Raw genomic sequence first — 72089 nt, 5'->3', positions numbered from 1 at the left:
ATTACACCAATGAAGAGCATTACAAAAACTTGAGACCTTGCAATACGAGATAAAGCCCATTAATAGAAATACAGGGTGTATACCCACACACACATATGTATTCATACACTGATACATATACACTATATGTATGGTATATATGCACGCATTTATTATTAATATATAATTAAAAAAAATTTTTTTACTCTTCAAAAGTTTGTGTAAAACAAAGTAACTCCCTTGAGGTATAAGAAACTGCCGAATTTATCAGAGGAGGAACACGCATCTCCAGCGGGAGAGGGGGCTGGGCGGTGGCGATCTTCAGCTACAGGTGTCGCCCAGTTCAGTTACCTCTTCCAATCTGTTCCGTGTGGAGGCTCTCGGCAGGGGCGTGGAGATGGGTAAGGGCAGGGAGGCAGGACTCTCCGCAGCGTCAACCTAAAGAAAGTTATTTGGTGGACACTTGAAAAATTCAACCAAGGAAAGAGACAATTGTTTGGCCTAGTTTTCTCCCACCCATCTTTTGTCCTCTTCTGTTCCTCCCGGCTTCCCCCCCTCCCTTTTTTAAATCTCAGGCAGTTTTGAAAATCAGCTCTCAGAAGAGACAACGTGTTCTTCCCAAAACCGTACTTGCAACACGGCCCCGCCCCCCCACTCCTGCTGTCACAGCTCCAGGGATGCGCAGGGGAACTAGGTCAGGGCTCCGCGCCCCGGCGAAGACCCCCAGTAGGGCCGACAAGGGCTGTGGAGGCCGGGCTCCTGAGAGACACTGGGACTGAGGCAACCGGGGGACGAGGAGCAAGGAGTGTAGGACAGGCCAGGGGAGACCCTGGGAAGCACCCATACCGCCTTGGTGGGACTGGAACCGTCAGGACACGTACTTTGTGGGCGCAGGAGAACGCGAGGAAACGCATCAAATGCAAACGGACCTCCGCCCAGAATTTTCGGAATTAATGCCGGAAGCACATTCAGCAAAAAGTAGGTCTATGCTCACAGACATTTCTTTCCATGTCTTTCACAGTCAGGACTTGATTAAAAAGCAGGGACTCAAATTTTAGACGGGCAGAGATAGGAGGCTGGGTGCGGGGAGAGCCTCTGTTTTCTGGTTGCGCACAGTAAAAGTAACTCCCCACCTACAGCCCTAAACTCAGCTGGCAAACCGGAGACGTTAACTCAGTCTCAGACTAAGCATCGCCACAGTCCCAGAGCCCTGAGGATTTTCAAGCATTTTCTTAATGACTGATTTTTCTAGAATCTACCGGATTTTATTTTACACCCGGTAACAGCGCAGGAAGTAAAACTCGGGTCTCTTGGGTCCTATTTGGATGAACAGAGGGAAAATGAACAAACAAATAGAATTCTGACTTTTATTGGTAGCTGTGAGGATTTATTATAGGGTATGATAATCAGACAGCATGATTGTTTGCCAGATTTTTGCCGGGTTGAAAGACAATGAAGTTCCCAAAGAATGTACAGACACGTAATATACACAAGGTTTATACTATTTATGTGTCTTTTGAACATTAGAAACAGCTCTAAAAGAATTTTGTTTTTGTAAAGGCAAAGTGGATAAGTGCTCCACGGCACTGAGTGAAGTATTTCATTTCTTGGAGGTATGACGATTGCAATCCCACCCTGCCAATCCTTTTTGTGCAGGCGCTTTGATCTAGGCCCCGGAAGAGGTCCAGGCATAGGGTCCTTTCAGTAAAGGGCTGCAGTACTTTGCCTTCTTGGGAATGAATGGTTTGGAACAGACATGTCCCTGAGAAGAAATTTGTCTTTATCATAGTAAATTAAAGGTATTGAAGATTCGGTTCAAAGAGAGCCAACCTTTCTCTGTATTTATTCTTATTTTTCATACCTTTGGTAAACATTTGAAGTCCAAAAAGATAGGATTTTATTTTTGTAAAATTATGTGTTGTGTAGGCAACATTTTGACAGATCTCAAACTTCAAAAAATGTCAAAGCACACCCTCCTCAAACTTTTACCCTTCCAACTCTCTCACCCCATCTCACCTTCCAGATCCAGCCTTATAGGTAAACGTGTTAACTTTGTGCTTCCTTCCAGGGTCATTTTTCGCATATGCAAGTAGTATGTTCCTATACAGAAATATCTTGACTTAAGAAGGAGTCTGGTCTGCGTCAAACTCATGACAAGTTGAAAATATCTTAAGCAAGAAAAATGCATTTAATACCCCGATAAACCCATTGTAATGTTGAAAAATCTTAAGTCAAACCATAAATTGAACCATCATAAAGTTCAACTGTCATAAACTGGGGACTCATCTGTAATCATTATCCCCACTTTTTACTCAAATGATAATGTGCCACACTCATGCATTTTAATTACTTCAGATATCCTGGAGTGGAGTGATTTGCATGGAAAATTAGCAAGAACCCCCTTCTCCTTTACTGTAATGGCTAGTATTCCATTGAATTCATTCATTCAGTCACTCTTTCCCATACAACCAGTGCTGCTGTGAATAATCTAATATATTGAACATTTCACATGTTTGTGGAAAGTTTCTCAGTGAAATGGATAAATCAAAATTAGGTGAAGATAGTTTTTTTTTTTTTAGAGACAGAGCCTCATTTTGTCACCCTCGGGAATGCCATGGTGTCACAGCTTACAGCAACCTCCAGCTCTTGGGCTTAGGCAATTCTGTTGCCTCAGCCTCTGGAGTAGCTGAGACTTCAGGTGCCCACCACAATGCCCAGCTATTTTTTGTTGCAGTTTGACTAGGGCCGAGTTTGAACCCACCACCCTCTGTAAATGGGGCCGGTGCCCTACTCACTGAGCCACAGGCACCACCCAGGTGAAGATAATTTTGATGGCTCTTGCTAGTAGCCCTCCCTAGATATTAACAATTTTTATGATCACCAGCAGCCTTTGAGTACCCATTTACCATGCTACAGTCTTCACTTTATTAAATGGTAACATTTAACTTTTATGTAAGGCTTACTGGGTGCTGAGTATCTACTATCTTTATATTCATAAGACATTTAATCTTAATGAAAATCCTGTGAGGATATTACCAGGTTTATCCCTACTTTATGGATAAGAAAACAGGCCGTCTGCCTCAGCTAAATACAGAGAACAATAAAGATTACATACCTCTGCCTATATCAAAGGATTTTCCTCATTTAATAAATAAAAGTAGCATTTCACTGTATTTTTATTTTGTTTTTCTAATGAGATTAAAATCTTCTTGTTAAGGAACCCAGAAGGGTGACATACTACTGCTCACCACACAGGAAGCCAATTCTGAGACAATGAGGATTGTGAAAGAAGAAAGGATTTATTTCAGAGGGTGTGTCAACTAGGAGGGGGAGGCACAGGCTACCTCACATCCACCTCCCAGATCATCAGGGTTAAGGGGTTTTTATGGAGGTGAAAATGAATAATGCATAGAGGGAGTATACCCCTTTGCATGTTTGGGGGTGGAGTGCAGGTACAGTGGGGAATCATGCTAGTACATACATCCCATGAACAAATAATGGTGCGAAAATCCCTCCCCAGGACGGGAATTTTAGTATTATAATGAGCTAGGGGTTAATATTGTTCATTCTTTCAGCCTTGTGCACAGGCTCAGTGGCTACTGGTCACAATCTGCAGTGGTATATCGCTTTTCTTGACTTTCTCTGGACATTCTGGTAGAGTAAGTCACTGTAGTTACCTCAGGGCTTCAAAGAGGGAAAAACTCAAAGCAGTTGTATCAGTGTACAGAAAATTACAAAGTTCTATTCAGCAGCATATACTGAGACCTCTATGTCTCTTCTCTACTTTTTCTAAGACTGCCATTGGTAGGCTGCTGGCCTTGATTGTTTCATTCCTGTCCAGTCAAGGCCACTTAGCTGCCTGCTTCAGTTCTGATGTGAACACTGGAAACTCTTTTGGAATATGAAGGAGCTAAGACATTAGAGAATTGTAAAGTTTTGTTATGAAACCGGTCACATTCTCAAAAATTTTAAAGCCATTTACTTTTCCTTTCTATGAAAAATAGAAATTGAATATTTCTCCATTTTCTGGTGGATTATTTACTTTTCTTTTATTTACATATAATATATTTTTTCAAAGGGTAAGATTATTCATTTATTTGTTTAAAGAGTCAATTGAATATGTTTAAACTGCTGGTGGCAAAGAGCCGGTCAGTAGTGAGGGAGACACAGCAGAGAGGAGGGAGTTGATAAACAAGGGATGTGAGGCGTACTGGCAGATTTTCAAGGTCTGCCACACGCGAAGGGAGGTTGATGGAATTTTGGTTTGATGGTTTCCCTTTATCTTCATAAAATAGACCTGGAATAAGGGCACTGGCTGTGAGTCAGGTTTGAGGCAGCACTGGTTTGAAAAGCTGTTTTGAAAAACTGGGGTGTGAGGTTGTGTGCGAGGAGTGGGGGATGGGGAAGGAGGGGGCATGGGGAGTGAGGGCCCTCTGGGGCAGCCAAGGCTGGTCCACACCAGGTCTTCCAGAAGAGACGAATTAAGTTTCCAGTCAGATGTCTAGGTGCGCTGCCATGGCAACAGAACAGCAGGGGGCCAGTGGTGAGGGGAGTCCCCACCCGGTAACTGAATAGAGCTGTGGCATTTGTTTTGACCTACAATTCAGGACATCATGTGAGATGGAGACTCAAAGTAGCCAAAATGAGCCCCCAAAGGCTGCCTGATTTTTATTTTATAATATACATCATCTCTATATTAAAATGTGTGGGATGATGAGCTGGGACTATAATTTGGCCAGTTACTCACTTGTCTTTTCATGTGTGTTCCTTTAATCCAGGCAGTTTTGAGAACTGCCTTGACCTTATTGAGGAAAAATGAGACTACTCATCAAATAGGGATCTGATGTGTTTATAACAGTGGGGGAGAGGTTCTGCCTCTCTACTCAGCTACAGAAGTCATGAAACCACTATGTGGCATTGTTAGTGAACCCACAAGGGCTGTTCATGTTGCTGGCCACACAGAAAGCCAATTACTTGAAGGAGAATTGTCAAGGAAGAAAGGTTTTACTGCAGGAGATGCATTTGCCTGGAGGGGGAAGCACAGATTGCCTCAAATCCACCTCTCCTATTAATAGGGTTAGGGTGGTTTTATGAAGGTGAAAATGAATTATTTAGGTGCGGAGTGAACATTATGTGTTTGAGGTGGAGTGCAGGCCAACCAGCCAGTGAGAAATCAATCGTGCTAGCTACATACATCCCATGAACAAAAAGTGGTGGGTAAGTCCCTCCCGGGTGAGGATTTTATTATTATAAAGGTCAAGGAGTATCAGTCATTCTCAGCCTTGTGCTCAGGCTCAGTGGGCCTTTGGGCACAATCTTCAGTGGCTTATCACTTGTCTTTTCCAGACAAACAGGAGATACAAGACTCTTCAGTTATCTCCTGCCTGCAAGGATGTTCTGCTGTTCCCAGGAAAGAAACTCAAAAGAAAATGCACCAGCGCTACAGCAACCTCCAACTCTTGGGCTGAAGAGATCCTTTTGCCTCAGTTTTTCTATTTTTAGTAGAGATGGGGGTCTCAAGCTGATCTTGAACTCATGAGCTCAAGCTATCCACCTGCCTTGGTCTCCTAGAGTGCAAGGATTGGAGGCATGAGCCACCACACCTGGCCCCAAATTCAATCATTTTCAATCATTCTCATTTTCTTAAAAAAAAAATTTCCCCTCTTAGCTGCTTTAGTAGTATCCCACCAATAATAGTACATGTTGTCTTATTTTCATTCTATTCTACATAGCTTGTAATTTCAGTTTTCATTTTCTCTTTGAGCCAAGATATTTCTAGAAGCGTTTATTTTTTGAAGAATAAAATTTGATATTTTCCTGACTATATTTTGATTCTGATTTCTATCCTTATTTTTTAATATATTGTTAATTTTCTAAAGTAAAAAATATTTTGAATTTTTTTTACTGGACCAATTGATAGTCAATTCATGACCAATTTTAAAATTGTTTATTCTCTATGTTGTAGGAAATTATTTAATTGTGTTTAACAGCTCAATTTTATTATTATTTATGCCTTTTAGAATATTATTTATTTGTCCACTGATATTTCTTGGAGTGAGAGCAATGAATTAAAGCTAATTATCAAATTGTGTCTGTCATTATACTTGGCATCTCTGTTGAATGTCTGCTGAATGATGGTTACTGTTTTATTTTATTAAACATGAATATTAAAAAACAAAATTTTTTATCTACACTTAAATTGTTTGTTGTTTTACAGTTTTGTCTAGGGTCAGGTTTGAACTCACCACCTCTGGTATATGAGGCCAACGCCCTACTCCTTGAGCCACAGGCACCATCCTACACTTAAATTGTAATTTAGCATTTGAAAGTACCCTTCTTTGTCTTCTTTCATGTACTTTATCAAAAAATTTTACTAAACATGATATTAAGTCTTTGAGTTCCTTCTTTTTGTATAAATTTGCCTGATACTTTTGTAGGTTCTTTATTTTCAATTTTCCTGATTGTTTCCAAGCCTTATGGGAAAGTGGCAAGCTGGGGGAAGGCTTTGTGAACTGGTATATGCAGAAAACAAAGAGCTCAGAAGACTGATTGTTGGTCTTTACAACATTTTGAAAGCCAATGACCCTAATTAAGAGATACTCAGTCTTCCACTAATTTTTCTGGCCATAGCAAAAAGTACAATTGAGATACTGAGTATAACAAATGTATGGTTTTATAGAGAAATTCCTGGGGAAGAGAATCTGATTATAGTCAAGAGCTTCCCAGGGACTTGAATAAAATAGTTTCTAACCTAAAAATCCAGTGCAGTTGGGAGTCTTAGCTTTTTAAGGTTAATGCTTTCTAGGTTCCATCTTTGGTTGTCCTACTTTCTTCTGAGAAAATATTTTGAAAAATATTCCATACCTTCATATCTTTGAATCCTCCAAAGTAAGATGATGACTTTCAAATAGATTTCCCCCATAGACCTCTTCAGAACTCCATAGTATTATAGTTAACTGCCTTCTAGAGAAATGTCTTCCTTCTTATCTCACAGACAAAGTGGACTTATTAAATCTCTCCTACTATTACTTTTCTGCTTGAATAGCATCATAATCTATTCTGTTAAACTGTGACTATGGTAGGTGACTCTCCTTCATTTCTCCCTTCCTCCTACAGTTTACCAAGTGATTATGATGTCACTGCATAGGGATCCTTCCTTAACTAGTCATGGCAAATAGTATAACATTCTAAGCAGAACCTACTATTGTCCAGTCATAATTTGATGGAATTGAGAGGTTTTGCTATTAATTCAGTTAACCTATTAGTGAGTTAGCTATTCTGAATATAATGTTCTAGTTTTAATTTGATATTTGTTTTGTCTCTAGAGAAGCTTTTATTATAAGTAGATGAAAATTATAAACAATTTTGCTTGTTTGTTTAAGAGATAATCTTGCTATGTTGCCTAGGCTGGTCTCAAATCCCTGGGCTGAAGTGATCCTCCAGCCTCAGCTGTATCACTATGTCTGGCCAAACCTAAGTTTTGAATGGACAAAAAAATCTGAATCAAGTTTGGCATAGAGAGATAGTTAAATTTGCCCAAAACTTATGAGAAATAATCATAAATAAGGGCATATATTATCCCAAATTTGTTCTTTTTTGTATGAAGGGAATTATGGACATTGACCTACCTGATTTGCTGGGACTAACAAGAACAGACCTGAACCACAGCTCTCATGGCACCCCAAAATCCTGAAATAGGCTTTTCATCCTTATATTAATGCTGTCTCCTGTCCCCTTACTGATGGTGCCTGCTAAAATGTAGAATGGGTGGGTTTGAGCTTTAGTTGTTAACAGAGACCCCACTTATGGAAGATTGGACAGTCTTTTGTTTCCCACCGGGTGTGACACCCTGTGCACATAATGCAAGGCCCACATCAATTGTTTGTTCTCTCCTAGACTGAGAAATGACAAATTGGAATAAAAAGTTTTAAGTTTGTTCACATTTGGGGAATCTGTGAAAATGTAGTTGTGCTAATTAAAAATGCATTAAATGTCTGATTTCAGAATTCCTTGATTGTAGACATACATAATGTTATAAATTATGACATTATAAATTATAACATAGGCTAGCCAGATGTTACTCTTAGAGCCCCTAAAATGTGGTGGTTAATTAAAATGTTAAGCTTTATTATAGATTTTTTAAATAGTTACTAAAGCCATCAATGATTCTACCACCACTACCTTTGGTGGGAAGTCACAGTTTGAAGACTTGGTTTTCCCTAGTAAAGGAACAGAAAAATTGCCCTGATAAATGTCATTTAGTTTTGGTTACCATGTGTCTTTCCTCTCCTTTCTAAATAACACTTTTTTGTTGCATCATATTGTCTGTTTCTGCTACCATTAGTTTATTTTTCATATTACTAATGTTCTTAGTATCTATATTTAACCCATTTTTTGAATTCTGTCTCTGTCACAGATGCTTCTTGCTTATAATTGTCTATATTTAACACATCCTATGAAGTTTGCCTTTTCCCATAAACTACTAACTTAGCTACCATCTATATTGATTTAATCTATCCAATTTGCTTCTGTGTTTTCTGTATCAGAATGCTATCAAATCATATAGCAAACTCATGTTTCATGAGCCCACGTATCTGAACATTCTGTCTGTTTTGGAACAGGAGCCCCATAAAGTCAATGTTTTGAACAAGAATGACTCGGAGTCTCTATGCATGAAGATAGTGCCTTTGCCAGGTTAAAGGTGTTGGAGGGTTTTCATAAGTAATTTAATTAGGTGAAAATTTCCTTCCTGTTCATTTGTCTGCAGGAGGCAAAGAAATATAGGAGAAATAGTAAAGAGAGGGGAAGAGTAAAGACCTGGAGAAAAGGAAGATCCTTTTCTTAGCTCCCTTGAAGTTATAATCTAAAAATTGTCCTAAGTTCTACATGCACTATAGGTGGCATTCTGAGGCTACAAAATGCTTTGTATGGTGTGTTGAGGGCATTGTGTTATAGAGGCCAAAGGGAATCTGAAAGAAAAATGTGTTGCTTATCCTTTTACAAGGAAGCAAGAACATGTATATGGTCTGTTCGGTTTCATAAGGAAAATTTGGGGGAGGAGGGGAATCTCTATCCAGGAAATTCCTGGAGATTCAAAGAAAAGAATGTCTGTGGTCTGAAAGTTGAAAAAGCAAGAGAAAACAGAAATGGATGGTGGAGGGAGGTAAAGGGAGAAGAGAATGTGAGAACATTTTTTTTTTATTCTAAATCACAATGTACATCTAAGACTTTGGGAATATATGTTAAAGAAAAATTATTTTGGCACTTGTTAAAATGGCAGGAAAGACTCCATTGAAGACTATTGTGATAGAAGTCAAGACAATTGCAATAAGGAAAAGAGACTGAACTCAACTCAGAATATTACAGGGACAAATGAAGATTCATAGCCAATAAGCAGAGGGAGGAGATCAGTGGATGATGAAAAATTACCAAGAAAGGACTCTCTTGCCTCCGTGGTATTATTACTGTCCTCCATCACAACGGTGATTGCCTCCAAAGGAACTCTGGATTTGGATTTTGAATTGGGTCTGGGTGAGTAGTGCTATTTGAAGGTAACACACAGTAGGGTATGCCCCCGTCAATTTGGGAGATTCCAAAGGAATTCTCATTTATTTTGGATTGGGTAAACCCCTACCTGCCTGTGAGGATGGGAACTATCTTGTTTTGATTCAACATTACCAGTGCTTGTTAGATGAGACTGGAGTTGGTATGTTTGGAACCTCTTGAACTTCTCTTTATGTCGAGTGTTGGTATAAACATGTGAACACAGACTCTGTTAAGCTCTTTGTCTGTATTTTCTTTTTGCTGTTGATAGTATTATTAGTGTAGTTCAATGTCTGGGAAGTTGACAGACATTTCTGACAGTAGTTTCTCTTGTAGCAGATTCTAAGATCAGATCTAACAGTCCTGAGAAGGGTTCCAGGTCTGATACTAGACCAAACCCCCCTTGCAGCTTCAACAATAGTCTTGTAACCAGAAATGAGTTGTGTGTCAAATATGAAAATAATGTGTTTGGAAAGAATCTGAGTCCTGGCCCTCTGGGACTTTAGAATCTTCCAATCACACCTGAAGACTCTCCCAAAAAGTTTTTTGTTTTGTTTTGTTTGTTTGAGATAAGTTCTTGCTCTGTTGCCCAGTCTAGGGTGCAGTGGCATCATCAGAGCTCATTGCAACTTCAAACAATTGGGCTCAAGCAATTCTCCTGCCTCGGCCTCCCAAGTAGCTGGGACTATGGATACAGGCCACCACATCACCATGCCAGCGATCCCCCAAAGTTTTATGATCAACAGAGCCTTAGTGATTCTAGTTGCCTCTGGGGTATTTATGGAGTACTGGTTTTATAGACCCAATTAGCTTCAGTTTACCTGACTTACATGACAGGTTGTGGGAACTTCTGGTTTGAAGAGGAAATTCTGCCACAATACTAGAGCCTGTGATGGTAATGATGATAATCACCATGAGAACAATAGTAAACCTTTAAGCATTGCAATGGACTTGAACCCCTGAGACACTACTGGTCAGTCTGCCCCCTCCCAGAAGTTTCTGTGTGTAGCTTTCCTTGGGGGGCTAAGCTTTGTAATAGGGATTGCTTAAAAAGGAGAGAAATGGAAATGTTTATCTCTCGATCCTTTCTTTACAAAGATTTTATATTATTATTGTCATCAGTATCTGTGAAATCCTGATCTGAACTACTGCTCTCATACCTGTACCTGACCTTTGCTCACCTCCCACTGCAAAGAAATTTGTTTCTTCTTTCCCTGGGTTTAAGTCTTTACAGAACAACCTTTATTTTCTCTTCAGAAACAGCCACATCAGGAGCACTTCTTGAATCCTGTAGTTTGAGGTTGCTGTGAGCTAGGCTGAAGCCAGGGCACTTTAGCTTGGACAACAGAGTGAGTCTAGAAAAGAAAGAAAGAGAGAGAGAGAGAGAGAGAACCTGAATTTTTTCAAGCTCAGAGTGGAGAGTGGGAGGTAAGGGTGGGCAGATGGAGACCTTTTCCAGATACTCAAGTATGGTGCACTCAGGTTGGAAGTTACAGCCCTCTTCCTTCATTACATTAAGAATGTCACTCCCTGTGGAGGGTACCTGTGGTCCCAGCTACTTGGGAGGTGAAGGCAGGAGACTTGCTTGAGCCCAGGAGTAGGAGGTTGCTGTGAGCTGTGATGTCACAGCACTCTACCCAGGGGGACAGCTTGAGGCTCTGTCTCAAAAAAAAAAAAAAAAAAAAAAAGGAATGTCACTCCTCTGGATCCTTCACTTCTATGTGGCAACTACAGATCCCTTGGTTAGGCTAAACTAGTACCTGGAGAGAATTTTATACATTGTTTCATCTCATCTTTCTCCACCCGTTTCTTGGTCCTTGGCTATCCTGACCTGCATTTTTTAAGTGCAAAAATATTTGTATGTGTGTAAATACTTATGTTCTACATAATTTATGAAATGAAGAGAAAAACAGCTATTTTATTTTACTCCCTCATATAAACTTCTCTTTCCTTAATATCTAATTTTTTGTATCTGTTATAAAAGACTAAATTGTAATTATAAAACAGCATGGGCCAGAGAGGACTTTCCACCAGGTCCTTTGCACCTCTAAGTAGGAATGTTTTTTGTTACACCTTTTTTGTTTTGTTATGTTTTTTTCCTTTTATATATTTTCAGGTCCTCCCCACTTTCTCCCAGACAAGGCCTTGCCCTATAGCCCAGGCTGGAGGGCAGTGGCATCATCATAGCTAAGTTCAACCTTAAACTCCTGGACTCAAGTGATCTTCCCACTATGGCTTTTCAAAATGCTGGGATTACAGGTGTGAGCTACCACACCCAGCCTGTTTTCAGATTTTAACACTGAGGATGAATTAATTTTATACACAGAAATGTATGCCTATTTGTTGTAGAGAGCAGAAGATAAGTAAAGATTCCTCTCATGTAGAGACCTGAAGGGAAGGGTGCAGAGGGACCTAATACCAGAGAACACACAGTCACGGCAATTCTGAGCAGACTGTCTCACCAAGTGCTTTGGATGTACCAAGGAAAGGTCTAGAGTGTTTTTGAGAAAAACAAAATATTAGGAGCCAAGGGAACAGGGACAAAGTGAGAGAAGAGTTATGGCTCTAGATATAATACAGGACTGAGGAAGTACCACACAAAGCCAGGTTGCTGCACAGGTTTTTAATTTGAGAGTGATAAGAATGACTTTAACATTGAGGAGACTCAGAGTCAGAAGAAAACCTATCATTCAGAATAAAGGGACATCTCTGCCCGGGTGCCATGACCTGAATGCACTAAGGGACAGGCACCAAGGAAGGCTCTGGTAGGGTCTGACCCAGAGAGGTTTTGAGACCCACCATCATAAAGATGCCCCTCCCTTCTGTGAATGAGGTCTCTGCTCTCACTCTGTCTTCAGAGGTTCTGCAAGAAAACTTCTGGGTGGCAGAAAAATAGAGAACTAATTAGGGAAAGGAACAGTTTAACAAAACATGCCTAGCTTAAAGGAGAAAGGAGGCTATCAAGGGGACCTAGAGTGTCTTGCTGTCAGTTCCTGCTTTTCTTAGACCTTCAGGACGGGGGAAGATAGACGTCAAAGCTTCTGGGGATTACTTTCTTAAGGGCATGGGCAATCTGAACTATCTACCTTAAAATATAATTTTCCTCTGGAATAGATTAGAAAAAAAATTTGTATTTCAGGATCAGAGTTGGAAAGTTAAGTTTTCTCTCCCTTAATCTTCAAACACACTCACACATGCATATACACACAAATGCACTCCCATGTATCATTCACACACACATTTGTGCATAGCTACCCACACGTATAAGCAGCTGCTTGGATAGTACTGGATGGTTTGGTCACATGGAAGCTGGGTAGGAAGGGGTGTGGAGCAAAGATGAATCCTTTGTTAGATAGTCCTTCAGGTGATAAGCAAGTAGGAACTTCTGCCAGCACTAGCCCTTCCTACTAAGTATCCTGCTTTAGGTACTCTTGGATGTCTGACTTGACCTTGCTGACTGGAGCCCGGTGGTACCAGCGCATGACAGGAACTCCATTAGGTCCCACCAGGAACTTCTCAAAGTTCCAGCGGATGTCATGGACCTTCATGGGCTCCCAGAAGAGATGCTTTGATGAGCCCAAAACATCAGAGGTCGGAGGGCAGGAGTTCTGGAGCACAGATACAAAAAAATAGAAAAATAAATTTATTTTTACTTTTTTGTGGTCCAGTGTTATCCCTAGTCCTAGAGAATCTACTCACCAATTATATGTGTATCTTAATATATTAACCTTAACATGCTTCTAATTAACCACAGACATTGTAATGTATCATCACCAATACACTAACTACCAAACAATCAAAAGTTACAGAGTACGATAGTGAACAGAGAGAATCCCTTCTTTCCTGTCTCGCCTCCATTCTCTGGATTTTTATCATGGTACTTCAATAAAAGAATATCCTCCATTTCCTTGGGCAAGTCATATCATTTTTACAGTTTCAGTTTCCTTAGCTGAAAAATAATGGGTTGGTTTAGAATAGTGGTTCTCAGAGTTTGGGGCTTTACAGGCCAGTAAAAGTTCAATAACTATTTTTTGGAAATTAATATAGAATAACTAGCATTCATTTTGAGCAATAGGAATAATTAAAAGTTTACTATTCCATTCTGAGCAAGAGTGAGACTGTCTCTACCAAAAATAGAAAAACTAGCTGGGCATTATGGCAGGTGCCAGTAATCCCAGCTACTTGAGGATTTCTTGAGTTCAGGAGTTTGAGGTTGCCCTGAGCTATGACGGTACTCAACTCAGGGCAATAGAGTGAGATTTTATCTCAAAAAAAAAAAAAAAAAAGTTTACTATAACCATGTAACCATATTCAAAAATTAAAATATTTTTAAATATTAGGTTGGACCACATAAGATTGATGATAGCATCATTTTTGAGCAAGAGAAAAGCCAATATGTATGGTTAAACCTATATAATTAAGTAATTTAGTATCGGAATAAATGTTGGTCTTATATTTAATGAGTTGAGCTTTATGAAAACGCCTCACATTGTCTTTTTGTTTTTAAAGTTTGCTGTGGAAGTGTGACAATTTGAACAAAAGCCAGCCTTATTCTGAAGACCAGGTTTTGGGGGTGGGAAAGCTAAGAAATCCCTAAGGTTCCTTCTATCCTGGTATTTTGTGGTTCTAACACTGTGACTCCAGACACTTACCACATAGTACTATTACTCAAATCTGTATGTGTCTCCTGAGTAGGTATGAGTTCCTTCAGAGATTAGCCTATGCCGTATTAGCTCTTTGTACAGCACAGTTCTTTGCATATACCAGGGATTTGAAAAACATCAAATAAATGAATAATTACTATTCATTAGGGGAAGTTAGTCTGTGTCAGAGCTAGCATTCATTATATGTTTCCTCTACTTAAGGTTGACGGCCCATAATAGATATTGCCATGATCCTTGAATTTATCTGAGTATCTCTTTTTAAGGAGTCCGACTCCAAACCTAGACATGAGCCCCACTGCTTTTAGGACATCAGGTAGATATGACCAGTCCGTACCAGGTTTATGTTCACTCACCTTCAGGAAAGTAAAGACTTTCTGTTCATTTTCTCCATTCACATCCCCTTTTTCAAAAAGCTGGAAATTGGGGACAAAGCCTCCACCTGGACGCACATACCTACAATGAATCAGAGTATTCCCAAAAGGATCCAAATTAAGACAGAGATGGAAAGTAATGGCTACTACTAATGCACCACAACAAGTAATCAGAGACAAAGAGAGAGAGTGTAGACAGGGAAGGTAAGAAAATCAGGACTTCATGCTATAGACTTTATGAAGCCATACAACATTCAATACAAATGGAAGGCAATATTTTGAACTTGGGCTTCCTGGTTCATTTCCATTTTCTTTATTCCCTTCTTTCTCTTGTGTTTCTTTTCCATTAGATCTTCCCTTAGTCTCACCATTAAGAATCCAAATGTAAAGAGAATATTTGAGGACTGTCAACATGGCTAGATTGAATTCAAAACACCATGGTCATACTCTTCAATCCATTGATTTACAACTACCACCCCCGGAAATTGCCAGAATGCAAAGGCTGCTCAGCAGAATGAGGAATGGAAACCCTGACAGGCACTCACTTGAGCCCAGAAAGGATCTCTTCTGGGCTCTTTCCTGGTTCTTCTTTTCCAAACTGATTGCAGGGAAAGCCCAAAATAATGACACCAAAATCCCTCAGGTCCTCCTGTAGTGCATTCAATTCTGTAAGTAGAGAATGAATAGCATGGGTGGCCTGGTCAGAAGCCCCACTTCCAGCAGCGAAAGACCACTAGGTTTGTCCATTCATCACATATATAAACCACGGACTAAGAAGGGAAAGATTCACGATTACAGAGATCAAGAAGGTAAAGCAAAACCCAGGTAACAGGTTTCCAGAAACTCATCCAAGTGGCACTGTTGCTTTTCTTGGGCAATAGTTCCCATAACTAGCTGAACTTTACCACCCGATAAGAATTCTTATTTAAAACACACACATGCACATGCACATGCACACACAACTGGTTAGTCTTGAGTGGGAGTCTTGCTTGTTTCTGAGAAATCCTTCCTTAGTTGGTGGACTGACTGACCAAATGTACTATTCAGAAAAAGGCAAACAAAATGGACCCCCCATCCCTTCTTCCCCTTAATGTCTCAGGATAACACAATATGACACTCTGGTCACATTCTCAGGAGCACTCTTTTTTGCTCCCCCCTGAGAGTAGTGGAGGGAATCAAAGGAGTTCTGGCCTAGCTCCAGAACATTCTGTATACTCTCATCAATTCCAGTGACCTAACTGATGCCATTTCTCTGCTACACTACCTGGAACCTCAGGCTACAAGCTCCAAACTACTCTTTACCATTGCCAAGAAGCTGTCTAGACTTGTATCATTATTTTCATCTTCAACTGTTTTCAGTTCAGATTTATTCAGCCCCAGAAGCAGCATCAGCCAGCCTCAGTGAGACTCAACTCTACCTGCTAGCATCTCCTCAGAACCTCTTCTTAAATGGAGATTGCTTCCTGTTTTCAGATAGTTCTTCAGTTACTATCCATACTCAACTCCTTCTTATTTTTGGCCATGAAGAGTATTTCCTTCTTACAACAGAAAAACTTAGCAAATCTTGAGTCTGGTCCTTTGGCAAGTTTCTTTAACACTAAATTTCCTAATTAGGAATAAAATTTGAATGAGATGTTCTTTAAAATTCTCATAACCTAGTTTAATAAATCATATTGCAGCAACATAATGGAAAACTATGCCTTAGAAATGAATGAGGAAGCTCATCATGTGCTTTTATAGATTAACATCCAAGATATTTTATTATGTAAAAAAGCAAGATGCAGAATCATTTGTGTGTGTGTATTTGTGTATATGCTTAAGACAGAGAAAGAGAAATATTTGATTATATAAGCATAAAAGATTTCTGAGCTGGGTGTGGTGGCTCACACCTGTTATCCTAGCACTTTGGGAGGCTGAGGTAGGTGGATTTCTTAAGCTCAGGACTTCAAGACCAGCCTGAACAAGAGACCCTACCTTTAGTAAAAATAGGCAAGAAAAAATAATCCCCCAAATTAGCCAGCCACTAGCATTGTGGCAGACACCAGTAGTCCCAACAACTTGGGAGGGAAAGGCAGGAGGATCACTTGCACCCAGGAGTTTGAGATTCCTATGAACTATGCTGCCATGGCACTCTCCCTAGGGTGACAGAGTTAAGACTCTGTCAAAAAAAAAAAATTCTGGAATTTTATTATTAACTAATAAAATTGGTCACCTAAAGGGAAGGGTACATGGAAGGTGCCTCTGTTAAATCCTTTTGTATGTTGTGAATTCTGAATATTGTAAATGTATTAACTATTCAACACATAACATATTTAACTTAAAACTAAATAAAATTAAAAGAAATTTTAAAGCATATTCACATCCCATGCAACTATTGTTTACACTTTTAAAATTTACTATATTTTTCAAATTTAAATTTCTGAAGGGAGGAAAATCCCCACTTACTAAATGATAAAAACCATTGCTTGGGCTCTTACAATTAGGTCCTGAGATTTTTATAAAAAATTCAGGTTTTCCCTAGAGTTGATTATACATAAAAATAAAAAAATATAAAGTGATCCCAATATTCTTTTAAATGTGTGGCTGTTACCCAATCTGTATTTTTAAGAATACCTTTTTATATTTAAGTTCACCATTACATTGAAAAAATCTTTAGCTTCTCTTAGTATGTGAACAATTTCTCTTTTGTTGTGTTTTGGAGGAATCAATCAAACGCAGTAGTGAGAAGGGGGCAAAGAGTCGAACAAGGGGTCAATCTGTAACTGTGAACAATCAAATGAGATAATTCACTACCTTTGGAGTAGTCAAGAAGAATTTTAAAATATAATTTTGCCTAAATCAAGCAGCACCTTCTGAATGGTAATTTCAAAATGTCAAGATGAATTCAGCCATTAAAAAAAAATGGAGACTTTGGGAAGGTGCCTGTGGCTCAGTGGGTAGGGTGCCAGGCCCTATATACTGAGGGTGGCGGGTTCAAACCTGGCCCCAGCCAAACTGCAACAGAAAAATAGCTGGGCCTTGTTGCGGGTGTCTGTAGTCCCAGAAACTCCAGAGGCTGAGGCAAGAGAATCCTGTACTAAGGGCCAGGAGTTGGAGGTTGCTGTTAACTATGATGTCACAGCACTCTACTGAGGACCATAAAGTGAGACTCTGTCTCTAAAAAAAGAAAAAAAAAATGGAGACTTTACATCTTTTGTATTAACCTGGATGGGAGTGGAACACATTATTCTTAGTAAAGAATCACAAGAATGGAGAAGCAAGAATCCTACGTACTTAATTTTGATATGAGGATCATTAATGATCTAGTATGCAGTGGGGGGAAGGGGAAAGCAGAGAGAGGGAAGAAGGGAGAGGGGTGAGGAGTCACAGTGTGCGATACACCTTTTGGGGGCGGAACACAATTATAAGAGGGACTTTACCTAACAAATGGAATCAATGTAACCTGGTTCTTTCTACCCTCAAAGAATCCCCAATAATTTAAAAAAAAAAAGTCTAAAATCTCAAAATGAAGTGAACCATATAGCTTAGATGCATGATTGCAATATGCTTAAATTTAAGCAGTATTTTAAAAGGAGAAAATTCTGAGATTTGTTATTATTGAAGCTCCAATAAGATAAATGATAGGAGTTTATATTTTTGATCAGTTGAATAGGTAGCATTGTCAGTGTGTAGAAACTTTTTCTTAAAGCTTATTCATACATTACTTTGATCTATTTCTCTGTGGAATTCAGTGCAATTAACCTTTTGAATTTTTCTAGAACTTTTCTTAAAAGCATAAAATAAATTCTTGGCCTGTCAAAAACTGCATGTACCTCTGGTATAATTGATCTAGAGCTTTAAGCCTTTCTTGATCAATAGGAATACCAAAGTCTCGCTCAATATGTACACACAAAAAATCAAAAACACACCTTACCCACCACAGAAGGTTAGGCCATGTTTGGAGAGATGGGACATTCTCCCATACTACCAGTCATGCTAAAGAGCCCTCACCAACCAAAGGCGACCCAATTAGAAAACTTCATTTTTCCTCCTCTGTCATTTGGAGGTGCCTAATGACACCCAAGAGCACTTTGCCAAAGATCAAAGATCAATCCTTTCTCCTGTTGGTATCAGAAGTCACCAAGGAGAAACATAGAATCAGGTTCTAAAGCTAGGTTCTGGCCTGGGAGTCACAACTAGGCTTTGGCATTCTCCTAGAAACAAATAATTTCATAGAATGTTAATATTATGCAACTGTGACTGTGAATCAAAACAAAAACAAGACCATTCCATAATTATAGCTGAACACAGTCAAAACATAAACATTGCTCAAATCACTGAAATGACCAAGCACCACCCTATTCTTAACAATATGAGTGACTTCTGCTTCTTCACCAGCTACGACTTTAGCCTTAATTTCTCCCACCATGCAGATATAATTAACATACCCAATCACATAATTTTCTTCATTTCCTGATGGTATCCAGTTGACAACAAAGCTTCAACTTCTTAAACCCTTTCCCAAATCACCTAATACAGGCTCAGATTCTATAATAAGTCCTTTCTGACACTCTTCTATTCAGAAGCCCTGAGCAACAATTCAGCTTGTTTATGATGGGTGTGTTCCTGGTAGCCTTTGTGACTAAATCTCTGGGAAAGTTTTAGTTCTCAAATCTAGAGATAATCCTCCTGGTATTCTAAGAAGCAAGAAAGAGCGAGATGTAGGGGAGTAAAGTTATCAATCCCTTCTTGTCCCTCCCCACCCCCCAATAACACATTAGCAAACCTTCTGGAATTAAAATGTGGCTACCTGGGCTTGGTGCCTGTAGCTCAGGGCTAGAGCACCAGCCACATACATAGGTGCTGGCGGGTTCCAATCCAGCCCGGGCCTGCCAAACAACAATGACAACTACAACCAAAAAATAGCTGGGTATTGTGGCGGGTGCTTGTAGTTCCAGCTACTTGGAAGGCTAAGGCAAGGGAATCGCTTAAACCCAAGACTTTGAGGTTGTTGCGAGCTGTGACACCATGGCACTCTACCCAGGGTGACAGCTTGAGACTCTGTCTAAAAAAATATATATATGGCTATCTGGTAAAGCTAGTTCCATATGAGTTGAAACATGAGTTCTTACCAGGGTACTGAACTGCCAAGCCTCAGTAGGTGGCCACGTTGACAAAGAGGACATGCTTGCCTGCGTACTGCTTGAACTGGATGTATTCGCCATCCAGGGTGAGTGCTCCATACTCATAGATGGTGCCTGCCACATCCTTGTTGCAATCCACCTGGAATGTATCAAAAATAACTAAAATGATATAAGTAAAGAACAATTCCCAATATCTGTGGACTTTTTTAAAGCACCCAAAGACCTTTCATGTAATATTTTACAGATCTAAGAACTTAGGAGATCTCTTCAAGTAAAATCTTTAGTTAGAGCTGAAATCACAATGAGCACTTATATCTTCTATCCATTTTGTGTGTGTGATAGGGCAAGCGTGCATTTTATAATATTCTTTCCTTTCCTAGGAGATTAATACAATTTACCTCCATTCTCTGACGCTGCATACTCCCCGAATCATAATAATCCATTCTAGTCATCCCATCCTTCTCAGATATTACTATTAGAGTTTTGCAAGGTTTTTCATAACATAAATCAGTTTTAAATAAATTCTTTATCTGTATGTTCTGATATTGTAATTCTTCCACACAGGCCCCGGCCCATAACTTGCTCCTCCTCTGGATCCCACTGAAGGGCCTTTCCTGGCTTGCCAATGAGATACTCACTGGTACCTACAAGACTCATCCTTGATGTATGTTTCTTCTCATGTCTTTATTGTGCAGAAATAGTCTAGAGGAAAAACTTTCTATCCACAAATATGCTAATAAAAAAAAGGAGACAGAACCTGAAATTGAAGGCTAAGATGTTATGTGGTGAGAGAGGTCAGATTCCTAGCCAAATGGAGAAAAGAGTAAATTTGGCTTCAGAGAATCTCAGTCTATTACAGCCTGCCCCATGCAGTGAAGATATTGCCTATGGGTGAACTTCCGTGGGGAATGTGGAGCAAGAGGCTCTTTATCATCTGATAAGTCTGTCAGTTTTGTCGCCAGGACTGGTGGCACTATCTTCTTCACTACCCTTGCAGGAAAGGAGGCTTGCCTGGGGCAGGCCTTTCCCTTATGTGTCCATACATGTATACACATCTGTGCATACGTATTGTCCAAATATGGGGGAATATGAGTCTGAGAAATCAACTATGATGAGCTGTCATCTATGGGCCTGCCTTCTCTTTGCTTTCATGCCACCTTACCTCTGTGCTAAATAATTTCTAGCATTTGCCTTTCTTGCTACTGTAATAAAAAGTCACATGAAAATCATCCTGTGGAATATCACTTGTGTGCTTTCATTTTCCTCACTGAGCTCTGGGCTCAGCAACAACCACGTTAGCTTATCATATGGAAATCACCCTACAATCTGGAATATAGATTCATTCTTAAGAAAATTGCAGACTTGAAGAACTCAGTTCTCCTCATCCAGTTTTTATTTCTGTTCCCATTTGCTTAGGTTTGTTTGAAGAGGTTGGGATACCAAGGAACATAGCTTTTAATTTGCAAGATGATTTTCTACATTGGGAATTCCATACCCAACCAGCCAGCAGTGGCCAACATAGACCTGGATGTCCCTTAGAGGTTGTCCTTTCACGTAAGCTATGATCTTAATGCAGCTACCAATCTTTGAACATTTTATATGCATCGTCTTATACTTCACATGCAGCCAATAACAGAGGTTAAGGCATAAAGCCCAGGTTTGAGGACCTGCATCAGTATGTACTGGGAGCATTTTGGAAATATAAATTCCTGAGCTCTCTCTAAGACCTACTGAATCAGAAACTCTAGGGATGGGGCCCAGCAATCTGCTCTTGACAAGCTCTCCAGATGATTCTTACACAAGTCAAGTCCTGGAATCACTGTATTATCTGATGGGCATTGTATATATATAGTGCCACCACTGAGGCCAAGTTCTTGAATGAGTTCGTTTGATTTTAAAGTTAAAATCTGTTGGTGCCTCAGGTGGTCTACTCAGTCCCAACCCTGCATGCTCAGCCATATCATTTTTAGGGGTGGCTAATGACACCCACTATGGGAACTTTTCTGAATGGTATCAGGTGATTTGGAGCAGCACCAAGATCTGAGAACATATCCTGTGACCTGAGCTTTGTCTTTACCTGACTGTATCACCATCCCTAAAATTGATCTTGGAGGACAACCAACCTGGTCTTGTGTGTTTTATTATTCCCTGAACAGAAGCTCCTCTTTCTTGGACATGAAAACTCCTACGGCACACTCCAGTACCAGTTTCTCTTTTTTTTGTAGAGACAGAGTCTCACTTTATTGCCCTCAGTAGAGTGCCGTGGCATCACACAGCTCACAGCAACTTCCAACTCCTGGGCTTAGGTGATTCTCTTGCCTCAGCTTCCCATGTAGCTGAGACTACAGGCACCCGCCACAATGCCTGGCTATTTTTTTGTTGCAGTTTGGCCAGTGCCAGGTTTGAACCTGCCACCCTTGGTATATGGGTCCTGTGCCCTACCTACTGAGCCACAAGCACCACCCCAGTACCATTTTCTTTAACCTCTCCCTCTAGATTTCTGGCTGAGCAGCCTCTCCAAGGTCAATCAAGTCAGTCTTCCTCTCAATCCATTTGCCACAATTATGCCTCATTTCCAAGGATCCACAGTGCTTCCCATGTTACAGACCAGCATGGAGGGGGCAGGCTCTGGGTTATCAAGGGGCCACCATCTGGAAGTGGCAAAACAGAATACACCAAGGCCCTCGCCCCCAAACACACATTCAGTTCAAGAACCTCTAGGAGCAGAGAAGAAGATGGAAATTAGAGACAGTTGGTTTAAGGAGGGAGAGTCTCTGCTGCAAAGGCAAAGGACAACAGTGTCAGGATTTCCAAAGCAGGGCAGGATGGCAGATCTTGTCCTTCGAGAAGACGAAAGAGAAGAATTCCCCACATTTGACAGCCTGGATCCCCTGTTGGACACTCACCTTCATTTGTTCTGGCTTTAGAATCTGCTGAGTAAAGCCCACCAGGAACAGGGAGAATAAACAGGAGGCCCAGAACTGCCAAATCATGGCTCCTACTAGGAGGACTAGGTGAGTCTGAGGTCCCCAGGAGTCTTAGCCCCTTTTGAGTCCCTGGAAGGGGCTGGTTTGAAGATGTGCTCTCCAATCACAGAGCAGCATTCATGCATCCCACAGTCTTCCCACCCCCACCCCTGCATCTGAAATGTGAGACTGAAATGTTTTGGCAGGAAGGTGGAGGTTTTTGGAGCCTGAGGTACTCACCCTACCCTCTCTAAGTGATTGGCAGTTCCTAGGTGCATATCCAGGAAGGAAAGCCACAACTATAATCAGAAGTTGCTTTTTAAAAACAAAACTATCACATGATTTCCATGCAAACTAATATTTAAGAACCATTGCCCTAGATGACTATGTATCCTTTGTCCTGTCCCCTCACACTTTCATCACTCAGTTAAGAGAACATTGTCTAGTCAGCTGTGTAGGTCTGGGTGTCTCAGACCCTTTGCCTGGCATTCTGTTCCCTGGAGAAGGACTCCTTCAAGCAGGAGCAGCACAAATGAGGGATACACATTCCTAGTGGAAAGTAATCAGGGAGAAAATACTAAACTATGAGTCAGGAAACTACACCAGGCTTGAGTTTCATCCTCTGTAAATGTTAATCATCTCTGCCCTTGATTATTTTATAATCCCATTTCTTATGAGGCTGTAAGAAGATAAGGACCAGGAAGAGGTTGGCAAGTATTTGGATTGATGAAGAGGCACACAGATGTTTTCCCTGGCTACCAGCCCACCCATTCTGCTCCCACCCATCCGGCTTTTCTCTGTCAGCTTAGCTTTACTAAACTCCCTTGTTAATTGAAGTGAAAAATTCTTCCTCTTCATTTCTAAGCTCCCTCCACCTACCCTGCTTCTTCCAGGTTTATACAAAAGGCCTTCTCTGCCTCTTGGAACTGAAGTCTGGGTGGGGTTGAATTTGTGTATAATTGTGGGCTGATCACTGATACCTAGCCCCACCATACAGGTCCCCAAGGTGTTAGGGCAGCCGTGCAGAAAGCTTTCCTCCCATGGCATAGATCTACACACATCCCCAAGCTCATTTGCCTTCTCTTGTTCTCAGTTCACAAAATGGATGAATCTTTCACCATGAAGCTGTAGAGACTAATGAATTCAATGCCTGCTGGTGTCACTGACTAGCTCCTTGACTCTGAAAAAGTTAATGTTTCTCAGTTAATGTAACTCAATTTCTCAGTTAACTGTTTCCCAGTTTTCTCATCTGTGAAATCAGGTTATTATTATTATTTACCTTGTAGGGCTACTGTGAGAATTAAATGTAATACTAATTATAAACCATTTACCCCAGGGCCTGCTTTGGGTGAGCTACGAGAAGTGTATTCACCCAGCTTCACATGTGAGAAAACTGAAGCTCAGGGAAAGAGATAATACAGCAAAAGTCACAGGGTTAGTAATAGTGAAATGAAAATGAACTCCTGATTCCTACTCTAAGCCCTTGCTCTGGTTCTATATGGATCATAATTGTGGCCAAGTCTTTAGTGTCTGAGACAATTTACATTTAGTCACCCTTGAGAGGTGAGAAGATACTTTATTACCAACCTCAGCAGTAGGTCAAAGGGCCCAAAACACCAAATACCTAAGTTTCAGTGTTCCTGTATTCCTAATTAACTATTGAGCACCTCAGATCCAGCCCTCCAGCAATGAGAAATGAAAGTATAGGAGCACACACTCAGCCAGAGGAAACAAGGGACATCTGATGTCTATGGTCCACCTGAAGGTTTTACACAGCTACAATTCCCTTTTGCCCACCCTCCTTTAGAACCTTAATTCCTGTCTCCTTCCAGGAAGTTTGCTTCTGTCCCTTAGCTATCTCCTCACCCACCAGATCTCTCCAGTCCCTCCTTCCTCCACACTCTGCCTCTATGACTTTTCTAAAGGTCAATTTTGTTGATGCATTCATGTTAGAAATTCCTTGATTCCTCCAAAATTCTTCTTTAACTTTTTTTTAGAGAAGAAATCTCACTGTTGCCCCAGATAGGCTCAAGCAATCCTTCCACCTCCACTTCCCAAGTAGCTGGATCTACAGGTACATGTAGATGTATATGTACATCTACAGTGCCTAACTTTGATTCCACTGGAATTCTTACACTTTTAATTTGAAATTCTTCCTTGGAGCACTCAAGGTCTTTCATGATTTAACATCAGCCAAATTTTCAGATATAACCTTCTCTCCACAAATGTTCTGTTTCTGGCAGATAAAACTGTCTCCATCACCCACTGTCCACCTGTAATTCTTGATATTTTAGGTCAAATCTCGGCTAGTACTTTGGGATCATATATGAAAGATTTTTTTTTTCTTAATAGAGACAGGGTCTCATAATATTGCCCTGGCTAGTCTTAAACACCTGGGCTAAAGTAATCCTTCTGCCTCAGACTTCCAAAGTGCTGAGATTATAGGTGAAAGATGGTGCCCAGCCCTGAAAGATTTTTTGATACATTAAAATTGTATACTAATGGGGGGGGATCAGGAACAGTTTGTTTTCCCATATCTCTGACCCTTGGTTTATAACTGTCAGTTGCATATTTTCATTCAAAATAATGGATATAAATACATTTTATCAAACAGGACTTCAGAGAAAACTCTCTGAAGCCTGAGTCACAAATCAGGGTGTTGGGGCATTTGACTAGGTCTTAAATTTGACCTACTGTCATTGCTACATTTTACAAATAGCCAATTGGTTGGGACAGGAAAGGATCAGAAACATAGATTAGGCTGACATGTGGCTCATACCTGTAATCATAGCACTCTGGGAGGTGGAGGTGGGAGGATCACTTAGGACAGGAGTTTGAGACCAACCTAAGCAAGATCAAGACACCTCCCCTCTATACTAAAATTACATAGAAAAATTAGCTGGGCTTGGTGGCATATGCCTATAGTCCCAGCTACTCAGGAGGCTGAGGCAGGAGGATCACTTGAATCCAGGACTAGGAGGTTCCAGAGAGCTAAGATGATGCCAGTGCACTCTAGCCAAGATGATAGAGTAAGACTTTGTCTCATAAGAAAATAAAAGAAACACAGATCTGTCTCAGTCACTGCTTCTTTGATCTAATCAGGATGAAGCAGTGTAGAGAACATAGATAGGCAGAATTCCAAAGACAGAAATGATTTGCCAAAAATCACGAGGTATTATGGGTTATATTGTGTCCCCCCATGCAAAAAAAGGTACATTAAAATTCTAACCTTAGAATATGACCTTACTTGAAAATAGGGTCACTGCCAATGTACTTAGTTAAGATTAGGTTATACTGAAGTATGGTGGGCCCATAATCCAAAATGATTGGTGTAATTATAAAAAGGCAGTCCTATGAGGATGCAGAGACACTGGGAGAATGCCATATGAAGACAGAGATGAGAGTTATGCTGCCACAAGTCAAGAACTATCTGGGGCTACAAGAAGCTACAAGAGGAAAGAAAGGATACTTCCCTAGAGAGGACATATGGCCCTGCTGACACTCTACTTTTGGACTTCTGGCCTCCAGAACTGTAAACAATAAATTCATGTTTCTCTAAATCATTCTGTAGAACTTTGTTATGGCACTTCTAAGAAACCAATATTCATGGCAAGTGAATTTCAATTCAGAAAGGAACATTTCTCTTTGATTTCCTTTAAGGTTAAGGGGACCAGACGTCCCGATTAACAATTTGTCTCATGTCCAGCAGCATTTTTAAAAAGTCCTGATTTTTGGAAAGAATGCATGACAAGCTAGGGAACAGCAGGAGAATGGAAGGGAATATACAGTTTGGGGCTACTGAAACGGTTAATGTAACTCCATTTGGGAATGAAGAGGTTAAGGTAACTTCATTTGGAAATGAAAAGGCTAATGTAAACTCCCTACTCCCCTCCTGGGCAAGGTATCAGAAGGAGACTGGCTCCCTCCCTTGCTTCTAGGCAAGGACAATTAGCTCAGCAGGAGCCAAAATGTCTGGAACAAACAAGTAGCACTCCCTCCCCAGAGCAAGGTGACCAGAGGTCCACTTTTGGTGGGACAGTCCTGATTTTTAACAATTTGTCCTGTGTCCTGCAGCGTTTTAAAACCCCAATTTTTGGAAAGAATGCACAACAAGCTAGGGAACACGGAAGAACAGGAAGAGAATATACGGTTTTCGGTTGCCATGTGGCTATTTCGCCAGGATATGCATTTTATATTATTTTTGTTAATTTTATAATGTTAAACTTTAATAATAACAAATAATTGTTGAGAACTGATTATTGAGAACTGCTTATCAAAGTTTGCATTGTTGTCAGGCCCTGCCCCCCCTCAATGGTGTCCAGCTTTACCAATGTTAAAATCTGGTCACCTTATTTAAGGTTCTTCTGTTGCTTCATGTCAACTCCCACACTCAGCAAAAGGTTTCTTACCATCACCTTCTTTGATAAAAAAGAAAACAAAGGACTTTTCTTTCTTTCTTTCTTTCTTTCTTTCCTTTCTTTTTTCTTTTTTTTTTTTTTTTGAGACAGTCTTACTTTGTCACCCTTAGTAGAGTGCCATGGTATCATAGCTCAAACTCTTGGGCTCAAGCCATTCTCTTGCCTCAGCCTCCCAAGTAGTTGGGACTACAGGCACCCACTACAATGGCCAGCTATTTTCAGAGCCAGGATCATGTTCTTGCTCAAGCTGATCTGGAACCTATGACCTCAGGCAATCCACCAGTGTTGGCCTCCCAGAGTGCTACCAAGCCCAGACTCAATGGTCTTTGTTTGTTTGTTTGTTTAATCTCCTTCGACACCTTTGTATTAGGAATGTGTATATTCCTATACATATTAGGAATTTGAAGAGAGTTATGTTTTTGTTGTAGTTGCTACTGTTTCTGTTTATTTATTTATTTTATAAAATTTGAGACAGGGTCTCACTCTGTTGCCCAGGCTAGAGTGCAGTGGCATTATCATAGCTCACTGCAACTTCAAACTGCTAGGCTCAAGTGATCCTCCCACCTCAGCCTCCCAGGGTGCTAGGATTACAGGCATGAGCCACCATGCCCAGCCAGCTTCCTTTTTATTACATATATGTATTTGTACCTACTAGTTAGTGTCTTATCCTTGAAGACACCTCAGATCCAAGTTGGTCATGGCCCTTAAGCCTTCAGCAAGGAAACTGACCCTGACTCAAAGTCCTCCTCAATACTCTGCTACTACTGCCAAAATTTCTACCTTCATCTGCTTTAGAAAATAATTCTAGGCTCAAGTGGCTAAGGCGACAGCCACATACACCTAAGGTGGCGGGTTCGAATCCAGCCCAGGCCCACCAAACAACAATGATGGGTGCAACCAAAAAATAGCTGGGCATTGTGGCGGGTGCCTGTGGTCCCAGCTACTTGGAAGGCTAAGGCAGGAGACTCGCTTGAGCTCAGGAGTTAGAGGTTGCTGTGAGCTGTGATGCCAGGGCACTCTACCCAGGGGGACAGCTTGAGGCTCTGTCTCAAAAAAAAAAAAAAAAGAAAAGAATTCTAGGGTTTGGTGAGATAGAAGAGACAATGTGTAAAAAGAACATGTCCTTTTCTTTTTTTTTTTATTGAATGGTAACTATGTACATTAATGCACTTCTGGGGCACAGTGTGGGGTTTTTACACACAAACATGTCCTTTTCTAGGTAGTGCCGGTGTTCATTATTCCTACCTTATTGTAGCAGGCAGATGCCACCATGTCCATATGTAACCATGGAAATCTGATATGCTCACAGCACCTACAAGAGTTAACTAACTATTAACTTGGTCACAGAACCAGATGTCCCCCAACAAGTCATAGTCCCAAAGCCTCTATGACTTAGGCTTAGCTCCTCCCTAGGAAAGAAGGAGTACATCCGTCTCACCAACACTGCAGGCAAAAATTCAACTATCAACCTGGGGGTAAAGGTTTATAACTAGAAAAGTTACTGCATTTACTTTTTTAAAAATTTTATAGTCTTTTAACATTTCCTCATCTTTTGAAAAGTTCAGATCTCTTGGTGATCTCTTCTCACCATTTCTCACTTTGAAAATCTGAGAGTATTAACTACGAAAACTCTGGAATTTTAGTGCTGAAGTATTTGAGCTTCTTCAATTCATATATGGAAAGAAAGAGGCATAAAAAGTGGAGTAACTGACCATTCTGACCTTCCTTGTCTAGAAAAAAGACATAAAGATAAAGAATAAAGTATGAAGGAGAAAACAGGAAGGAGAGACAATATGTGTTAACTCCTTTCTTACTATGTGTCAGGCATATTTAAATATATTTCCTTATTGAATCACCACTAAAATAATCATAAGGCTAATATTTTCCTCATTTCATAAATAGTGATGTGAATACAGAGCAAGAAGAGATAATTTCCCCAAAGTTCAAGACCTAGTAATATATTAAGCTGGAATTCATGCTCAAGTGTATTCTCATCCAAAACCCAAATCTTGTTCTTTACAGTAGGCTAAATAATGGCCTCCAAAGATACTAAGTTTTAAACCCTGTAAGATAGGTGCCTATTTTACATGGCAAAGATTTTGCACATGTGGTTAAGATAGGAATACTTGAGATTGAGGAATTATGCTGGATTGTCTGGGTGGGCCCTAAGAGTAATCACATATACCCTTGTAAGACAAACGTAGGAGATTTTACCACAGGACACAGGATAGGTATGTGTCAACCTTTTAGAGGTTGAAGTGATGCTAGGAAGGGTTTATGAGCCTTTCCTTCCATTTTCCATAACGTGTTCCTCATTTCCTTCTGAGCTTTCACCAGAAGCATCTTTAACATCCACATTTCTACTAGCAGTCACTCCAAAGCATTCTAGGCTTTTTCTATCATGTACTCAAAATTCTTCCAGCCTTTATCTATTATCCAATTCTAAAGTTACTTTGACATTTTTCATATTTGTTATTGCAGCACTGCACTTCCAGGTGCCAAAATCTGTATCATGTTCTTGAAGCTGCCATAACAAGTTACCACAAATTTCGTGACTTAAGAACAAAAATTTCTTCTCTCATAATTTGAGAGGTCAGAAGTTCAAAATCACTTTCACTGTACTGAATCAAGGTTGAGACTCTAAGGGAGAAACATTTCTTCCCTTTTCCAGCTTCTGGTGTTGCTGGCTTTCCTTGGCTTGGGGCTGCATCACTCCAAACATTGCCTACACGGTTATATTGTCTTCTCTTCTGTCTGAAGTCTAGTTCTTAATTGCTTTAGGAAGATTAAAGTATCTTTTCAGGTAGAGTTTATTTGAAAGCCTTCTATCACTAAGGGGAAGTGTGATTCTCCAACTTGATTTCCAATAATTCAATTCAATTCTGACACCAGCTGCAAGAGTTAGCAATGACCCCACAGGGGTCAGATGTAAACTCTAGGGTCAATCAGTAAGAGCCTTTCCACCTTAAGTTGTGGTCTGAATATCTTCACCTTTAAGGTGTTGCAGCCCAACCAACTTCATTGCCTGCTGCTCCAGAGGAAGCCAGTACACTGAGATAGCAGGATTTGCAACAGAGAAAGTTTAATATTGTAGGTATGATGCAAGGAGATTGCAGGAAATTCTGAAATCTATCTTTCAAATATTTGGGAGAAAGGGTTTTTAAAGATAGTTTGGTAGGCAAAAAGCTAAGCAATTTGGGCTGTTAATTGGCTGGGTTCAGGGTGGAACCATAGGGCTGTAGAAATTTTCTTCTTTGCCTTGTCAGTTCTTGGGTAGGAATCACAATATCCATTGAATTAGTTCTTGGTATGGGGCACTGGTCTGTGTAGGTCCATCATTCCACCAGAATGCAAGGCCTAAAAAATATCTCAAAAACTAGCCTTAAGGTGATGTTATCTATGGGAGCAATGAAGAAGCTAAAAATCTTTACAACCATCATATGACTTCTGAGTAGTAAGCAATCACAAGAGGACCTCTGTAAGTTGATCACCCAAGGGACTATAACAAAATGGTTGGCACACGGAGGTGTTCAGTATAAAAACCTAGGCCTACTATATTGATATATACGTGTGGTGAATGTCTGGTCTATGAAAATTATGTCAACTGAAGGAGGTGATCAGTGTAGGGAGGTGGTCATCTATGGAGGTTCTAGTGTAGGGTAAAACAACCTAGGGAACCATGGCTGAATATGTATATATACAGAGGATCCCCCAAAATGTATGTGATTTTTAAGAAAGGAAAAAATTGTATTGAAATTGTAGCATTCAAGTCACATTTGACTTCTGCAATTACAAGGGATAGTAGATACAACAAGAAAGCAAACATTATCAGTATATATTGAGTGTACCACATTTCCCCTATAACACTTCCCACCTGTGGTTCTTTATTAGTTTTATATAGGGCAGTTTCAAGGGTAAAGACCAACTAGAAAAAGCAGTTCCCCCAATTGCAGGCATTTGCAGGGAATTAGTCAAGCTTCTCTAGAAAGACAGAACAAAGATGATATTTATCTGCTATGATTTGAATGTTTGCCTCCTCTGAAACTCATACTGAACCTTAATCCCCAATGTGGCAGTGTCCCGGGGTGGTGTATTTAAAAGGTGATTGGATCATGAGGGCTCTGTCCTAGTGTTAGGGCTCTGCCCTAACATTGATGTGTTAATGAATGAATAGGTTATCACAGGAGTGGAACTGATGCCTTTATAAGAAGACAGAAGATTTTCTAGGAAGACGGATTTGAGTTGACACACTCAGCCCCATTGCCATGCAATGCCCCAAACTATTGGCTCTGGTACTCTGCAGAAAGTCCCCACCAATAAGAAGTACCTCACCAGATATAGCCCTTCAACCTTGGACTTCCTAGCACCAAAACTGTAAGAAATAAATTTTGTTTCTTTATAAATTACCCAATTTCAGGCTGGCTTAGTGACCCACACTTTTGGGAGGCCAAGGGGGAAGGATTGCTTGAGGCCAGGAGTTTGAGATCATCCTGAAGGAGACCCTGTCTCTACAAAAAATAGAAAAATTAACTGGGCATGGTGACAGGCACCTGTAGTCCCAGTTATTCAGGAGGCTGAGGCAGGAGGAGGTCTTGAGCCCAGGAGTTTGAGGTTGCATTGAGCTATGATAATGCCACTGTTCTCTAGCTTCTGGCAACAGAGAGACCCCTTCCCAAGGGTCTTAAAAATAAATATATAAATAAATAAAGTCTTAAAAAATATAAATTACCCAATTTCAAGTACTCTGTTATCAGCAACAAAAATTATCTGTCTAGACAGTGAGCTCTAATATAAGGAATTGCTTCATGTGATTATAGAGACTGAGAAGTCCTAAGATCTGCAATCAGCAAGTTAGAAGCCTAGGAGCACCAATGGCATAGATAGTTCCAGTCCAATTCTGAAGGCCTCAGAATCAGGAAAGTTGTTGGTGATAAGCTCCATCAGTAAGAATTTGAGTCTAAAGGCAAGAGAAGACCCATGTTCAAGCTCAAAGACAAGCAAATTCTCCTTCGCTCAGCTGTTAGTGAGTTCAGGTCTCTTTGTTCAGGTCTCTAACAGATTGTGAGATTCTTCCACGTTGAGAAAGGCAATCTGCTTTTTTCAATTCAAATGATAATCTCATCCTGAAACACCCTCTCTTTCCACTATGTACAGGGAAAAAAAATAGATTTAGAATTTAAACAAATCTGGTTTGGAGTTCTTTCTAGAAACATAATTTTGGGAAAATTTAAAAATTTTTCTGGGTATCAACGTCCTTTTTGTAAAAGAGTATGGTAAAATGACTTTAGAAATAAAGATTAAGTAACGCCCTTTTTGTAAAAGAGTATGGTAAAATGACTTTCAAAATAAAGATTAAGTAACAATTTAAATCTGGAAATGTCTGCTACACAGTAAGAGCTTAATGAATACTTAAGTAAGTCCTCATTCTTTCTTTCATTTCCTTTTTTTTTTTCATTTCCCTTCTTGCTCCATTTGTATCTCTCTTATTTATCCTCTAATGTGCTCTATTGCTTTGGAATCTATCTGTGTTAAGAATCCCCCCTCCTCGAGTATCTGCAACTTGTTCCTTTCCTTGTGAAAAATTTCAAACATATGCAAAAAGTAGGCAAGCTCATACTCAGCCTCATATACCTGTTACTTCGACCATGGTCAATACAACTTATGGTCAATAATGACAAATTTCACTTTATCTACATCTGCAAAAGCACAGCCCCCGTACCTGCACATATACCCATACACACTAAATTGTTTTGAAGTAAATTCCAAACATTGTATCACTTCATCTGTAAATATTTCCTGCCCTTTCTGATCTTAGCCAGGAAGAAAGCAAACCCTGTACCTGAGATGGCCCTAAGATGTCTGCAGGGAATTTGTAGACTAAGACCTTGTGTTTTTCCACTGGCTTTGATTTCTTTTTCTTTTCTTTTCTTATTTTTTTGAGACAGAGTCTCACTTTGTAGAATGAGGTGCTGTCACAGCTCACAGCAACTTCAAACTCTTGGATTTAAGCTATTTCCTTGCCTCAGCCTCCCAAGTAGATGAGACTACAGGCACCCTCCACAACACCTAGCTGTTTTTTTGAGATAGGGTCTTGCTCTTGCTCAGGCTGGTCTTGAACCTGTGAGCTCAGGCAATCCACCAATCTCGGCCTCCCAAGTGGTGGGATTACAGGTATGAGCTACAGTGCCTGACCCTGGCTTTGATTTCTTTCATCAGTTGCCATAAGCTGAGGTGTTACAGAGTGGGAAAAAGAAGTCACATTTTCTCATCCTCCAATATATAGTTCTAGAACTGATTCTGACTGCAACACAAACAGATTGGAGCACAGCTGGGGATTTGTCCAGCCCAGGCATTGTGATTTAGATAAGGCAGTATCTCCACCTTATTGCACATCTATGTCTCATGTATATAGTTGTGGAAAGCAAGATATATAAGACGTACATGTGGCAGTGCCCATAGCTCAGTGGGTAGGGCATCGGCCACATGCACTGAAGCTGGTGGGTTCAAACCCAGTCTGGGCCAGCTAAAATCAACAATGACAACTGCAACCAAAAATTGGCTGGGTGTTGTGGCGGGAACCTGTAGTTCTAGCTATTTGGGAGGCTGAGGTAAGAGAATCACTTAAGCCCAAGAGTTTGAGGTTGCTATGAGCTGCGACGCCACAGCACTTTATCGAGGGTGACATAGTGAGACTCTGTCTCAAAAAAAAGGCATACATGTATTTGAGCTTAAAATTATTTCTTACTCTTATTTCCTAATGGTTTGTGGATAATAATACAGCAATTCCAAAGGTGATCAGAATCCCTCAGAAACTGAGAAAATAAACTATCAGCCTTAGAAAAGACTTTGATGGGGGGACCTCATCTCACCAATGGTACATTTCAAAACTATTAAGAAAAGAGTATAATTGTGATGGATGTGTTACTTGGTTCAATGTAAACATTTCACATTGTATATCAAAGCAGTACCCTAAACCCCATAAATACATCAATGTACAAAGTTATGATTTGATAAAAAATAATTATTAAAAAAAGAAAAGAAAATTGAACAGAGGCTCTAGAAAAAAAAAAGACAAGACTTTGATAATTTTCTGATCCAACTCCCTCTTTTTGTAAATGGGTAAATAAAGGAGTAGAATTTTCTCCATCTCTGCCATTTAACTGAGTTGTTGGTGATAGTTTGCATCGTATGCTGGTAATATAAAGCATACTTTTTTCCCTGGCAGAAGTAAAGGTCTGAGTCATAGACTGGAGAATTTCCAGGTGGGAAGGCATCTGGTTTTGAATAGTGTGGGTTATTCAATTCATATAGTTGGCACGAATACAATGCTTTCCCCTACACAACCTCCCCCAGCGTACTCAGGCAAGAGTAATAGACAAGAACACTGTCTAGGGTTGCACACATTATTCCTCTCACCACCTCCCCAACCCAATCTCCAAGAAGCAGAGTTCTCTTTTTTTTGAGACGGACTCTCAAGCTGTTGCCCTGGGTAAAGTGCTATGGCATCACAACTCACAGCAACCTCAAACTCTTGGGCTTAAGTGATTCTCTTACCCCAGCCTCCCAAATAGCTAGAACTACAGGTTCCTGCCACAATGCCCAGCCATTTTTTTGTTGCAGTTGCAAGTGATTCCCTTGCCTCAGCCTCCCAAGTAGCTGGGACTACAGGCACCGCCACAACACCCAGCTATTTTATGTTGTTGTAGTAGTTGTCATTGTTGTTTAACAGGCCCCGCCCGGGTTCGAACTCTTTAGCCCCAGGGTATGTGGCTGGTGCCTTAACCACTGAGCTATGGGCACCGAGCCAAGAAGCAGAATTCTTCCTGGAGCAGGTTGGTGGAGAAAAGTTTAGCATCAGTGATGGATCCTTCAGCAAGTCTGTGTGTCAGGGCCAGGTGTCTCAGTGAAGGCTCAGGTTTGGGGCTACTCCCTGGGACCAGAGGTAATTCCCAAACTTTATTATGTTTGGGGAAGGAGATTGGAAATTTAAGAACACAAGATGGTGAAAATCAAATGCAAAAAGTTAGTGACATCTCTAGAACTCTCTTATATTTTCAAACATATATTATGAGGAATAAGTGGAATTGAGCCTAGAGAGTAGAGAAAGATGTAGATTTGAAATAAAAACTCAAGTTTATGGTCTAGGTCTACACTATGATGAAAACTTTGGCCAAGTCACTTTCCATTTTTGAACTCAGTTTTCCCTTGTAAATTCAAGCTAATGATGCCTGGCCTACCTCTGTAACTGGCTGATTATGAAGACTATGAGGTCTGGCAATTAAGTTTGCAAACTCATCTTAGAAAAATTGTTACATACCTCATTGCTGAATATCACTTGATCACCTTTGCAGTACTCCCTGGGGAAGCTGTGCACCAAAGGGTACCTAGTCCACCCTTTAAATCAATTTTAGAAATCTTTTCCTGGAATGGCCATCAAAGCTGTTGTCACATTATCCTTGATGTCTTGAATATTATCAAAATGTCTTCCTTTCAATATTTCCTTTATCCTTGGGTAAAGAAAAAAGTCATTGGGGACCAGATCAGGTAAGTAAGGAGAGTGTTCCAATACAGTTATTTGTTTACTAGATGAAAACTCCCTCATAGAGAGTATTGTGTGAGCTGGTACACTGTCATGATGCAAGAGCCATTGATTGTTGGCCAAGATTTTCATTAAGATTTTCCTGTTTCTCTGCTGATGTTTACTTGGTCTGCTATGCTCCTTATAGTCCAGTAAGTAATTATGATGCACAATTCAATGAATTTTTACAATTTTTTCATCAATTCTGCTCATTAGTGGCCTCTTTGACCTCTCTTCATCAATAACACTTTCTTTCTCCTCAGAGAAATGTTTAATCCATTTGTACACTGTCATTTTCTTCATGATATGATTCCTATATAAACTTGGACTAATATGCCCCTGATTTTATTTCCACTCTTGCCAAGTTTAATAAGAAATTTAATGTTTGTTAGTTACTCTGATTTAAGCTCCAACATTCTTATGATGGCACACAAAAACACAACAACAGTAATGAATGCCGTTTAGTAAGACACTGTCACACATTGACACGAACACAACTGTGAAACACTGATATACAAAGGTTATGAAACTCTACCAAGTTGTTTGTATAGTGCTGCCTATGTAAGCTCACGGTGGCAAGCTCATGAACTTAACTGTCAAACCTTATGAATGGGATTACTAATGTACAAAAGACTTGTGGCCAGGAGTGGTGGCTCATGCCTATAATCCTAGTACTCTGGGAGACTGAGGTAGGAGGATGACTTGAAGTTAGGAGTTCAAGACTACCCTGAGCAAGAGTGAGAGACCCCATCTCTACAAAAAATAAGGAAAAAATCTTAACCAGCCATGGTGGAGCATGCCTATAGTCCCAATTACTTGGTAGGTTGAGACAGGAGGATCACTTGAGTTTTGTAGTGTGAGGTTACAGTGCTCTATCATGACACCACTGCACTCTAGCCAGGGAGACAGTGAAACATTCTGTCTTAAAAAAAAAGGCTTCTATATAAACATAAGTGATATTACCTTAAAATGGCAGACGTGGGAGTAGATCCCATGCTTCACACTTACAACCCAGAATAAGGAAAATACTGGAGACCTGACTTGGCATTCCAGATGCAAAGGGAAATTCTCTAATTCAGGGAAAATAGTCAAGTAAAATCAAAGGATGAACAAAAATTTGTAAGTCAGATTTGTGTGGGGGTAGAGGCTGTGGTTACAATCTGGGATGAGGAAGTATAATGCATCTCAGACAGAATCAAAGTTGTTTTCTTTATAATTAAAGGAACTAAAACAAGAAACCTGGTATTGAATTTCAGGTAGGACTAAGTCATTAACAGAGACTAGGATAGGGAGAATGAATGGTTTCTTTCTTCCTTTTTGTTTTAGTTGTTGGGGATTCATTGAGAGTACAAGAAACCAGGTCACACTGATTAAATTTGGTAGGTAAAGTCCCTCTTACCATCATGTCTTGCTCCCAAAAGGTGTGGCACATACCAAGACCCCACCCCCCTTCTCCTTCCCTCTCTTTGCTCTTCCTTTCCCTGCCGCTCCCTCCTTCTTTCTCTTTCTGCTCTCCCCTTCCCCCACCCCCACTGTGTCATTAATTGTTCTCATATCAAAATTGAGTACATAGGATTCATGCTTCTCCATCCTTGTGATGCTTTACTAAGAATAATGTGTTCTACTTCATCTAGGTTAATACAAATGCTGTACAGTCTTTTTTTTTTTTTTTTTTTTTTTTTTTGAGACAGAGTCTCAAACTCTGCCCTGGGTGGAGTGCTGTCATGTCACAGCTCACAGCAACCTCAAACTCTTGGGCTTAAGTGATTCTCTTGCCTCAACCTCCCAAATAGCTGGGACTACAGGTGCCCACCACAACACCTGGCTATTTTGATGTTGCTGTTGTTTTGATGTTGTCATTGTTTTAGCTGGCCCGGGCAGGGTTTGAACCCGCCAGTCTCAGTAGTATGTGGCTAGTGCCCCACTCACTGAGGTATGGGCACCACCAGAATGAATGATTTGAGTCTCTAAACTGTCACTAATCAGTTCTGTGACTTTGGGCAAATAAAGTATTCTCCTAAGAATACTATCTAGGGAAAGACTGGAGTCTGGTTGGAAATACTAGGTAGCAGTTGATACATATTTATTTTTTCTACCCTAGTCTTCCACCACATTTAAGATCAAGAACTGTGTGTAATAATAGGATTTTTTAATTCAGAAAGTGACAGATGTTATGGCTTAATTTAGGCCTACCCTGGCTTAACAGCCTTGACCTACAGCTTAGGCCACAAGCATTTCCACTTAAAATTCTGTTTGATAAAAATGAATTTTATTTCAGTGGGAATTCCTTGTCCTTTCAAGTTATTTTTATATATATATATATATATTTCATATATGTATACACACATATATGTATATATATATATTTTTCATATATGTATACACACATATATGTATATATACATACATATATGTAATATATATATATGCATTATGCAAATTATACATGTATACACTTGAACCAGGGAAACTGGAATCTCTTAAGTTCTCAGCACAAATGGTCTCCAAGATCAAGAATTTAAACCCAAAGAGGAATGTAAGAGTGTTTTGAGGAATGGAAAGAATCTAGCTGTCTGGGAGATTCACAAGGGAACTCACTGGTAGTGAAGACTGGGAAGGATATTAACTTGAACCTATCAGGAGTACCTTAAATACCTTGCTGGCGATTCTGAATTTGATGCTATAAAAAATTGGTTAGCATCACCAGCTGTTTATAAGTGGAGAGACACTATCAGATATATGTTTAGTTTCCAGTGGCAGCAGGGTAAGGGAAAATAGGATTGAAGGGGAAGAGTCTAGAAAAGGGAAGATAAGTAGGAGATGATTTCAGCATTCCAGAAAAGAAATGACAGGGATCTGAGACATGGCTTTGGTGGAAGGTGTGAAGAAGAGGAGGCAACAACTATGTGATGCAGTCAGTAGGATGTTACTATAAAGTGCCCTTCATGTGGCCTCCTGCTCAGCCAAAGCTCTTTGAACATGTAGTTCTTGCTTCCAGGGAAACGGACAATGGAACACAGAAACTTGGGAAGGCCATTTGATGTTTTCATTGAGATAGAGCTTATGATGGAAATTTTCTTTCTATTCTAGGTTGATTGACAAAGGTAAAGTGGTAAAGAAAGGAATAAATGTATTAACATATTAATATGTACCACATTTGACAGAAAGGAAGAAAAGTTTGTAATAACTCTACTTCTACTGTCACCACACACATGACTTATGGTAAGTCAGTTTTTCTATTTGTGCATCAGTTTATTCATCTGTTGAACTAATACAGGGTGTTTACTTTGGGCTGGGTCCAATGTGAGATTAAACAAATTATTTCATTTTTCCCCTTAAAATTAGCCCTATCGAGTTAATGTTATTTTCCCAATTTTACAGATGAGAACCAGAAGCACAGAGAACAATTTGCCCAAAGTTACATAACTTGAGAAGAATGGATATTTTAAGTCGATATTTTAATTTCCATGGTTCTTTGGACTGTGATAAAGGAGAAGACAGAAGAGTCAGTGTCTGGAGGTGGGAGGTGCTATAAACAAGGAAACCTGGCCCAACTGAATTGTGTGGGCTCCTCCCTCTAGATTAGAGGCCTCTGAGAAGAGGAGATTAGAAATCAGTGATAAAGAATAGCTGCCCTTTCCCAACAGAGCTCATGAATTTCCAGACTCTTCCAGGAGCAAGAATTAGACCCCACACAGACTCTAGTTTTAAGGAGATGGAGGTAGGTTTTGTGTGAAATTGGAAGACATAGGGCTGGTGGAGGGGGATGGTTGGAAGGAAACTTAGAACTGGAGAGAAAGAATTCATCCATTTCAATAAATATGGAAGTTCAGCAAAGCTGGACCAGCAGTTCAAATCCTATGAGAAGGGTTAGGAGTGTGGGAAGAGTGATAAAGGGGAACAACTCTGAGCCTCTTTACTAATCCAATATTTTTCTTCATTTCTTTGTTAGTTATCTCATTAGAGCCCAGTTAGTTGCTGAATCCACCCTTTTCTTGTTGTTCCAAAACATCAGGAACAGCCAATGTGCCAAAATTCATCTTTGTTTCTATTATTTTGCTGTCTCAGTCATCATAGGTAACAGTTCTACCTTATGTTATGTGGCAGCATAACAAAGGTTGCCAACTTTCCAGTCTGTAATGTCTGTTTTCTTGACACTCTTCCTTTCTCTCTCTTTCTCTCTCTCTCTTTTTTTTTTTAGCCAAAGTCTCACTCTATACCCTGGGTAGAGTGCCGTGATGTCATAGCTCACAACAACCTCAAAAGCTAAGGCTCAAGAGATCCCTTTGCCTCAGCTTCCTGAGTAGCTGAAACTACATGTGCTCACCACAATCCCCAGCTATTTTCAGTTGAGACAGGGTCTCGCTTTTGCTCAGGCTGGTCTTGAATTCCTGAGCTCACTCACACACTTTGGCCTTCCAGAATGCTAGGATTACAGGCATGAGCCACCACTGTGCCCGGCGACCACTCCTCCTTTCTAACTGGTAGGAAAATAGGACTGGATTGGCAATAAAAATTCTTAAAATTAATATAAAAGAATACTTGCACAGCTTTTTAATGGTGATAAATGCCATAAATTTAAGAGTTTAACTCTACCCTTTGAAACTGGTCCCAATAGGGGTAAATGAGCAATTAATTTTTTAAACTTCAAGGTGCTAATAATCTGATGAGGAATATACAAGCAATACAAACAGTATAAATATGATACATATGAAGTAAAGGAAAGGAGAGTAGAATTTGGGAATCAAAGGGCATAAGTAATAAATAAAATAAGAGAGGGGGCTTCTAAGTACAAATGATCCTGTAATCATAGGACCAGCCCAAACTGGCCCCACCCTGTTGGTAACAGAATATCAAGTTATCTTGCAGGTATACCAGAGCCAATACTACAAGTCATAGCCCAAGAATATACAATAGAAGCTTTGCTCTCTAACAACCTCTGGAAACTTCCCTCACCTCCATTCCCAACCCCTCAGAACCAAGAAAATGGGAAGACCAGTACCTAACCAGAACCAGACTGCCAGAACACTGTCAGAAGCAAGGGGATCCGAATCGGCCAGAAGATCCGGGATTAAAATCTGCCTTAACAAACCTTACTATAAATGGTCAACTTTGAAGCCCCCCAATCAGACTCCAAGAGTTAGCAAACCAAAATTCCTAAATCTTTCCCCTTACTCTCTGATTCCTTAAAATCTGAACCAAGAAGGGGCTCAGTAAGCCTCCACCTAATGGATAAAATGTAGGGGTATATGGTATACCTCTTGACTCAAGTATAACTGGGACCTTTTCTAACAAATGCAAACAATGTAACCTAATTGTATGCACCTTTATATTAATCTGAAACAAAAATAAATAAATAAAATCTTTGAAATATCACTTTGACTGAAAAAGAAAAAAAGACTTTCTCCAGACCCCAAATTGGGGGGATAGATTTGAGTTGTGTCTTCTATCTCTTTGCTAGCCAGGCTCATAATAAAGCCTTTCTTTTCTCAAAAGCCAGTGCCCTAGTACTGGCTTCTATGTGCATTGGGCAGTATGGCATTTGCTCAATAACAACTGTGAATTTAGGAGTATAATTAACTCATGCATTATTGCTGAGGTCCAAAAAATAAAACTGTACTGCGAACAAGAGTGAGTGAGGAAGGTCTTGGTCAGCCTCCTGTGAGGTCAGTAGGGATTAAATATGCTATTTGTATGAGAAAGCAAATAATTCCTAGGGCTCTAGTTTGTAATTCATCCAAAATTTTAGCCAAGACTATTGAGCAGTTGTTGAAAACTATTGCTGAATGCCTGGGGTTTGTATGCCTGTTGAGAAGCAAAGCACTTTATTCTTAGAAGAACTTATGTCTCATTTCCACAATTCTACTTGGGCCCTGGGGCTTCCAGAAGATTAAGAGAAGTCCTTGCAACTTCCTATAAATTTATAATTATTTCAGAAAAGGTTACTTACTTTTAAAAAGCACTGAATACAGAATGGCAGATTATCATCCAGAAAGTTGGCAACAGTAAGTATTCCCCATCCCCCACTTTGTGTATAACAGCTTCCTATACCAGACTGCATCCAGGCTGGGTATCACCATTTGTCATTGTGCCAATATCCGGCCTGAGAAGTCTGGTAATCAACATTCCTTTTAACTTTTGCCAATCTGATAAATGAACAATGTGTCTTCTCTTATTTATACTTTGATTATTGGTGAGAGAGAACATTGCAGCCTACCACAGATGCCATCTGACTTCCTGTCTGATGTGTATTTTTCTATTGGTCTGGTAGTTTCTTGATACTGGTTCATAAGAACTTGAAAGCATTTATAAACATTCATGTAATGAATATATTAATATGCTGTTCTTCACATATATTATGAATGTTTAACCTCCTCCAGCCTGTCTCTTCCCAAAGCTCTTTCAGTGATACTAGGTAGTTGACCCTTTTGACTTTTTAAACACTCGAATAATATTAGAAATAGTATTTGAATGTCTAGGTCCTTTTGCTGTGACTTTACTGCAACCTCTGCGAGATTTAATTGTTATTCATCCCAGGAAAAAACAGATAATGCTCTTCAAGAACCTAAGAGGGTTTGCTGTCACTTTTTTATAATTCTGCCAGAGTTAATATGAGTCCCAGGTCCTCCTTGCACTGGTGAGCACTGAGTGCTTATGGGGGTGTATGTAGGCGAGGACATACATGGTTTGAGCTCTGTGGTTCTCACACCCCACTCACATGGCAGGAATCCTTTCTGCCATGTGATTGGTCTGCACAGGTTTGCGCTAGTTCCTGCCAAGGTATCAAAAGACTGCAGAGGTGCGTGAGGACCTCAGGCCCTCAGACTTGTGATCTGCAAACACCAGTCATGACTGCACAGTTAAGAGTTGGCTATCTTTTCCCATTTCTCCTAGCTGGGTTCGTGCAAACAAATCCCAGGATGGAGAAGATAAAGGTGAGTGAATTCCAGAGAAGGCTCTGTAGGGCTCAAACATTACTTCTTCTGTCCTGCATTTAGATCCTGCCCTCCAGCTCTTCTTTTAAGACTCTGACCTTTGCTTTCTTCTTCTTGGCAGATTCCCCTAAACTTTTCTTCTTTTCTCTTTGAATCATCTTTACTCCCAGGAATGGGTGTTGTTTGAGTTGAATACAGCTGGGGAAGAAAGGGTCTCCTTGCTGTGGCCCTTTGTCTTGTCCTTCTCCAGATAGAGGCCCCCTGGAAACCCCTCCTGCCACATCAGTATTTGCATCAGAACTGAGTCTGAGGCATGGGACAGCCATAGACATTAGAGTAGACAGGAACTGACTATGTTGAAGGAGAGGCTGAGTTGAGCCATCTCAGTTGCAGCTTGGCAAGAACCCCACTCAGAGGAGAAAAAATTAATGTAGAAATTTTAGGGATGGATAAAGTCAGAGAGTTATCAGAAAAACCTAAAACACATAACAATAATTAGAGGCCTCAAACAACTGGATTTGGAATCATGTGTCTTGGATTCTGGCCTTGGTCTATTCTCTCTTCATGGCTCAGTTGCCTTATTGATAAAACACATGTGTATAGATGTGTATAGCAGTGGAAGGGGAAATTCAGGAAAAGATTATAAATGAAGGAAATGACTGGAGGCAAAGAGGAATCATGATATTAGGAACAAGCACACTTCCATTCACATAGTGGGTCCTTACTTTTGGCCTCGGACAAGTCACTTCACTTCAGTTAGTCTCTGCTTTCTCATTGGAAGTTTATGATATGGGTGACAGTTTCCACCTTATGGGTGAGTGAGCAACAATTATTAGCGTATGATGTATTCTACAAAAGGCAGGTCTGGTGATATCTTCCCACCGTCCCTCTAAAATTAACTAGATGACTAGGCAACTTTCTACTTTGAGAACTAATAAGGTTTTGATATTACCCAGTGCTGCCTAACTGGGTGTGGAGACTTAGGGCTATGGAATTTGCTTGATAAAAGCTGAGTCTAGACCTATTTGAGACACATTATACAGACTTAAATAAATTTGGAATAGCAATCAACATCTGGAGTTAACTGGACTGAAAGGAGTGTTCAAATTTAATCTCTCTGAGCTCCTGCCCCATACCTACCCAACCTACCCAACAGGTCAGTGATTTATAGCAGCAGATGCTTTCATATATTATCCTTTATACACATGGTACATGCCTCAGCTTTCTGGTTTGTGTATGGGCACATAAGTTTAGGGACAGATGTAAAAACCTGCATAGAGAAAATACCATTTTCTCAAGAGTAAGGAGTGAGTAGCTACATCCTGTTTATGCTAGTAATAAAATCAGTGGACTTATAGGGTTGGAAAAAGTTGGGGTTTGTTTTGTTTTGTATTACACCTTCTCTGGACAGGTTCAGATGGTGTTTGATTAAAATCTTGTCTAGTCCACTGCCTGTCTTCGAAGTCTAGTTTAATCCCATTTTAAGTCTGGACCTTCCTCATTAGATAATGCCCCTCTCTCTTTTCTCTACCAGGTTTCTTTCTTCTTTTTTCTCTCTGGATGGTTTAGACCAGCAGTTCTCAACCTGTGGGTCATGACCCCTTTGGGGCTCGAATGACCCTTTCGCAGGGGTCGCCTAAATACATCCTGCATATCAGATATTTACATTATGATTCATAACAGTAGCAAAATTACAGTTATGAAGTAGCAACAAAAATAATTTTATGGTTGGGGGTCACCACAACATGAGGAACTGTATTAAAGACTCACAGCCTTAGGAAGATTAAGAACCACTGGTTTAGACATATAGCTTCCTTTTTATACTTCCTATCTCATACTTCCTATATTCCATGAGCAATTTGTAGCAGCTTCCCCAATATAGGGGAAAGACAGGATCAGAATATGCTGGTGAGCACTTGTGGCATCAGTATACCTTGGGTACTGCAAGGATAGAGACAGAGGAGGAATAAGAGGAGAACTCCCTTGGAGAGGGATTTAACATAAGAACATGCAATGAAAAGTTCAAGTAGGACTCATTTCTGTTATGTAGAACTTAAGAAATGTTAGGTGGAAGTCTACTCAAATATATTCAGGAGACTTGAGAAGGAATGGGACAGAAGATGGAGCTGATATGAAAGTGAAATTAGACACCTGGAGCACAATGGGGTGAGGTGGTGGGTGTGTGATGGGTTGGATGCTGCCAGACAGATTTCAGTGACCTCCTTGCAGATGGACTTTAGGGCTCTCTATCTCCTTTCTTGGAAAAAGAGATCTTTTCCCTTTCTTGCAGATCTCTTTCCTACAAAAAACTGGAGTTTCATAGTATTGCCTTACAAGACCGTTGTATAAGTGAAAGAATGACATGAAAAAGAAAATTATTCAAGGCTGGGATAGTATTAGATTCTAGAATGTTAAACCTAAAAGGCCCCTTGATGCTATAATAGTAACTTAGATAAATATTTTAATTAAAGTGAAGGGCAGGGATGAGAATTGCCGAGGTTCACAACGGAATTTAACAATAGAGCTGTTTTCTGATTCCCAGGCCAGAGTTCTTTCCATTCAACCAGGCAGATATGTGGGGTAAGAAGTCAGAAGATCTGGGAAAAGAAAAGTAACTAGGCCATCCTAAGATAATTAAATACATAATTAAAAACCTGCCCTGCTCTGAGAGAGTCCAGGCAAGATGCCTTCAATCCAGGAGCCAAGAAGTAGGTTTTCACAGAAGCATGAAAGTCTGTGTTTCCTCCTTGGTCCCACTTACTTCCAGCTTCTCCCATCCCTGCTTATGAATCTCTACTCTTTTCTATTCATCCAAGTATTTCCTGGTATCTTGCCTCTCTCAGGATAATAGAAAGAGAGACTTAACTGCTTAATTTCCAAGACACAGACCCAAGTTACAGTCTTGTCTTTCACCTCAAACGACTCCTGTACGTTTTCTGGGTTTCAGTTAATACATATCTTATCATTTGTGTGGTTTTAAAGATTAAACAAATGCTAGGAACTGTTGTTACTAATATTATTATTTTTAAAAATTTTCCAGATGGATTGCTACAAAGATGTGAAAGGTACCATCTATGACTATGATGCCTTCGCTCTAAATGGAAAGCATTACATTCAATTCAAGCAGTATACAGGCAAGCATGTCTTATTTGTCAACGTGGCCACCTACTGTGGTCTGACAGCTCAATATCCTGGTAAGAATTCATAACCACATCTCCTTACTTCCCAGTTGATTGTATTTTATATCATTTTGAATTATATCTAATTCTGCACCAAAATAAATACTCACAGTTAGGTGACTTAATCCTCCTATGTTAGAAGACTGCAAATTATGGCCCCAATAAATACTCATAATCAAGTGACTTCATCCTCCATTGTCAGAAGTCAGCAAACTATGGCCCATAGGCCAAATCTGGCCAGCCTGTGCTTGTAAACAAAGATTAGTTGGAACACAGCCACACCCATTTATTTACATATTGTCTATGGCTGCTTTCATGTTTTAAAGCAGAGTTTGCAGAATTCAGTGTACTTGTAGGAATAATGGTGACAGAGACCACATGACCCACTAAGTCTGCAATATTTGTTGTCTGGCCCTTTACAAAAAAGAAAAAACATGCTGCTGGGCCCAGTGGCTCAAGCCTGTAATCCTACACTCTGGGAGACCAAGGCAGGAGGATTGCTTGAGTTCAGGAGTTCAAAACCAGCCTGAACAAGATGGAGACCCTGTCTCTACTAAAGATAAAAAAAAGTTAGCCATTGTGGTGAGTGCCTGTCATCCCAACTACTTGGGAGGCTAGGGCAGGAGGAATGCTTGAACCCAGGAGTTTGAGGTTGGAGTTATGTTGATGCCTTGGCATTCTAGCCTGGAGCAACAGAGTGAGAATCTTTCTCAACAACAACAACAACCATAACAACAACAAATACAACCAAACCAACAAACAATAGCTGACCCTCTCTTCATGGCCTGTTTCTGCTTTGCAATGAGATTCTAGGAGTTCAATATCTAGCTAAGAACTAGGAGCCTCTCAGAAGATTCCAAAAGTCCAAAAGAATCCACATTTCTGAGACTTCTCAGGATTTTACAGGTAACTTGCAATGTCAAAGGAAAGGGGGAGAGAGGGTTTATTAACCTGAGCTGCATTTGTCTGGAGAGAAAGCTGGGAAAGGAGGCCATAATAGAAGTGAACACTCCCTCTCCTATCTTAGCCCTCCTTTGGGCATAGTTCATCTGTACATTATTCAGGAAAGAATTTTATCTTTCTCATATTTTAGGCCATGTAGCTAAAAAACCAATTAACAATGAAAAGAATAAACTATACCAGAGACAGACGTACCTCTTTCATTTAAAGTAATAAGAATTTCATTTTTTTGTTTCTAATTATGTTTTGAATAGGTGATATTTTCAGAAGTCTTAAAACTCAAAACATTTAGAGTGAAAAGTTTCCACCTCCTTCCTCTTCCTTCAGATGACCAACATTATCATATTTACAAAATACACAGATTCTTTTTTTCTGCTTTCCCCCAGTTGATAATATACTCTAAAATATAATTTGCTACCTTGCTTTTTTAATTAATAAAATACTTTTGAGTTAAGACCATGTCCTCACTCTTTTTAAAGACTTAATAATATTTATTAGACCATAATTTATTTTTACCAGTTTATAGGGACTTTAAAAATCTATTTATTAATTTTCTACTCTGTAAGTAACAGATGAGGAAACTGAGGAATAGTTACTGAAGGACTGGAAGATAGGCTTCCTAATGTTTTGTCTCTTCCCTAAAGGAAGTAAGTATCTGCAATGCTGAAGACAAGAGGAAAGAAGTACTAAATATGGGGGAGAGGTACTAAATACAGGAAAGCACTCTCTGTTTTTTTTACAAAGGACTAAGAGCTGAATCTGAGTGGGACTGACTAGTGTTTGTCAAGGGACTGATGATATCTAACTCAGAAAGGGCTAACAAAGAAGGTGATTTTAAAAAGTCTGAGTAAACAAGTTAAAAAACTTCTGGAAGTGGAAAAGGCAACTGAAGCTTGTGTTTTGGCATATCATGAGGATTTTTAGGTAGAATGCATTCTTAACCTCTTGAGGACTGTTGGTGAACATCAGAATGTGCAACATGACATTTCTCTGATTCTCTTTGTGTCTGTCAGGTTTACTTCTACTCCACTCAGAGTAAGCCAGCCTAAACAGAGGAGAGCTCAGTCCTCATTTCTTTTTCTTTTCCTTTACAAAAGAAAGGTTCACTCTATGAATTAACCAACAGGGAAGGTGAATTGATGAGCAGTGATGCTCAAATCTAGCTTTATTTAAAAATCACCTTTTGAATAATAGTGATAACTAGACCTGATCTCAGAGGAACAAAAAATTCTCTCAAGAGGGACCTGGGCATCTCTATTTTTACAGAAGGACTTTTCAACTGATTCAGATGTGCTGCGGGTTTAGGAAATATTGTGCTATAGAAAAGGGCTTCTGAGTGCATGTCTGATAATCGGTGTCTACTTTCACTTATGCCATGGACAGTGTCTCTGATCTAGAGAGTTCCCCCTGCTGAGCCTCTATTTCCTTCTCTGTAAAATGGGCAACACTAGGGAAAGATACCTGCCCAAAGCAGAATCCCTAGCTGGCCAATATGTTGTTCCTTCTCTAACTGCAGAACTAAATGCACTCCAGGAGGAGCTGAAGCCCTCTGGCCTCGTTGTGTTGGGCTTTCCCTGCAACCAATTTGGAAAGCAAGAACCAGGAGATAATGCAGAGATTCTTCCTGGGCTCAAGTAAGTGCCTGCTTGAAACTTTATAGGAATCCCCCATCCACCTTCCCTGAGTTTCCAGAGGGCCTTCCAGCTCAGAAACTCCCTAACAAGGTAGTGCATTAATAAGCTCGGAGCATCTGAAAGTCAGTTTTAACGTAGGCCTGACCAGACTGTGGTAGTTTCCAAAGACTATCTCTCAGTTTTTGGCAGACAACTGGATGGACTGTGCAGGAGAAAGAGTACAGAAATAATGAGGGAACAGAGAAATCTTGTGATATAGAGAGAAATAAAATGAACCAGGGAGCTCAAAGCAAAACAGAAAATGATCTTATTTCTCCACCAATCCCCTCTCTCGTGACCTCAAATCCTGGTGTTCTATCATAACCTTCTCCTTCATATCCTAAGCTTCCTGGGAACATTATGGTTTGTTGCAGGTATGTCCGTCCAGGGGGAGGATTTGTACCTAATTTCCAGCTTTTTGAGAAAGGGGATGTGAATGGTGAAAGAGAACTGAAAGTCTTTACCTTCTTGAAGGTGAGTAAATTTCTGGCATAAGTCTCTTCCTCTTCCCTAATATTGCTAGCATGGAGTTGGTGCAGCAGAACCCAAGGGCTTATGCTTGGCGGTGGACTGGTGTTTTTGGAGGAAATCTCCAGATCAACATTGGGTGTGGGTCTCATCTGTTTTTATCTTTGGGGCTCTGGCTTCATGCAGTGAAAGAGTTGTGTACAATGACAGTTTTTGCTGCAATCACCCTCTTTTGTTCATTGACGTTCATTCATTCAGTCAAGGTATATTTAGTAAGTGTCTGCTATCTCTAGTTGCCTAAATAATAAGGATATAAAAATTAATAAGTCACAGTTTCTACCTTTGATGAGCTCATGCTGGAGAGGGAGTTAGAAATTGATAAATATGATAAAATAGAGAAAGTGCCTTTTACAAAACAGTGATATTTAGACATAGAGAAATGCCAGAATTCAAAGAACCCTAAAGATCACCAGAATGATTTGTTCCTAATTACTGGACTGTGGACCAAGACTAGCCCACATTAAGATTTTTATTTTATTAATTAATTTATTTTTTTGAGACAGAGTCTCAAGTTGTCACCTCAGGTAGAGTGCCATGGCCTCATCATAGCTCACAGCAACTTTAAACTCTTGGACTCAAGGGATCCTCTTGCCTTAGTTTTTTGTATTTTTAATAGAGACAGGGTTTCGTTCTTGCTCAGGCTGGTCTATGAGCCCAAGCAATCCACCCACCTCTGTCTTCTAGAGTGCTAGGATTACAGGTGTGAGCCACTGCTCCCAGCCTCACATTAAGATTTTTAAATGTCCTCAGTAAACTGAAGATAGTAGAACAATGTAAGGAGGATTTTACAAACTTAACTCATGTAACCATAAGGCTGCCTTTTATTCCGAGATTATGACCCATACTCAATTTATTCTTCCAATGGTCTTTTTGAATTCAATGATGAAATGATGGTCCTTTAAATTATTTTTATTTGACAAAATATTAGTAACTCAATATTGGCCCTAAAAAATAATTATTGAAATACTAATGGCCCATGAAACTCTAAGACTTAGGAAAACAAATTCTAATCCAAGCCATTTACTTTGAAGAAAAGGAAATGAATATCTTAAGCGGTAACATATCCTACCTATCACAGCATAAGTTTGTGGTAGAGTCATGAGGAGAAACTGAAAGAAGGAGCAGACTCTAGCTATAACATTTACAGACATTTACATTTATCTATAGACTCCAGCTATAACATTTACAACAGTCTTGGTAGTTGGCATGGTGGTGACTTGAAGAATTTATGGGGTTTATTAGGAATAACAGATAATTAAAACATGTAGATACAGGAGAAAGTGGATTACCTGTGGGTGAAAATAGCCTGGATCATTCAGGAGCAGAGATAATGTTATGTCCCTTTTCATCTCTTTGCTTCAGCACGCCTGTCCTCACCCCTCTGAGATTTTGAGCTCATTCAAATATATCTCCTGGGAACCCATAAAAGTTCATGACGTCCGCTGGAACTTTGAGAAATTCCTGGTGGGGCCCAATGGAGTCCCCGTCATGCGCTGGTCCCACTGGGCTACAGTTAGCACAGTCAAGTCAGACATCCTGGCATACTTGAAGCAATTCAAAACTAAGTAGGAAGGCAGAGTTAGGGGCAGGAGCCATTTTGCTTCTTACCTAAAGACTTGCTCCAAAAAAATCTATCTTCTTGCCACACTCTCTTCCTTAATGGCCTCCACTTAACTGAATCACCTCCAGAATGCCAAATTTCCCACTCTCCTCCAAGTAGATTTGTATTAGGAAGGCTACTGCTGTTTCTGTTTGCAAGAGTATGTGGGTGAAGAATAAAAACGTGGAAACCCTAAGTCTCCAGACCTTTGTTGCAAATTTAATCATTCACATCCATCAAAGGAAAATCATTCTTCCATGGGAAAGATTCAGTCTTCTGTCTTATCCTGAAGAACAATGTCCCTAGATATCCTGATTGGGCAGTAGTCATATAATCTAAGTTCTACTTCATAACGTGTTTTGTCACATAGGACAAACTAGTCAGTTTCCACTCTTTTCACATCAGTCTTCATTCATGACACCTCCCCTCACCTGCTATTTTCCTGTGGGAGCCCCAAGGTAGAGTGGGAGCAGGAACATTGCCTCACAAGAAGAGAGGGCATCTCCATGCTAGTGGGACCCAGAGCTGCTTTCTGTTTAGCCCAACAAAAGCTTTTCTTACTGTCAGGTCTTTATTGCAATCAGATTTTGGCACCTGGAGGGAATGCCCTTTATCTTTTGAAGGGTAGGATTTCTCCTCTCAACCCTGGGTTCCTCAGCTTCAGAACCAGCCCTCTACTATGATCAATAAAATGTTTTCTGCAACATTTATGTGGTAGTTTTTTAATCTCATCTTTTGCTTGAACTCATTTTATTTCTCTCCTCCTCATTCTATCACAGATGGTGTATTACCCAGATTACCTGAGACGCCGCTCCCACAGAAAGATTTATTCTCTTAGATACTCAGAAAGTTGTAAATTGATGGCTCTCAGTTGTCAACTGGTTTTTTCAAGAATTGCCTCAGGCCAAATTTGTCCTTTTCCTAACTGGTATCCAATTACTGGTCCGTAAGAGATATAAAGGCCAAATACTAACTGCTCAGCTTAGGACAATTTTGAAGGGCCATTCCAGCTTCAGAGAACCCTAAGGGATAGATGGATGGCTGTTCTTGCTTGTACAGCAGCTCAATTTTTCCCTCTGACAAATCCTTCTTTTCTTCTCCATTTCCCTCAACCCAGCAGATACCGGTCCTGAGGTAATATGCTAGTGAATTTTCTGATTGCAAATCTCTATTTTAGAGTCTGCTTTCCAGGGAACCCAACCTATGGTTGTTGGTACTAAAAATGTTCTGAGAAATAAGATGCTAACATACAATTTCTGAAGACAAATTATTCACCACCCAGTTGATAATGAGGTGATGGCATGAGTGGCCACTGGCACATAGTAGCAGTGCCATTGTCAAAACTATGGTATGTACTTGTGTAAGGATATACACTAGACAGATGTGATGTATCAGGTGCTTGAGAAGCATGAGGTAAATGGTAATTATAAGGTAATAGAACTAGATAATCATTGCTAGAAGAGATTGATGTTTTGGAGAGAGACAACGAAAGGCTAAGAATCATATATCATTAAACAAAGGCTAACTGTGGAAGTGCACCTCTGTGGAGTTGTATAAAGAACCTCTCATGTCCTACAACTCAAGAATACAAAAAGCTAGGGTCCAGGCCCAAGACTTAAACATAAAAACAAAGTAAGAGCTTAGGATAAGTCACAGTTTATTACTTTTTGAAATCTTCTCATTGTCCCAAGCATTAGGGTCTCTCTGTTCTTGCCACAACATGGAGACTCTAGAATTGTTTGAAATTCTGGGATACTCAAATTTATCTCTAAAGTAAGTTTCTGACTCTTGGATCTTTGCACCAAGTTCAGAGTTCCTGCTCTGAAAGACTCAGAGCTTCCAGATCTCTAGAGTGAGTAGAGGTATGAATGAGTAGGAATGGCTCACATTCTTTACCTGAATGTGGTAAAGAATGTGGTAAAGAATTCTCTACCTTTACAAACTAGCCTACAGAGTCCGCAGTCCATAGGTATAATGGTTTTCCTTGTCACCTATGATGGAGAGAGGGGTTTGGTATTCATACTGAGAACATTTGCATGTATATATTTAAGTAGTTTAGAGATGCCAGGCAGTCACAGCTGGTAGCTTGTTGCTAGTTTGCCTAGTGTTTTTTCAGAGAAATATAACATGTCATTCTTTTGGGTAGCATACTTCTTGTTATGGTGGTTGGAAGCTGAGTGTAACAGCTTTTATTTTTCTCCAGATAGTCCTGAGGACCTTCCTGCTGAGCACCTACCAAAATTAAGACTAGATCAAACTTTCTTTGCTTTGAATTTTAAACTAAGTAGGAACAGAAAGGAGCATACACATTTTATTTAGAAATATTGAGTTCAGGCTCAGCGCCCATAGCACAGTGGTTATAGTGCCAGTCACATACACTGAGGCTGGTGGGTTCGAACCTGGTCCACGCCAGCTAAACAACAATGACAACTGCAACAAAAAATAGCTGGGCGTTGTGGCAGGCGCCTGCAGTCCCAGCTACTTGGGAAGCTGAGGCAAGAGAATCGCTTAAGTCCAAGAGTTTGAGGTTGCCATGAGCTGTGACACCACGGCACTCTACCAAAGGCAACATAGTAAGATTGTCTCAAAAAAAAAAGAAAGAAAAGAAAAGCAAAAAGAAATACTGAGTTCAACAGAAGAAACAGTTGATACTGACAATAGAATAATGTCATAAATTATGAGAGAAAAGAATTTCCCATTTAGTTTTCTATACTTAGTCAAATTATCAATCAAAAATGAGTGTGTTATAAAGCTGTTTAGAGAGGCAGCCTCTCAGAAAAACTCTGGAAGTTGTTCTCCATCAAAATAATACAAGACACAAAAAACAAAAAACAAAACAAAACATGGGGATTCAAAACAGGAAGAAGGCCAAGTACACTCCCAGGTTGAAGAAAGAAAGGCCTCAGAAGAACACCTATGTAGCATGCTCAGAGAACAACCAGTCTAGACTGAAGCAAGAAGACAAGGGCTTTAGAGAAGAGACCACTAAGAAAAATATTAAAATTGATAGGTTATTTGAGGTGTTTCACTGTGTTGAGAGTTGCTTAAACTACTGGAAAATTGATTCAGGATAAATTTGCTATAGGATCAGAAAAAATAAAGAAATAGTACAAGGCAGTTAATTTAGAAACAGAAAACTACAATGTGTAAGAAAGGAAACATAATCACAGTAATATGTGACTCAGTTGGGAATAATTTTTATAACTGATAAACTCTGAATATAAAATTATGATGAAATTAAGTAATTATGGTGAGGGAAGGAAAATATACATGGAGGTGTTATGAAAACTGCAAGGGGCTTTTGGTTAGGTCCAGTTGCTCATCACACAAAGATCCAATTATTGAGGCAATGAAGGTTGCCAAGAAAGAAAAGAATTTTTTAATATTAAAAATGTCTTGTTGGGAGAATAGGAGAAGCTGCTTTAAATTCATCTCTCTAACTAATGGAGATCATGGGCTTTTAAAGGAGAGGCCATCTGGTTGGACCAGGTCACGGTGTAACTAAATAAGGGTTGCTTTGGTGGCAGGTTGTGGGGAATGGTGAGTCTTGGTGTCATGAAGTCTGCTCAGAGACTTCAGAATCTCAACCCTTTTGTCTTGTAGAAAATAAACTGTTTCTGAGAAACATCTCAAATGGTCTAGTAGTTAACAGAGAGGATCATAAAAACATAAGGGTCATTTAAAATTTGTTCATAGAGGCTTGGCACCTGTAGCTCAACAGCTAGGGCACCAGCCATGTACATTGCAGCTGGAGTGTTCAAATGCAGCTCGGGCTTGCCAAACAACAATGACAAATACGACCAAAAAATAGCCGGCCCTGGTGGCAGGTGCCTGTAGTTCCAGTTACTTGGGAAGCTGAAGCAAGAGAATCACTTAAGCCCAAGAGTTTGAGGTTGCTGTGAGCTGTGACAGCATAGCACTCTACCGAGGGCAACATAGTGAGACTCTGTCACACACACAAAAAAGTTCATAGTGCAGTTATAGAGAGATGAGTAATGTAATAAAGGTATCTTCAGAGATCAACTCCCAGCACGACAGTAAGAAGAACCTTGTAGACCTGTTCCCAAGTAAAGATGGTGAAAACTATTTTTTTTTATTGACCATTTAAAGTCTCTGGAAAAGGTGCTAAAGTGTATATGTTAAGTGAAGAAATATCTGTTCAAGAAAATCTACTAAAATTGGTCCATGTTTTTGAATCAGTGCCATGGTCTGAATTTGTTTCTCCAAAATTCACCTGCTGAAATTTAATCACCAATATGATAGTATTAAGAGATCTTTGGGAGGTAATTTTGTAGGAAGAGAGTTTTTGTGTGTATGTGTGGAGACAAAGTTTCACTTTATTGTAGAGGATCTTGGTGTCACACAAATCACAGCAACCTCCAACTCCCAGACTTAAACGATTTCAGCCCCCTGAGTAGCTAGGACTACAGACGCCAGCCACAATGCCTGGCTATTTTTTTGTTGCAGTTTGGCCAGGACCAGGTTTGAATCCACCATCCTCAGTATATGGGCCAGGGTCCTGCCCCCTGAGCCACAGGCACTACCCAGTAGGGAGAGTTTTATTTAGAAATATTATTTAATAAAAGTTATAAACCCTCAAGAATGGGATTAGTGACCTTATAAAAGAGGTAAGGGGAGCTTGTCACTCCTTTCACCTTTCCACCATATGAGGGTGCAGCTAGAGACACCATCTTTGAAGCAGACTGAACAAGTCCTCCCCAGACATTGAATCTGCTGGTGCCTTAATTTTCAACTTCCCAGCTACCAGGACTGTAAGGAATAAATTTCTATTGTTTATAAATTACTTAGTTTAAGGTATTTTTTTTGTAGTAGCCCAAACAGACTAAGACAACCAGGATTGCTTCCTCCCTCCCCCTCACCTCAGTGAGATGAAAACTCCACTACAGACTGGTACAATGAAGAACATAAGCCTCCCTTACTCCCCAGCTCCCAGTCTGAGAGCCACTATCCTGGGAGGGGCATGGCAATGGCATTTTAAAATCCTATGCACAGCTAGTGATTGCTGAAGTTCCAGTGATTGCAGCTGTAAAGTGGTGCCTCCCTTTTTTACCCAATCCCTCTCATGGAATGGAGCCTCTATGCTGGGGCCACTGATGATGAATTGTCCCATCATCACCTTCAAAGCCTTAGCTCAGAGATTTTGCCTGGGAGGAACAGGAGGACGTCAAATAGACAACTCCTAATCTCTTTCTAAAGGGAACTGACTTTTTTGTAAGACAGATGGAGATGTTCCAACCTAAAGATGATCTTACAAACAGTGAAGTCTACTGGAAATTTATTGGAGATGTAGGCTAATCTTTAAGCTGCCTGATTTGCAGGGAGAATCAAACAGTGACCTCAGAACTCTTCCTTCAAGGAACCAGAATTTCACTGGATTGCTCTCCCCCAGGCTATCGTTAAAAACAATGGAATAGTTGACTACCAGCAAAATATAACAAATATAAACATATCTATACCTAATGACAGAACACCAAAATACATGAAGCAAAAACTTAAATGAAGGGAAAAAAAAAATGACAATTCAACAATAATAGTTGGAGATCTTAATACCTTACTTTCAATAATGGGTAGAAAAACTAGGCAGAAGACCAGAAAGGAAATAGAAGACTTGAACAACACTATAGACTAATTAGACTTAATAGACACCTATAGAACACTCTACCTAACAACACTAAATACATTCATCTCAAATGCACAGGGTACATACATTCTCAGGATAGACCATAGATGAACAAAACAGATATAAAATACATGGTGGTAGAACAAACCTTGATGCATTTAAAAGGATCAAAATAATACAAAGTGTTTTTTACCATCCATAATATATGAAGTTAGAAATTAAGAACAGAAACAAGTTCAGGGAACTCACCAATATGCTGAAATTAAATATCACATTTTGTTATTATTATTACCATTATTATTATTTTGAGAAAGAGTCTCAAGCTGTCACCCTGAGTAGAGTGCCATGGTGTCATAGCTCACAGCAACCTCCAACCCTTGGGCTTAAGTGATCCTCTTGCCTCAGTCTCCCAAGTAGCTGGGTCTACAGGCACTCACCACAATGCCTGGCTACTTTTTGGTTGTAGTTATCACTGTTGTTTGGCAGGCCTAGGCTGGATTCAAAACCGTCAGCCTTGGTGTATGTGGCTGGCCCCCTAGCCACTGAGCTATAGGCACAGAGCTTAAACATCACATTTTAAATAATCAATAGCTTATCAAACTAAGTGTCCATAAAAAGATGATTGGATAAAGAAAATGTGGTACTCAGCCATAAAAAGGAACAAAATCATGTCTTTTACAACAACATGGATGGAATTGGAGGCCATTATCCTAAGCAAAATGACTCAGAAAGTCAAATATCACATATTCTCACTTATGAGTAGGAGATAAACAATGGCCACGTATGGACATCCAAAATAGAATAATAGTCATTGCAGGCTCCAAAAGGTAGGAGAGTAGGAGGAAGTGAGAGACTGCAACCTAATACAACCTTTTTGGAAGGAAATTTGGAGAACCCTCAAAGAACTCAAGCTAGACCTCCCATTTGATCTTGCAATTCCATTACCGGGCATCTACCCAAAAAGAAAAAAATCCTTCTACCATCAAGACACTTGCACTAGACTGTTTATTGCAGCTCAATTTACAATGACCAAAACGTGGAAACAGCCTAAATGTCCACCAACCCAGGAATGGATTCACAAGCTATGGTATATGTATACCATGGAATACTATTTGCCCATTAAAAAAAATGGAGACTTTACATCCGTTGTATTAACCTGGATAGAAGTAGAACACATTATTCTTAGTAAAACTTCACAAGAATGGAGGAGCATGAATCCTATGTACTCAATCTTGATATGAGGACAATTAATGACTCAGTACACAGTGGGGGTGAGGGAAGGGGAGAACAGAGAGAGAGAAGGAGGGATGGGGTTGGGGGAAAGGAAGGAGGGAGGGGTTGGGAGAAGGAAAGAGCAGAGAGAGGGAAGGAGGAAGGGGGATGGGGTCTCGGTGTGTGGCACACCTTTTGGGGGCAAGACACAATTATAGGAGGGACTTTACCTAACAAGTGCAATCAGTGTAACCTGGTATGTTATGCCGTCAATGAATCCCCAACAATTAAAAAAAAAAGGTAAATGCGGTTTACAAACCTTTAGCTAGATTGACCAAGAAAAGAAAGAGAGAAAACTCTACTCACTAGAAACAGAAACCAAAAAGGGGCCTTTACTACTGACTTTACAGAAATTAAAAAAAAAAAAAAGGGAAAAAAAAGAATACTATGAATAATTGTATGCCAATAAACCAGACAACTTAGAGGAGGTAGGAAATTCTCAGGAAGGAAGACACGAACTATGGAAACTACCTCAAGAAATACAGACAACCTCAATAGACCTACAACAAGCAAGCAGACAACAACAACAAAATATCAAAACCAAAACGAAAAGCCAAGGCCCAGATGGCTTCAATGCTAACTTTACTGTGCATATAAAGAATTCATACCAATTATTCACAAACTCTTTTAAAAAATAGAAGAGGAAATGCTTTTCAATTCATTCTATGACATCATTATTACCCTGATACTAAAAAAGACATTATAAGAAAACTACAGATCCAATATCTCTTATGAATATGAGTACAAAAATCCTCAACAAAATATTAATAAACCAAATCTGGCAGCATATGAAAAGAATTATACACCATGACCAAGTGGGATTTATACCAAGAATGCAAGATTGGTTTAATATCCAAAATTCAATCAATGTGATATACCACGTCAATATAATAAAAATAAAAATCACATGATCGTTTCAAAAGAGGCATAAAAAGCATTTGACAAAATTCAACTCCTTTCGTGATGAAAACACTCAACAAATTAAGCATAGAAAGAAAGTGCTTGGACCTGGTAAAGGGCATCTGCAAAAAAACAAAAGCAACAGCTTCTACAGCCAACAAAATAATTAATGGTAAAAGACTGGGTACTTTCCCTCTAAAGTCAAGAATAAAACAAGATTGTCTATTCTTATCACTGTTAAAGAAAATAGAGGAATGGGGGGGGACATAAAAAATAAATAAATAAAAAGAAAATAGAGGAAATATCTCTTCATCTTCCACAGTAAGAAACCAATAGATTTTGTCTATAATGAAACTCATATCATATTGTCTTCTGGTTTACTGTATTTACATTTAAAAGCCAAATTATTTGTACTTTTCTGATGACTCAGCATAGGAAAGTTCAGCGTATTTTCATATATTTATTGGCCTTTTGAATACCTTTGTATGTGTGTATGTAAAGCGCCTATTCAAGATTTTTTCCCCATTTTTTCCTTGATTTGTTTGATTTTTTTATTTATATGTGAGATCGTTTTACACATTAGGGAACTGAATCATCTGTCGAATCTTTTTTTGGCATTATTTAAAAATAAGAGTAGCATATGGTCAACTAAAATATATGAACCTTACATGGAAAAGTCAACTGTCCAGTGGCGCCTGTGGCTCAGTGGATAGGGCGCTGGCCCCAGCCAAACTGCAACAAAAAAATAGCCTGGTGTTGTGGCGGGTGCCTGTAGTCCCAGCTGAGGCTGAGGCAAGAGAATCGCCTAAGCCCAGGAGTTGGAGGTTGCCGTGAGCTGTGTGACACTATGGCACTCTACCCAAGGCGATAAACTGAGATTCTGTCTCTACAGATAAAAAAAGAAAAGAAAAGAAAAGAAAAGAAAAGAGTCAACTGTCAATTTTCAATATTGTGCTGCAGCAGTTAATCACTTCCAAGTTTAATGAATCTTCGAAGTCAATGGCAATTTAGAGAGCTAAAGTCTGTCATTGATCATAACCAGTTATAAACCATATTCAAATTTAATCAGCATGCATATTATATCTGCCACCAAATCAACTCAAATGTGGCAAGATTTGTCCAAAGATAGAGCCACGATCTCAAACCTAGAACTCTACTTTGACTTTACAGTGTTTGTCTTGTGAGTTGTCCTTTGTACACCCAGGCCTTCATCTAGTGATCCCCACACTGCACAGGCCGTCACAGTGCATTCTACTAAAAACTAAATGGCATGAAATTATAGTGTCTCTAAATTAAGCTTGTCTTTTAGATTTTTATTTATTTTTTTTACCCTGCCCCTATCTTTTAGATTTTTAAAATTTGGTTAGCCTCTATAAATTCAGGGCATTTTTTACATCTTAAGGTCTTCTTACAGATATTATTTTTAAAATATTAATGATACTTTTAATATCCTGAGATACTATTGCTAGGGTATGTATCCTTAAATATCACAAATAGGTGAATACTCTCCTGTTATCCTCTCACAGTGTTAGTCTCATATTCTCTGCTAATCCGTTTCTTTTTCTATGTTAAGTATTGTCTTCCTTATTAGAAAAACAGAAGAAAAAGGAGTGTTAAATAATACCATTTTCTTCCTGCTGCAGTAGATTTATCTCTTCCTCATTTCTTCCTGCTATAAACTTATTTTTAACACATTGACTGCCACCTCCCACAAAAACAAAAAACAAAAAATATTTTTTCTGGGGGCCATATTGTTTTGTTGAAAGGTGGAGACTTTTCATCTTTTATATTTACCTGGATGGATGGATGGACGGATTTGGAAAACATTCTCCTAAGTCAAGTATCTCAAGAATGGAAAAGCAAGCATCCCATGTACTCAGTACTAATGTGAAAATAGAAGACCATCAACTATACGCCCACACTAGACAAAAAAGAAATTAAGCTCAAAAAGGGGGGAGGTTGGGAGGGGGCTTGGTTAATTCCCACCTATCAATACAATGTAGGGGTTTGGGCACATTTCCTAGGTGAAGGACTCAACTACAACTCAGACTTTGGACTTTACCTTACAAACGCAAATAATGTAACCTGATCATATGTACCCTCATATTAAGTCATAATAAAAATACATACATACATACGTAAATTTTTAAAAAAAAATTTTAAAAGAAAATAGAATAAAAATTTCAAAATCAAAGCAATCCTTGTAAGCTAATGAAAATTTTCTTCAGAGTTTTTACCAGGGGACCACCAATTGTGAAACATGTATGCCCAGCATGGCAGCCTCATTTGCCTATACACCACAGGTCTCCCAAGGTAGAGTTGTGTGAGTTATATAGGTATGTTCCATGAGGCACCGGGCTCAAAACTAGCATGAGTTAAATACAACCCCCAAGGCGGTTATGTGTTAAAGCGTACAAACACAAATGTAGTTAATAGTAGAGATAGTCACAGGGAATCACACCTGTAAGCCAGGTCAGGTATTCTCTTGACATCATTGCATTTAAACTTCTTAAGGCAAAGACTATGGAAATTGTTATAATTTTTTCCCCAAGTAACAAAAGGAATGACTAGAATTTAAAATACATCTGTATTTGTTTAATTGATACGTGATTATTTCTTAGAAAAGTCTGAGATCTAAAAAAGAACCCTAGCTCAACTGCTATTCTAGTGAAGAAAATTGAACATTTTATTGCAGTTTTTTTTTTTTTTTTTACTGGGGCCGGATTTGAACTCACCACCTCTGGTATATGGGGCCGGTGCCCTACTGTTTTGAGTCACAGGCACTGCCCCAAATTAAATATCTTATTATAAACCTGACTCACTGCTTCTGAATTCCCTGCACCTCCTTTTTTCTTTTTACTATATATTATCTCTGCTCTTTGCTTTCACTCACTGCTCTTTTTATTTATTTTATAACATAGTTTTTCAATTTTGGACAGAGGAAATAAATTATATTTTAGAACATTTGAATTGATTCCCAGCATATCTTCTTATTAGGATAAACAAATTTAGGCATGCTGTTAATTTTCTCTCTGTATTGACTTTTATGTGCCTGGTATATGTATCTACATAGAAAATGGAGATAATAAAACCCCCCTTATTATTGGTGAGGATTAAATGTAACATGTTGGACGGATCCTGGCGTGTAGGGGGTAGCTTGTGAACATTAGTACTGTTTTCTCGTCTCTTCCTTCATGCTATTTTCTTACATTTTCCACCACCCTCTTTCCTTTTCCTCTTTTTGTTTCTCCCCTCCTCTGCTTCTCCTCATTCTACCTTTCATCCCTAAATTCCTGCAACACTAGCTGTGCCTTTGACTCTGTCTTGACCAGGACGTGGGCCAGCATGAAAGCATTGGCTCTGAGATGGCTGAGAGCTTTGGGATCTGATGTTTCACTACTGGGCTTGATATCTTTCAAAAACAGCCTGTAGGCCCAGGAGAGGTGGAGATCCAAAGGACAGTCAAAGTCCTGTCAGCCTCTACTTTTTGCTCTTAAACTGATTGCTACATATATATGCCATGTTTTTTTGGCAGATATGATTTGCTTGCTATGTTGCCTTCAGAGTTGGCTACATTTTCTTCCCATGCTAGAGTCATGTCTCAAAGGTACTCAAAAGCTTATCAGAACTACTCAAACACAGAGATCTAGGAAGGCAGAGTCATTAGGATACTGCATCAAAGCTGTGAGATGGGGCCTATAAACAAAGAGCTTCCTTACTACTCACGACCCAGTATTATTATATAAGGTGAACAAAGGTTAGCATTGTAGGATGTAAGGAAATTTATTTATTTTTTTGAAACAGAGTCTCACTATGTGGTCCTCAGTAGAGTGCTGTGGCACCACAGCTTACAGCAACCTCCAACTCTGAGCAATACTCTTGCCTCAGCTTCCCAAGTAGCTGGGACTACAGGCACCTGCTACAACGCCTGGCTATTTTTTTTTGTTGCAGTTGTCATTGTTGTGTAGCTGGCCTAGGCTGGGTTCACATCCACCAGCCTGAGTGTATGTGACCAGAGCCCCACTCAGGGTGACTCCCAGGCTGTAAGGAATTGGTAACAACACGTGAAAGGCAGTATGACATTATAGACAGAGCTCTAAAGTAGGAATATGGAAAGTGAATTCACTCTGTGATTGTTAGCTACATGACTTTGGTATATCACTTTACCACCTCTGACCTATAAATTCGTATCTTAAATAATAAATACCATTTGTTGAATGCATGCCAAATGCCAAGCCTCATCCTAAGTGCTTTATATGTGTGTATCAATCATATTTTATATTTTCTGTATTTCCTGATACTTTGATATCTTGGGGCTTTGCTGAGCTTGGAGAGAATGCCCTTTCCCACCAGGGCTAGCCAGTTCCTGGAGATAGCAAACAACTCCCCTGTGCTGTACCTTTCACATGCAAATACACGTTTCCAGAGTCTACCTCTACACCACTTCTTTACCAAGTTCTTACACTCTTGTCCATAATCCTCCTGCCCCAACCAACTAACTAATCAAAGACAGCCTCTATGCCCTGAGCAGGCTAAAATTATCAAACTAGCCAATTCTAAGCCTATTTACCCCACAACCCTGTTTCTTCTGACAAAAACTACAATGAGGACTCTTGCCCATATTTTCCCTCCCTTCCTCTGCCTCTTGACCAACCCTGATACTTCCCTATGTGTCTTTGCATGATGTGGTTTTTTTTGTTTGTTTGTTTCTCAGGGTCTGTGAGTATTAAAAACTTCTCCCATGACATCCATTTCCATATCTGTTTTGTCTTACCTGATTAAAACAAATTCTAGTACATTTTAAAACAATATGTTAACTTATTTAATCCCGTGAGGTAGTATTATTATTACCTGGTAGTGTGAGAACGAATTCGGTAATCTCCATAGCCATGATAGAGAAAGTCTTCTACATTGTTTTGAAGAACTTTGAGGATTTTGAGGAACCATTCAGTGTCCTTGCTTTGAATGATACATTCAGATTGGAAATTCTCTAGAAAAAGTCTAGAGAAACGAATGAGTTTCTAGCATCAAAAAATGCTTGCAAATTCTCATAATCTTCAAACCCTATCAATTCCACTGGAGTTCAATTCTAGGAAGGACCTGGAAAACACAGGATGGAGGGGAGGGAAGTGGTTGGGAAGACACTCAGAACACAGGCAGGAACATTTCAGCAAAAAGGAGCTGTTTTCGGTTTTGGATTACTACGTATATCATATTTGTCAGAACCCCTGACTGAGCTTGTCAGTGATTAATTAAAATTTTAAACGAAAACTGTTTAGTACATAATGTTTATTTGCCTATCACATTCTTGGGCTTATATGGAGTAAAAAGTAAAATAACTCACTGTACATAAAAATAGGGGAGAATTTATTCTTTATTTCCCTTATTTTCTTATTGCATGTAACACATGCTACATGATTTATTTCTCTATTCTCTTAACATAATAGATTTTATAATCTGTTAGATTATAGTTTATAATCTAATACCTTATCTTTTTATATAATCATATTATCTGAGAATAATGACTGTTTTTCCTTTTCAATCACATTTTTTCTTTTCTTTTTTTTATATGATTGGTAAAGTCAATGAATGAGGCACACAGAGTTTGTAAGTGATGGGAGCTGGGATCTCTGATTTGTTACTAATCTCAAACAGAATGTTTTCAATATTCTGCATATAAATAAATATTAAGCATTTTGCATTTAAGATTGACATTTACTGTAATTTTTCAACGATGTCATTTACCAGGTTAAAGAAATTAATTTTTTTTTAAATTAAATCATCACTGTGTACATTAATGCAGTCATGGGGTACAATGTGCTGGTTTTATATACAATTTGGAATATTTTCATCAAACTGGTTAACATAGCCTTCATGGCATTTTCTTAGTTATTGTGTTAAGACATTCATATTCTACATTTAGTAAGTTTCACATGTACCCTTATAAGATGCACCATAGATGTGGTCCCACCAATTACACTCACTCCACCCATTGTCCCTCTCTCCTCCCTTTCCCCTTTCCCCATATTCTTGGGCTATAATTGGGTTATAGCTTTCATATGAAAGCTATAAATTAGTTTCATAGTAGACTGAGTACATTGGATTCTTTTTCTTCCATTCTTGAGATATTTTGCTAAAGAAATTATCTTATCTATTGTTAGGTTGCTTAGTATTTTGATCATGATTGAATGATAACTTTCACAAATATTTTTTCTACCTCTATTGAAGTGACCATATAATTTTTTTTCATTCCTAATGTGCTGAATTAGAATTATTTATTTTCTCATAGTACAGTAATCCTGCATTCTTGGGATAAACTCAAGACCAAAATGACTTATAATTTATTTTAAACATGACTCTGTTCAGTTCCTTAAACTTCAGCATTATTTGCAACTGTCTTCAAGAACAAGATTGACCTATGATCTTCTTTCTTATAGTGTTCCTATTAGTTAATGTATAACGGGTGGCAGAGTGAGACTATCTCAAAAAAAAATTAAATATAGACCTAATATAACCCAGCCATTCAACTCCTAAGTATTTACCCAAGAGAAATGAAAACATATATCTATACAAAGTATTATTCACAAATGTTCATAGAAGCTTTATTTATGATAGCCAAAACCCAAACATTCAGAAATAATTCATCAATAGATGAATGGACAAGCAAATTATAAGATAGCAAATTGTACAAGAGGAGTACTATCCAGCAAGAAAAAACACATGAATTTGTGATATGACCAATAACATCAATGAACCTCAAAATAATGATGACTGAAAAGATTTTTTTAAAGTTCATACTGTATGATCCCATTCTCATAAAATTCTAAAAACTAAAAACAAATCATGTTTCATAAAACTACAAATATGTAACAACTCAAAGCAGACCAGTGGTTGTGGAAGGAGAATAGGAATTGCAAAAGGGGATGAGGAAACTTTTGGATGTGATGTGTATGTTCACTATCTTTAGTGTAGTGATAGTTTCACAATTATGTATGTTGTATGTCAAACATACATACAGTTTAAAGATGTGGAGTTTACTATACAATAATTATCCCTGAGTAAACTGTTTAAAGGATACATTGTCTGGGGGGAATATCATGGCATTTTGCAAAAGTAGTTGTGGGTCTTACTTTTTTCCCCTATACTGTGGAAAAGTTAATGTTTCAAGATAATTTCCTCTTTGAATGTTTTTTAGAAGTCCCAGATGAGCAACGGGACATGGGATTTTCCCAGTAGGAAGATGTTTGACAACTAATTCAATTTATTTCATAACTTAAGACTATTGGCATTTGCTACCCATTCTTGAATCTAATTTGCTATGTCATATGGTTCTAATAATTTGAATATTTCCCTAAATATTCAAATATATTTGGCCAGATTGTTTCCGCTTTTGGAGAAGCTGCTTTCTCTTTTCCCTGATTTAGTTCGCCTCTACTCATTTTAAAGACAAACCGTCTTTGTTCTCCAGATATTGAGCATAATCAGATTAATTCTCGCCGAGACGTGGGAGAACGCAGGAGCGAGTCTCGGCAGTAGCCAGAATGACCGCGGCCGGTAGCCGGTCTCATCCACTTGCATCAGGAGCCGGGTTTATGAGATGTGTTTCCCCAGCTCCTTTAAAATGTGGCTAGTTTTCCTTTTCAAAGGGAGAGATGTTTAAACTACCCTCAAAAAAACAAAGCTCTCGGGATACAGGCACTTTTCTGTGTGTCTGCGAGCCAGGTATTTAACTGAGCCGCTTCTGCGGACTAAGAGCGCGGATCGCCGCCTGCGGGACCAAGTAAGCTGAGTCCTTTAAGGCGCGCGCGGTGCCGTTTCCACCCCCACTCACTGAACCAAGCCGAGCCTCTAGAGCCAGGGATCAGGTTGTCTCATCCCACCCTACCCTTACACACTTCTGTACTTGACCAAGAGCTTCTTGCGAACTGCAATCAGGCAGATCATAGGAAAGACCTACTCTGACGCATCATCCGGTTACCTGCGGTAAAGGGTCGCAGAGAATTCAGGTTCTTTCTGTGATCTTTAGTGATCAGATGCTATAACTTGGGGTCTCAGGGATGCGCAATGCTGCTTGGTAAATGGGAATGAAAAAGTAGACACAACCACGAAGGGATTCGAACCCTCAATCTTCTGATCCGAAGTCAGACGCCTTATCCATTAGGCCACGTGGTCCCACACTTACAAGCATGTGAAAAAAATATAACAAGTGTTACGAATCTGTGTTTATCTGGATTGTTTAAAACGACCTGATTTTGCCAATTATCTTCATTTTAAGAATAGTGTGATTAACACTCAGAAAAGCTACGTAATTTCTCCAATGTCACACAGTAATAAAGTAATGTAAAATGGGTATTCCAATTTTCACTAAACTCCTGCCCTTAACTTGACACCAAATTCTACACAAAATTATAAACATGCTCTTCGGTGCCTCTCTCAGCTGGTAAGGAATAGAAAAAGAAAGGAACGTCCCTCTGTAATCACGGCTACATATGCTCAGTTTGTCGTCAGAGTTAAGACATTCTGATTGTAAATGAAAATCACCGTGTGATGGACAAGAAAAATGCGACTCTCTCAGCTAGCTTTACGTTCGATTCTGTGGCGACAACTTCAATTAGGATTAAATCGAGGCGTCTTTCTAGGCCTGTCCCCACTAGGAAGCCAAGAAGAATAGACCCCGCTAAGTACAAAGGAGACATTTGTAAAAAGCCCAAGAATGTAAGAGGCGCTTAGAGAGTAATTCAAAAAATGTCTGTTACCTTGTGCAACTGATTGTGGTGTGGAGTCGTTCACTGGGAGGAGCTAGGCGGCTTCTCCGCTAGGTTAGGAAAATAGCGGCGCAAGTCACTACGTGGTGGGTGTTTTCTTTCCCGTTTTTTACATACCAGAGCTCCCCTCAACACACCAGATCCCGACCTCCCACTAGCGATGCGCCCGGAGGCCTGGTCCCGGGCGAACCCATCTGCTAGGGACCCTCTTTCGGGGGAGGGGGGGATGTATGAAGAGCAGCATCGCCAAAACATCAGGCATGCGAGAGCCTCATCCCCCCCCGCCATGGGATCTCTTGGAGGGTCGGATTTGAGTCGATGAAACCTGCCTCTTCACTACATCTTGGTTTCCGCCTTTCCCAAAGTCGGTTATACAGAATTTTCATAGTTTAGAGATGCCAGAGAAAGATTATTTATTGAAAAGCTCTTCTGATTAGCGACTGGACTGCGCTTTGAAGAGGCTGCACTCTATTTCTCTTGCCATCTGGAAAAGCACTGCTCGGATTCTCTCGTCCTTGCCGGGTCAAATTATCAGACTGGGTTAAGGTGTTTCCTTAACCCAGACTGAAGAGGTTCAGTGAACATCTAGCAACCAAATTTATTGTGACAGCTAAAAGAAAAGAAAAAATTAACTGAAAAGAAAAAAGTGCCCAATTAATCAGAAAATTTCAATGAAATAGCAAATTCTCCCAAAAATATCAATTACAAAATCAAGTTCAAGAGGAAATAGCAAATATAAATAGTCCTAAAACTATTTCATAAATTGAAAAGTTAAATTTTTTCCCCAAATAATAAAATCTAAACCCAGATATTTTCACTGGGAAATTCGTTCAGAACAATCCAGGGAGAATAATTTCAATGGGAAACAAACTTTACAAATATAGTGACACAGAGAACACTTCCCATCTCATTTTATAAGCCTGGCTTCATCTGATATCAAAACCAAAGACAGTGTGAGAAAGAAAATCATAGACCAATCTCATTCATGAACATAAATGCAAATATACTTTGAGAAAAAAAAAAACACAAAGCTTCTGAGCAAGGTGGCTGATGCCTGTATCTCAGCACTTTGGAAATTAGAGTCAGTCAGGAATTTGAAATCAGTTTGAGCAAAACAAAGAGATCCTTCCCCCACTCCCCCCCCCCCCACTCCTCTACAAAAGATAAAAAGATTAGCCCCATGGTGGCTTGCATCTGTAGTTCCAACTACAAAGGAGAATGAGGCAGGAGGATTTTCTGAGGCCAGAGTTTTAAGAGTCTGAGGTTGAAGCCAGCCAAGATGACACCACTGCTATCCCAGATGACAGAGTAAGCCTGTCCCCACAAAAGCTGAATCCAACAATGTTTAAAAATTGTAACAAAACTGGATGTATACCAAAAATTGGACATCAATTTAACATGAGAAAAACATCAAGAAATTACTGTAAAGGAAAAACTTTTTTTTTACCTTAGTAGAGGCAGAAAAAGCATTTGATAAATTTCAGCATCCAGTCGTGATAAAACTCTTAGCAATCTAGAAATATAAAGAAATTTCTTCAACCTTATTTTTGAAACTAAAAGAATTTGCAGAAAATATAATACTTAAAGGTAAAAAAATGAAAACCCTCTAAGTTGGGAACACATGAAGTATACCAGAAATCACCACCTCCATTCCCTACTAGACAGAAGGAAAGTTAAAAAGTTACAATGACACGTGGCCCCTGTGGCTCAAGGAGTTAGGGTGCTGGCCCTACAAACAACAATGACAACTACAAACAAAAAAGGGCCAGATGTTGTGGCAGGCGCCTGTAGTCCCAGGTACTTGGGAGGCTGCAGCAAAAGAATCACTTAAGCCCAGGAGTTGGAGGTTGCTGTGAGCTATGCTATCACAGCACTCTACCCAGGGTGACAGCCTGAGGCTCTGTCTCAAAAAAAAAAAAATAAATAATAAATAAATAAATAATTAGTAAGAGTCTTAACATGCTTTCATTCAGTAAAGTTGCAAGGTGCAAAATCAATATACAAAATCAATTGCTTACAAAAGCAATTACATCTAATGCATAAAAACCTAAATGTCACAGAAAATGAGATATTAAGATGACTATAAATATATTTTTATATAAAAATTAATTTTATTGATGTCATAGACAAACCTGTGGAAGATAAAGGTCAATAAAATACTGCAATGGTCAATAAGATACTGTAATTCTGCTATTCGTTTCTATAATAGGCCAATATGAAGTAAATTTTACTATTTTTTCAAAAATATACATTAACATATTTACTAAGTGTTAATTTATTACCTTTTTATTATCCAATTCTTTTTTTTCTGGGTTTCGTTTCATATTTTTTTTACATATACATGTGTTTATTAGGTTTCCAATTTTGCCTTCACAAAATTAAAAAGGCTTAAAATTTAATGTTAGTAACAATGTTTAAGATAAAGACTAGAAACAAAAACCTCATAAAGAACAAATGAAGATAAATACATTTAGAAAAGAAATCAGACAATTGCTGCATGGAAATATTAAGCAATAAGAATAACAATAATAATGCAAAGAAAGTAACATTCACATTGTCAAATAAGAGTATGTCTATTATAGAATGCTTTGACTCTGAGGTTCAGTATGGAATCATCAGTTAACTTCTTATTTTTTCCCCAAAGTCTCAAAAAATAAACAACTAATATTTATAAATAAAAGTAAAAGATAATTTCAGAAAACAAATCATGCCAAATCTTATAGACAATAGAAAAAAAAGAAATACTTCAAAATCATGACCATATTTTAAAAACAGGAAAATATTGCAGTTCTTAAAGCTGTTCTAACCATGCTAAATAATCTCTTGTTTATGGATACATTTATAAGTAGTAAAGCTGGTATATAAGAGCAAGAGAACGATTATCATAAACATTATTATAATGATTATCTAAGAATGAGAGAAAGGTGTAAGATGGGGCAGGGTAAAGGGAACTTCTAAAACAATGATAATATTCTCTTTCTTAAGGTGGTTTTGTTTTTCCTTTTTAAGTAAACTTTTTTATTGAAGTATAACAAAGATGCAGGAAGATGTCCAAATACAAGTGTGTGTTTGTTACACATATATCACTGAATATTTATGGGCCCCTACCCAAATCTTCCATTCCAACTTATTCCTCCTGTTTCTATCAGGTAGAATTACAGAACTAAGTTTTGTCACTTGAGCTATGTCAAGAAATAGAACATAACAGTACCAGAGAAGCAACTGTCATGCCCCATCTTAATCACTTTCTGCATAACAATAAACATGTTTTTCACTTCTGACATCTTGCATATTTTATACTTTATATAAATCAAAATATACAATAAATACTCTTTTATGTCTGGCTTCTTTTGTGCAGCAATATATGAGATTTATCCATTTATCCATGCATTTAACATTTGCTCTTTCCCATTGCTGTGTAATAATCCATCATATGACTGTACCAATTTATTTACCCTTATTTACCCATTTTACTGGTTCTGGACATTTGGGTTCTTTCCATCTGGGGGATCTATGAATAAGGCTGCTAGGAAGACTCTTACACATTTTTTGCAAACGTGCACAATTTCTAATGGGTAAAAATAAAGAGGTTGAATTCATAATTAATGTTTGACTACTAACAGCTTTCAAGATCCATTGTTCTCTCTTACCCTACTGCTTCACATTTAAGCCAATGAGTAAGAAAGCACATTGACTCTGTGAATCACTTTTGGTAATAGTGGAGATTTTAACATTACTAGTTATCCCAATCTGTGAACACAGGATTCTCTTTTCATTTATTTGTGTCTTAATCAATTACTTTTATCACAATCTTATAGTTTTCAGCAAACAGGCCTTTCAGGTCCTTGCTTAAATTTATTTCTAAACCCTCTTTGTGATGCCATTGTAAATGGGATTCTTAATTTCTTTTTCAGATAATTCATCATTAGTGTATAGCAATGCAACAGATTTTTGTATATTGATTTTGCAACTTTACTGAAGTCATTTATTATTTCTAACAGTTGTTTTCAGTGGGGTCTTTAAGATTTTCTAAGATCATGTCTACAGAGACAATTTAACTTCTTCCCTTCAGGTTTGGCTGACTTTTATTTCTTTTTCTTATCTAATTGTTCCGGCTAGGACTTCCACTGCTATGTTGAATAGAAATGGTGAGAGTGAGGGTGCCAGCCACATACACTGAAGGTGGCGGGTTTGAACCCGGCCCTGGACAGCTAAACAACAATGACAACTGCAACAAAAAATAGTTGTATCAAAATGTCATGAAGGCTATGTTAACCAGTTTGATGAAAATGTTTCAAATTGTATACAAAACCAGCATATTGTACCCCATGATTGCATTACATGTACACAGCTATGATTTAACTTAAAAAAAAATAGTTGTGTGGCATCTGTAGTCCCAGCTACTTGGGAGGCTGAGGCAAGAGAATCATGTAAGTCTAAGAGTTTGAGGTTGCTGTGAGCTGTGATGTCAGAGCACACTACCAAGGGTGACAGTGAGACTCTGTCTCAAAAGAAAAAAAAAAAGAAAAAGAAATGGTGAGAGTGGGGGCATACTTAACTTGTTCCTGATATTACAGGAAAAGTTTTTTCAGATTTTCACCATTGAGTATATTAGCTATGGACTTATTGAACATGGCCTTTGTTAGGAAAATATACACTTCTATACTTAATTTTCTGAGTGTTTTTGTCATGAAAGAATGTTGAATTTTGCCAAATGCTTTCTTTACTTCTATTGAAATGACCCATATTATTTTATCCTTTATTCCATTGATATTATATATCACACATAGTAATTTTCTGATGTTGAATTACCATTGCTTCCTAAGGACGAATCCTTCCCAAGGATAAATTATGGTGTAGGATTCTTTTAATGTATTCTTGAATACAGTTTGCTAGTATTTTGTTGAGAATTTTTGCTTCTGTGTTTTTCAAGGATATTGGTTTGTTAAATTTCTTTTCTTGTATGTTCCTTGTCTAGCTTTAGTATCTGGGTC

The 72089-nt window shown here is 39.2% G+C and overlaps 2 protein-coding genes and 1 non-coding gene across 4 annotated transcripts; 1 reads left to right on the top strand and 2 right to left on the bottom strand.

Annotated features, from left to right (window-relative positions):
- Window positions 1-12929: 12929 nt before the first annotated feature.
- GPX6 (glutathione peroxidase 6) lies at window positions 12930-22673 on the bottom strand. The gene is made up of 5 exons (XM_003801851.1): window positions 22587-22673; window positions 19669-19819; window positions 15103-15223; window positions 14540-14639; window positions 12930-13130 (listed from the first exon to the last, which is right to left on the bottom strand). Exons 1-5 carry the CDS (start codon window positions 22671-22673, stop codon window positions 12930-12932), a joined length of 660 nt encoding a protein of 219 aa, XP_003801899.2.
- Window positions 22674-42488: 19815 nt separating this feature from the next.
- GPX5 (glutathione peroxidase 5) lies at window positions 42489-50486 on the top strand. Of its 2 annotated transcripts, XM_003801850.1 has the most exons (5): window positions 42489-42577; window positions 45618-45771; window positions 48233-48350; window positions 48764-48863; window positions 50280-50486. In XM_003801850.1, exons 1-5 carry the CDS (start codon window positions 42491-42493, stop codon window positions 50484-50486), a joined length of 666 nt encoding a protein of 221 aa, XP_003801898.1. In that variant the 5' UTR covers window positions 42489-42490. The 2 variants fall into 2 exon arrangements, with proteins under 2 accessions (XP_003801898.1, XP_012668236.1); XM_012812782.1 differs by lacking the exons at window positions 48233-48350; window positions 50280-50486 and having other exon boundaries at window positions 42491-42577; window positions 48764-48825.
- Window positions 50487-66429: 15943 nt separating this feature from the next.
- Window positions 66430-66502, bottom strand: TRNAR-UCG. Its single transcript has one exon. It is a non-coding gene; the product is annotated as a tRNA-Arg (tRNA).
- Window positions 66503-72089: the final 5587 nt, after the last annotated feature.

This window comes from Otolemur garnettii, unplaced genomic scaffold (genome assembly GCF_000181295.1).
Source record: "Otolemur garnettii isolate 467f Iridium unplaced genomic scaffold, OtoGar3 scaffold00223, whole genome shotgun sequence".
Lineage (NCBI taxonomy): Eukaryota > Metazoa > Chordata > Mammalia > Primates > Galagidae > Otolemur > Otolemur garnettii.
Note: the sequence above shows the minus strand (reverse complement) of the source record. Positions and strands in the feature narration are given on the sequence as shown.

Coding starts and splice junctions, on each gene's coding strand:
- GPX5 (XM_003801850.1), top strand. CDS start 42,491: ATGACTGCACAGTTAAGAGTTGGCTATCTTTTCCCATTTCTCCTAGCT. Junction 45,772..48,232: donor TCTGACAGCTCAATATCCTG/GTAAGAATTCAT, acceptor CTCTAACTGCAG/AACTAAATGCACTCCAGGAG. Junction 48,864..50,279: donor AAGTCTTTACCTTCTTGAAG/GTGAGTAAATTT, acceptor TCTTTGCTTCAG/CACGCCTGTCCTCACCCCTC.